The 72,089-nt window shown below is 42.2% G+C and overlaps 1 protein-coding gene across 11 annotated transcripts; it reads right to left on the bottom strand.

The window, feature by feature from the left end:
- Positions 1–22,566: 22,566 nt before the first annotated feature.
- EMSY (EMSY transcriptional repressor, BRCA2 interacting) lies at positions 22,567–62,110 on the bottom strand. Of its 11 annotated transcripts, XM_034074597.1 has the most exons (21): positions 61,986–62,110; positions 60,879–60,987; positions 57,316–57,415; positions 56,647–56,721; positions 54,596–54,771; positions 53,298–53,450; positions 48,891–49,150; positions 44,257–44,533; positions 42,185–42,475; positions 39,941–40,090; positions 38,490–38,663; positions 36,138–36,274; positions 34,518–34,691; positions 33,447–33,645; positions 32,053–32,217; positions 31,645–31,803; positions 29,660–29,719; positions 28,208–28,362; positions 26,924–27,487; positions 25,500–26,012; positions 23,834–24,028 (listed from the first exon to the last, which is right to left on the bottom strand). In XM_034074597.1, exons 2-21 carry the CDS (start codon positions 60,946–60,948, stop codon positions 23,834–23,836), a joined length of 4,047 nt encoding a protein of 1,348 aa, XP_033930488.1. In that variant the 5' UTR covers positions 60,949–60,987; positions 61,986–62,110. The 11 variants fall into 11 exon arrangements, with proteins under 11 accessions (XP_033930496.1, XP_033930489.1, XP_033930490.1 ...); XM_034074605.1 differs by lacking the exon at positions 53,298–53,450 and having other exon boundaries at positions 22,567–24,028; XM_034074598.1 differs by lacking the exon at positions 61,986–62,110 and having other exon boundaries at positions 22,567–24,028; positions 60,879–60,948.
- Positions 62,111–72,089: the final 9,979 nt, after the last annotated feature.

Raw genomic sequence — 72,089 nt, 5'->3', positions numbered from 1 at the left:
GGACCTTAAGATCATTCAGTTCCAACCCCCCTGCCATGAGCAGGGACACCTCACACTAAAGCATGCCATGCAAGGCTTCACCCAACCTTGGTTATGTACCCTTTGAGTGTATTTCACTGGTGTGTGTGGTTGGAGGTATGATACATCACTGACTGTGTCCTCTGTGGCTTAACAAGAACCCTGAAGGAATACTTTTCCTTGTTTATGTCATTGAAGCATAACCCAGTCTTTCCTGAGTACACTGATTAATATAATCAACAGTCATACCTTATGATTATTCCAACCCACATAATCCACTCAGCCCAAGCAGAAATTCACTTCCCTCTCAAAAAAGGCCAATGATTTTTATTACTACCTTGTTTCAGACTCTGAACACCCTTCAGTTTCCATCAGTGAGTCAATCCCCTCCGGCTTTGAGCCTCTGATTGGCAATTTCCCTGGAAAAGCAGCTTTTGTCCTTGTCAGCATCTCTGCAAGAGGGTAAAAGCATCTTTGTAAAGGAATGAGCATCTTGCTGTTACTTTACAACACCTTTGTTGTCACTGAATTTTAATGCAGACAAGGGGGGTCAGCTGGGGTGGTTTATACACTGAAGTCCCTGAGTGAATTCCCTTCAGTGCTGTAAAGCAGGAATGAACACATAAACTTAGAGCTATAATAATAACAACAATAATAGCAATAACAACAGTAACGATGCTTCATCCATGGCAGTGTTCAAGACCAGGTTGGACAGGGCTTGGAGCAGCTGCTCCAGTAGAAGGTGTCCCTGCCCATGGCAGGGGGCTGGAACTGGATGAGCTTTAAGGTCCCTTCCAACCCAAACCAGTCTGGGATTATATGATTCCATAATGACAAGGAGGTATCATTCACATATATTGTGAGTCCTCCTATGGACTTTAGAGGGTTTGGATAAGGAAACACATTCCCTCTGCCAGGGTAGAATTCAAAGGTGGTGTGAGAGATGGATGTGCAATAAGCATGAATGAAAGTATGGAGTTTATAAAACATAGCCAAGAAGACAGCTAGGTTTGGATCCGTACTGAGGTTAATCCTGTGAGATATAAATAGTGGAATTTTCCCAAGGTCAGAGGTGTGGGCTGCACTTGGTTACATCTGGGCTGGACAGGGATACAGAGCCTGGGTTTAAATAAACAGCTTAAATCTATGGAGAGAGTCAGTCACTGCAGCTATCAGGTTGCTGGTCCTGATCCTGAACTCTATGACACCCGCTTTTGCTATAGAACAGATTCAGGGGTGCCTTTAGATAGGCAATAACTTTGACATATGGAGAGAGTTCTGCTTACCCATCAAAACTGTTATTAAGCCTCAACAACAGGTTTTAGAGTCCTGTATTCCTCTAACTACAAGTGCAGTTTCTGTTAAATCACTGAGAGATTTACAGATGGGCTGAATTCTCATGAAGATCTTTTAAAGCTTCTTTATTCCTTCTGTTTATCTTTCTGTTCCATGATGACGGCTGAAGTAATCCCAGCTTTTAGGAATAAACTCAAGAGCTTCACCTGTGTTTAGTTAAAGACCACAAGGTACAATACTTCCCACAAACACAGCCTTGTCAAAGGAGCCACTCATCCTGCATTGTGTTGGAAAACAGGTTAGCCAAATTTAGTGTCCATTTGATGCCCAATGTAGCTGGTGGAAACATTGAAATCGCTGGCAGCAATGAAGGAAAACAGCTCTTTATTTCTTGTCCTGCCAAGATCTCAGCTGAAAGTCTGTTAGGAGATGTCCCACTCCACCTCCTTTCATTACAAACTACTCTTTTTGTTCCTATTTTCTTTCTTTTCTATGTTTTTTGGTTAAAAGAAGCTGCAGATGTGGCTGTGTTATGTTTTCGCCTGCCTGTTGCTCTTAAGTGTCTGATAAGACATACAAAACACCAAAGCAGGGTGTTACTGGACACGTTTCAACTTTGCAAAGAGGAGCAACAGCAAAACAAAATGAGTTTTAAAACCTCCAGTTAAAACATTACATCTGAGCAAACTACTGGCATCACTCTCCGAGATGAATCTTCATCCATCCCCCAGTATTGGCCTTGTAGTCAAAGCCTTTATTGGCCAAGTACAGTTTCTTCAGGAAGGTCAAGCCCTTCACCTCCAGTGCTTCTTTTGCTGGCAGCCTGAAGCCTGAATACTTTGGGACAGATGTTCAGGGCTGTGGCTCACTAAGAAGCAGGGGACCTGTTTGTCTGTCTCAGAGTTAGCCTGGAACGCATCACTCAAAGCTCTTTTTGCTGTGTGATGGATTTTTCATTCCAGTTTTGAACTGTTACCTATTTTCTTGTTGTGAGTGAAATAAACCACAAAGAATTTGTCTTCTCATTGAAAAAAGAAGATTGTAGCAATGGTCCTTATGGAGCAAGTAAGAAAAGAGAACATAACGACCACAAAATGTTCAATGCAAGTGGAGAGCTCCATAGCCTTATTTAAGGGGACACTGACAGCGGTGATTTGTGCTCCACAGCTTGAGCTTTCATTCAGTTGCAGCTCTGTGTGGATTGTACAGGTTCAACAAGGTATTTCTATCAGTCTCCTTGGGGACAAAGAGCAGAATTTGCATCTTGAATGAAATAGGGATTCAATGGAAGATTACTCTGAATTAATCACTGGATGCTCAGGCTTGGTCCCTGGATCCTTCCTTGGAAATGGGTACAGAAAGAACAGAGATTTTGTGTCTCTGTGTATCCTGAAATGATTGGAGTGAGAGATGGGCATCATAGGAACAGGCAGCACTTTTCAGCTCCTGAGTGTGTGTTGGAAAGAGACCCAGCTAAATCCTTTTTGGATGTCAACAGTCTTTTGTTTGAGATACTTGGGTAGACAATCAGCTCAGATGAAGTAAGAGGTCCCCTGCATTGAATGTAGCTTTAGTTCCACATGAAGTTTCTGAAACAAGCTTATGTCTTGAGCTCTTCAAGAATGTCAGATAAGTTTGAAAGAAGTTTATGGTTTCTACCTTGAACTTGGGTACCCAACTTCTACCTGGGCTGTACCCCACAGACCTGTCTTCCTATGAGCTCTATCTCCTGTTTTCACTAAGACCAACATGATTCAGGCCCCTGAGTGAAAACAAGACACCTAGAATTGAACTGAAATCTACTGTGGCTTGATGATGCAATGGTTGGTACTGGAAAGAAATACAGCCTGGTAATACATCAGATCTTACAGAAGAGGCTGGGAGCTAAAGAAATGGTTGACTACAGTCCAATTTCTCTCAGCAGAGATGCTGCCACTGGAAGTCTGGTGTTTCTGGAACACCACACAAGTTTGCCTGTCAACATTCCATTGCTGTTGTTGCATCACACATACACAGAGACACCTGCATGAAGAAGCAATGAGAGATGTGATTCTTCCCTTACCCTAACTAAAAACTAGATGATCTTAAGGTCCTTTCCAACCCAAACTATTCTATGGTTCTATGATTCATTAGAAAAAATCAAGGATGCAAAGCATATTCTTATGTTCCTATGTGGGAACGTGCCCTGCACCAGAGCTCCTCAAGATGTGGTGTGCAAAGCCACATCTAGTGATAGGGAATGATAACACCTTCATAGTATTTTCAGTTTCAAGTTGGATAGAAAGGTGTAGCTTGATCTGTATGAAATTTCAAGGACTTTGAAGGTTTGTGGCCCAAAATAATCAGATTCTCTTCTCTAGACAATAAGAAATGAGCTAGGAATGTCTAGCTTCTGAACAAACTGGAGTATCAAGAAGACCCTAGGAGATAGGCAAATACCTTGTGAGAATAAATGTCTAACCCAGCACACTCTTTCAAGCATAATCTACTCCAGTAACCTAAATGCTATGAGGGCTCAGACTCTGTGTCAGTGTCAATGCTGCTAAGCTACCCTTGGTAAACAACTGCACTAAATGAACCTGCCTTCTCCTGAAGTGCTGCTAAGCAAAGCCTGGGGAAAAGTACAAGATCATCGAATCATCACAGGATTACAAGAACAGTTTGGGTTGGAAGGGACTTTAAAGCTCATCCAGTTCCAACTGAAAGATGCCTCACACTAAACCTTGGCACCCAAGCCCCATCCAACCTGGCCTTGAACACTGCCAGGGATGGAGCATTCACAACCTCCCTGGGCAACCCATTCCAGTGCCTCAGCACCCTCACAGTAAATAACTTCTTCCTTATCTCCAACCTGAACTTCCTCTGTTTCAGTCTGAACCCATCACCCTTTGTCCTATCACTGCAGTCCCCGATGAAGAGAAATACAGAGGTCACAATCAAAAGATACTGAGTTGTTGCTTACTGTTTCTTAAACACAATGAACATGACAAAGCTCATCAGCATCCTAAATCTTCCTTGCTTTTGCTGTCCCTTTTTTGCCACTTCAGAAATATGACCCAGCTGCACAAAGCCAACAGTGAAGGAGTGAAGGAGCAGCACTGACACACATTGGATGATTCTGGTTTTGATGAATAAACACTTGCATGGGCACAGATTGATTCCAGTCCACACGTCATGAGTGCAACCTGTTCCTGACAATACCACTGAATCAGTAACAAAGCCAGAAAACAAACAGTATTTGAACCCTAACCTGTTGCCTCGTCAGCAAACAATGAGAAAGCAAAGAAAAGCCCCCAGAAAGGAAGAACTTCTGATAACTTCAGCCTGGAAAAGTGGCTGTGGATAACTGATGTCAATAGAAACACAAAGCAGACACGGTGTCCCAGTATTTGCTGGCAAGAATGCTCCTGCATCTCAATCCAAACCGCTTTAGGGAGGGTGAGATGGGAAGGGAGCCTGAACATGTTGCACAGAGGAATTCCTATCACATGCTATGCTTCACACGCTGTTTTTTTCCCCTCCACCTACTCACACAGTAGGTTTGTGACTTTAATCTGTTTATTTTTAGTGGGAAGCATGAGTACGTAAACGTGTGCTCTCAGCTGGTATTTTAGGCAGGGAGGTTTAATTATGGATGTGTGCTAATTGTTGTTGTGTTTCTGGGTCTTATTGATTTTGGACACGCTCCTGTACACCCCACGCAACAGAAGAGGAGGAGAAGTTGTTTGGCTGCTATCACAAGCACTTGCTGCTACTACTGACAGTCTCATTGGGGTGAAGGTGTTTCCCTTCCCTGGGTCTTTGCTAGAAAGGTTGGAGCTGTTGGAAGCTGCCAAATAGGTCTTGGGAAAGAAGGATCTTGTTTGTCTGTAGGATGAGTGGAGGAGAGACTATGGCCACGCATGTTGTCCCTACTCTACATCAGCAGCATACAGCCACTAAGATGCCCATACATTGACTGAGCCTCTGCTCTTGCTTGGCATTTGCTTCTGTGGCTGCAACAAGTGATGAGATCAGCTGCACCAGCATGGAAATGGGCTTCAAGCTTCACCCACACTGCTAAAATCATTGATGATTTACATCTCGCTACCTCCAACTCAATGAAGCTGCTCAGGACTTAGTAAGAAATGGAGCCTTTCTCTTCCTGCTTACGAGACATGATGTAGTTGAAGATGTCCCTGCCCATTGCAGGGGGGATGGACTGCATGACCCTTATGGGTCCCTTCCAACCCAAACTGTTCTAAGATTCTAAGTCTGCAATCCTTCAAGCAGTTGTGTAAGCACTTGGCCATGCCCCAGTCACCCCAAATCCCACAGGCAGCACGAGATTCCTCAATCATGCACAGATATTTCCTAGGATATCCTTACATTGGAATGTTTCCTGATGGAAACCTTATAACCTGGCATATTTGTATTCAACTTGGGATCTTTATGCAGCTCTCTCCTGACTACCTATTTCATTCAGGTACTTTGGGTCAAAACCTCAAAGGGTAAATGCCTATTGTTTTAGAAACACTCACGTTCCAATTCCAAACTTGATCTACAGGATTTGGTTAACATCATAAAAATAAACCACAGTATAAATAATGTTTAAAGCAGATAGGCAAAAAAATTACAAACTATTGTGAAATGACATGATTTTGATTAAAACCATGAGCAGAAAGGCAGAGTTTAGTCTTCAAATGACCCAGGCCAACTTGGATGAGCTGAATACACATCTTAATATCAATCAAAGCTTTATCCTGTCCCACTTGTTTTCTAGACTGTAAATCAAACTCTAATTCATCACCAACACCCCAAGCAAACAATCTCCACTAATCACCTTGTCATGACAATACATCTTTGTAATACTGCAGATGCTCAGGGACAGCTTATAAACAGGATGCAAGTGAAGGTCTATTAAGGAATTAACTCAATTACTGCACTTGCTGACTATTATTACAAGTTTCATAACATTATGTGCTTTATGGCCAGCATATAAACCAGCAGATGCTGTTAGAGGAGCTTGTTTTTCCACTCACAATCACATTTTGGCCTGTGGACGGGTGTTATTTTTCTACCCTCATTCTTTTTCTGGGAATTGTTGCACCAAGCAGAGACAGACAAAAAATATGTCTTCCTAACTTCTCTTTTTTCATGGATTTCTTTGGTTTTGTCTTTAATCCAACCACCTACTCCCCATCAGTTGCTGATAGTCCTCCTCTGTTACTTTATGCTGCTGGAGACAGCTCGGTGTCTCTGCATTTATATTGCTAAACCAGAGGGTTTCCCAGATCCTGTGTCCCAAACCAATCCCAAATCTGTATCATGATGCTGAGTTTAAATCAGGTTCTAGAGTTAATTACAGCAATATAAAGATACGATGTGCTTTTGGACATATATAACTATAGCCAGTGAAGAGAACATCACCAGCCCTGCTAGAAGGGTGACAACCCACCCTGCATCAGCCACCAAGGAGGAAGGTCTAGACCAGGACATGACTTTCCTATATCACTGCTACTCTTAGTACTTAGTAGTACTTAGCACTTACTACTATTTAGTAGTAGTAGTACTTGCTACTTACTAAGTAGTAGTACTTACTACTACTTAGTAGTAGTAGGACTTAGTACTACTACTACTTAGTACCTTATCATTACTAAGGTCTACTTAAGGGTCTGCTTGACCCCCAGCCAAAGTATAAAGCAAGGGGCAGACGAACACAGATGGGGAGCATGAAGAAGCACTGACAGCAACCAGTGACAGTCATGTCCAGCAAAAGTCATCAATGTTTCCACAGGCATTGGTGTGGTAAGTCTATCTGCAGGGGAACATTATAAAGGATAGAGAATGGAAAAGCATGGACTTGTGGCTTTGGAAGTCTAATATATAAGAAATGATAGACACATACTAGCAGATTCACTTTGGTAGAATACAGGGATGTTAGACACACATTGCAACTTAAATCTATGGGGAAAAGTAATCCAGGTTCTGACTCTTTATGGAAGATACAGCAGCTGCTGAGTATTTCCTGCTAATCCATCTGCTGAGGGTGGCTGGGAATGGTTGCAGTGATGTAGTTTTTAGAGATGGAGCATGCTTCAGTGGGGGTCTAATACTATAAAATGCTTTTCCCTCTATTCCCAAATGACCTTCCTACTATGTAGAAGCTCAGGAGGTATCACTTCAGTAACTGTGACAGAACTGAAGATCATCCTGGATCCTTCTTGTGTTTCAAAAGCCACTTTTATCTTTTCTCATTCCCTATTGCAAGGCTTAAGGAAGTGCACATGTTCCCATCAGCCTGGCTTCATGGGCTACAACACTCCCAATAAGCCAAACAGGCTCTGAGCATGGTCGCACAGTTAAGATCCTACCTGTTAGCACAGTGATTGCTATTAGTGCAACACAATGTGAGATGCTTATTCACAAATCTATTCAGAGCAAAGTCCTCCTGGGTAGAAGCAATGAAACAAAACCCCAGCTGCTTGCTCACGTGTAGCTGCAAATACTGAGTTCTTTATAGTACAAAGCAAAACCTCACTTCAAAATCAATCTCTTCCTGTCACACGTGGGTTCTTTAAATGGTTAACTTTGGTGCTCCTCATCCTTTTATGGCTGATCATAAACACACTGCAGTGAATTCAATTTATTAGACAACATTCATAGAGTAGCATAAATGGGAAGAGTATTTCACAGATTACAGATAAGACATACTCCCTGTCTGGGGGACTTTGAAATCTGAAGCAGTCAAACACATGGCAGCACATGAGATAATATGTCATTGTAAGGATTATCCGGGGTTACCAGTGATTAGAAAAGAGGAGTGCTTCTTGGAAGGCTGAATTTGAAGCAGTGCTTTGAAGAAAAGAGGATGTTTGACAGATGAACACAAGGAAGAGGCAAAGGCAGGAGGCCAAGAATGTAAAGAGATAAAAAAGGGAATTAGATGAGGAGATAGTAATAAACCAATGGAAATAATGGTCTATGTCTGGGTTCTGGCAGGAATAACTCAAGTTATGAAGGTTGGGGAGTAGTGCAGGTAGAAAAGAGAGGTCTTCAGAGAGCTGTGTTTATACCTTCAAGTGCATTGTGTGAGGTCTTGGTTTCCAAGAGGGAAGTGTGGACTTGGGATGAAATAATAGGGTAAGTGAAAGGAAAAAGGGTCAATGACAAGAGCCAATGACAAGTGAGTCCAGAGGAGGCCATGGAGCTGCTGCGAGGGCTGGAGCAGCTCTGCTCTGGAGCCAGGCTGAGAGAGCTGGGCTGGGGCAGCCTGGACAAGAGAAGGCTCCTGAAGGGGAGACCTGAGAGCAGCTCCAGTGCCTAAAGGGGCTGCAGGAAAGCTGGAGAGGGGCTTGGGACAAGGGCCTGTAGGGACAGGCCAAGGAGAATGGCTTGAACCTGCCCAAGAGAGGGGAGACTGAGCTGAGCTCTGAGGCAGAAGCTGTTCCCTGGGAGGGTGCTGAGGCGCTGGCACAGGGTGCCCAGAGAAGCTGTGGCTGCCCCATCCCTGGCAGTGCTCAAGGCCAGGTTGGACACAGGGGCTTGGAGCAGCTGCTGCAGTGGAAGGGGTCCCTGCCCATGGCAGGGGTTGGAACTGCTCAAGTTCCCTTCAACCCAAACCAATGTGGGATTCTATGATTATAGATAACAGCATTGAAAAGTCTTTCCTATAGTGTACACACATGTACAATAAAAGTAATTTCTTTCTCATTTGAAAAAGAAATCCCAGCATATAACTGATTGAAATCAAGGCACATAAACAGTTTTCAACTAGGATAATTCCACTACCATCAGCATGGGCTGACCTATGTACACCCTCTTTGAACCCTGCTAAATCCTTTTAACCAAGTCCTGCAAAACTCTTTATCTCATATCAGAACTGCAAACACCTTGGACATCACTGCATGATAATAGTTGTAGAGTTGTAGCTAAGGCTTCCAAGGATTTTTCCAACTAACTCATAATCTTTGCCCGGCAATAAAGATTAGGCAATAAAGATCAGGTAGGTAGGTAGATAGATAGATAGATAGATAGATAGATAGATAGATAGATGATACATAGGTAGGTAGGTAGATAGATAGATGATAGATTGGTAGGTAGATAGATAATAGATTGGTAGGCAGATAGAGGATAGGTAGGCAGATAGATGATAGGTAGGTAGATAGGTAGATTATACGTAGATAGGTAGGTAGATAGAGATGATAGGTAGGTAGATAGATGATAGACTGGTAGGCAGATAGATGATAGGTAGATAGATAGATGATAGGTAGGTAGATAGATGATACATTGGTAGGCAGATAGATAGGTATGTAGATAGATAGATGACAGGTAGGTAGGTAGGTAGATAGAGATAGATAATCTTGACATACATGAAGGTACCATATAACCTAATAGCAAAATAAGGCTAAAAATAAGCACTGCCCACTATCAACTGCATCGGCTCCCTCCAAGGAGCAGATGGTGAGGGGAAAGCCCTGGAAGAGGACATCAGTCATGGTTTTACTGTTCAGGCATCACCTGGGGATGGCGCAGTGAATGGAGGAATCGTGCTGGAGGAAGAGGATGATTTGCCAATTAAAAGCTTCCAATCAGGGAGAGAAACTGCAGAGCCCTGTGGGGAGCTGCTGAGTGAGGACACCAGACAAGCAGCAGCTCTGGATGGCAAACGGGCCTGAGGAAAGACACAGCAGTTGGTTAATTACATGAGGAGGGGCTGAAGAGCAAAGGGATGACTCTAGACGATGCATTTGTCTATCTATTTTCTGCTTAGCCCTAAGCACACACAGTATCCAAGCAACTCACAAGCACAAGTGGATGTTATCCTTGCGCTACCCTGTGGAGCAGGGAGATGGCCAAAAGCTCCGGGAGCCAAAGCAAAGAGCAGAGCAAGTGATTTATTTGCCTGGGGTCACAGGGACTGTCTGACCCAGATGATGTGAGCCCTAGCTTGGCGGCTTCACCACAAAGGCATGCTTTTCCCAAAGGAGGGAAGCTGGTCAGCAACCTGCTGGTATTTATTTGGGGAGAAAGGCCTGAGGATAAGAAAAATGGTAATAAAGGAGAGAAATTTCATACATACCACAAGAAAAAAACCCAAATCGCCTTATTATAAAAGTTTTCCAGTGGACAAAAAGACATTATTATATATAGAATAGGAGCACTGTTGGGTTAGCTCATGGAGAGGGCAGTGGGATGGGTCCTAATGAGAGACAAGACATTGGTTCACTATGACCACCCATGGTTTTTCCTATAGGCTGCATGAAAAGGAGTTCTGCATCCTTCCTGACCTGGAAGCCACAGGTTTCCTAGCTGTAGTTCCCACCATCTGAATGGATTAGTGAGGGTAATGCATTGTCATCAACACAGAAGCAGTCCCTTGTGGGTTTTAGACTGGCTGCTTAGCACCAATACAAGTCAACAAAGTCAATCCTAATCACTGGATGATGTCCTGGTCACTTGGATCCAGTCTGGTCTTCTTTGCTTCAGCAAAAGGCTTTCATCCTTACAAGCTCTCTTATGAAAGTCCAGCTGAAAAGGCAGAGTATGGGAGATGTATCATCTGTGCAAGAGCCAAAACTCATTCTCCTTTGCTATGGGTGTTCATTGCCACTTCTCCTAAAAGAGAAGCTTTTAATCTTCCTCTTTTACATCACCTTCTGAAATGTAAGCTGGATGGCAACCTTAGAAACGTTATAGACACCAGGGCACTGACAGTGGCATCTCCATAACTCACAGCAAGCTCATGCTTGGTTCCTTACAGGACACCCCATGGTTTTGCTCTACCCAGGAGTCTTCATTATGGTTTCCAACACCTGCCCTTAGAGACAATTAGAATAGAACAGAAAGTGCATTGGGCTAAGTAACAAATACTATCTTTACTCAGTTCCATCTCTCACAAAATCCCTATGATGCTCACTAGGGGAGATGCTATCCAAAACAAAGGTAGCCATATGCATGCAGGCAAGAAATAAACCATGATTTCCCTGCTCACATTCCCTCAAATACTGATTTCTTTCATTCACACTCTCTTCAGTGGTTAACATAAGTGCTTTATTCGATTACAGGAAACTACCTTCCTTCCTCCTTCTTATATGGAGAAATAACAGGATTTTCCACAAATATTTTAAGCAGGGAACTCAATTCCATTGACTTTGGAAAAGAATTTATTGAAGATGCTTCTGAAAAGAGTTAAGAACAGGTTTTCTACCCCTATGTGCATCACAAGTCACACTTTAAGAGCTGCAAAACAAACCCCAAATATATGAAGAACTGTACTGGGCTTTAACCAGAAGCTGGTTTGTTCACTCTTGGACATCACTTCAACTGGCAAGGCATGAACAGTGGAATAAGAGACTAAATACAGTTTGGTAAAGAGCATCATTTCTGTCTTCAAGTTGAATCTGGGAATCCCAGACTGGTTTCGGTTGAAGGGACCTTAAAGCCCATCCAGCTCCAACCATGGGCAGGGACCCCTTCCACTGGAGCAGCTGCTCCAAGCCCCTGTGTCCAACCTGGCCTTGAGCACTGCCAGGGATGGGGCAGCCACAGCTCCTCTGGGCACCCTGTGCCAGTGCCTCAGCACCCTCATGGGTAAGAAGAAAGTGAAGAACCCAGACTGACAGTGTCATGCTTCATGGTTCATGGAGTGACCAGATTAAGGAATTTGGGTTTCTTTTCTGGTAGCAATTTGATGTTTTGCAGCTATTTCCTTTGTCATGGAGGAGACCAACCTGCCACCAACCTCAAACCACGACATAAAAGAGTGATTGAGTATTATTGTTCTTCACAGGAAGCTGTGTTTCCAGCCGGATGCAGTTTGTGCTCTTCCGATCTGGGATTGCTCTGAAACATCTGCATAGGGCTGTTTATACTCCTGCAAGTCCAGAGCAAGCCTTCAGCACAGCTGCAGGAGCCTGGCTTCATTCATAGAGAGCTTCATGCAGGTGGCATCTGATAAAGACACCTGACCCTTTGCTTTGCCTTTTATGTCAATAAGTGCAGGGCTTTGAGGAAGGGAAAGGGAAAACATGGGTTTAAATCAAAGCTCACGTATGTTTTCTGCCAGCTCAGTCCTTCGTCAGTCACAAAGGAAAAGCACAAACACACAACGTCATGGACTCGTGCTTCAGAAATGAAGCATTAAGCAGCCTTTCCTGAATATTACAATCATTTATACTATATATATAATTATATTCTAATCAAGCTCTATTATATTGACAAAATCTATATGTTTTCTTAATGAAACAATAAATTCTCCGTAACTGAACCTAAAAGCAAAGAGAACTTAAAGCTGTGACAGAAATCAATTCAAACCCAAAGTAACAGCGGCCTTCAGTTTCTTGGTTTCACCCATTCATGCTACATGCAGCCATAAGCTCTTCATTGTCTTTAGTGCATTGGAAATATCAGGGACCTTTCACTTCTTCATTGCCACAAACCAGCAGCATCCCACAGAGTTCAGAAGAGACTGGGACCATCTAAATAGGAATGGAAAACTCAGACTGTGTGCTAATACAAGACTGTAGGGAAAAGGAATAACAGGAGTTGAGTCCAGGGTTTCTTTCCCAAGCAGCCTCCATGGTGACTCCGCTCTGGTCAGAAGAGGATGGATCAGCACAAGGCATTAGCATTAAGAAGAAACATCTCAAACCCAGATGCTTTATGGAAGAACAGGATGAGTCTGTTCTGGTGTCCTCAACATAAAAAGGACATGGAACTGTTAGAACAAGGCCAGAGGAGGCCACGAGGATGCTCAGGGGCTGGAGCAGCTCCTGTATGGAGCCAGGCTGAGAACATTGGGGCTCAACAGAGCCTGGAGAAGAGAAGCTGTGTGGAGACCTCAGAGCAGCTTCCAGTGTCTGAAGGGGGCTACAAGGATGCTGGAGAGGGGCTCTTCATCAGGAACTGCAGTGATAGGACAAGGGGTGATGGGTTCAGACTGAAACAGGGGAAGTTCAGGTTGGAGATAAGGCAGAAGTTCTTTACTGTGAGGGTGCTGAGGCACTGGAATGGGTTGCCCAGGGAAGCTGTGAATGCTCCATCCCTGGCAGTGTTCAAGGCCAGGTTGGACAGAGCCTTGGGTGCCATGGTTTAGTGTGAGGTGTCCCTGCCCATGGCAAGGTGTTGGAACTGGATGATCTTAAGGTCCTTTCCAACCTGAACCATTCTATGATTCTATGATTCTATAACCTGAGCACACCACAACAGCAGAGTGAGAACGTCACTGTCACAGGCTCGGAGGAACAAGACCGTAGCCAAGACACTGCTCAGCATGGAGCGTGTTGTGTCAACACAACAGCGAGGCTGGGCCCCTGCCAAGCCAACCAGAAGGTATCTACATTAAGCTCTCTTGGGTTGGATTATTTATGCTTTGGTATTGAAATCTGACAAATAAACTTCACAATATTTATGGCGAGACTCCAAGAGCAGCAATAGAGAGTGTTACGTTAACATCAGTTGCTGTTTACTACACTGCAGTACACAATACATCAGGGCAAGGGAAGCAGGAGACAAGGGAAAGGGAGGCTGGGCAGGATGAGTTGCAGAAGTGAGGCTGCTCTGTTTCATTGAGGTTCTCTTCGTGGTTTGGTGTCAATGGGAGATGGATGTTCTACATAATGAGTGTGGTGAATGCAGACGAAGAATCTGGGTGGGATATAATAAATAGAGGGCTCAAATCAAAGGCATTGGAATTCTGATAAATCAGCAAAAAGATAGGAATAGAACAAAGGAATCTTAAGTCTGGAGGAGAAACAATCATTTTTCCACAGGAACAAAAGGAGCATGGAGCCAGGAGGGGCTGGGCTCTGCTCCCAAGGAACAAGGGATGGGACAAGAGGAACCGGCCTCAAGCTGCACCAGGGCAGCTTTAGATGGAGCTGAGGAACAATTCCTGCCCCACAGGGTGCTCAGGCATTGGAACAGGCTGCCCAGGGCAGGGCTGCAGGCACCAGCCCTGCAAGGGTTCACAGCCCGTGGAGACGAGGCCTCAGTGCCATGGGGCAGGGGTGGTATGGGCAGTGCTGGGAATGGTTGGACTGGATGAGCTTAAAGGGCTTTTCCAACCTGGTTGATTCTATGATTCTATTAAATCCAGGCTATCCAGGTGCATCCTGCAATTCCCACTGCCTGTTATCCTCCAGGGATAACAAGTGAGCACAGAAACCTGTGCAGGAGCTGTTATTACTTTAAGGGACATTGCCATAGGGTGATGTAGCAAATGGGGTGTCCAGGAAGATGAAGTATTTTTACAGTGTGGACTCACTTACCTAAAGAGAACAGAATAGTATCGGCAAAGAGCACACAGGCAGAACACAAGGAGAAGGATGAAGGGACACCATATTCCTTTCAGGAAACCCTCTGGGTTTGGGAGGTTGGTATCATTTTAATCATCATCATCACAATGCAAGGACCCTTTGCATGTCACATGGGACAATGGTAATGATTGCATGGTTAATGTCATCACACCTCTTGTTGGCATGATTGACAACCTGGAGTTTCCTGTCTCAATTCACCTGTAGAGCCCACCAGCCCTAGGCTACAGAAGGGGTCCTTTTCCTTCCTTCCTGCTTCTCAATGGCCCCATGGGCTTCACCTGCCTGTGAGGTAGCTCAAGTGTCTCCAAAGACAACAGACACATGCAATACAACATCAACATCTTGCTTCATGCCATGTAGACAGCACACTACAAACACTCCCAAACATCCCTTTCCCACCTCTCTTCTTTGTGGTGGTCTTCAAGACATGGGAATCCAGATCTTCTAGGTCCATGGTGAGGGAATGGTCTGATGTTTTTCCAAGGCTGTCAGAACAAACTATGGAATTTCATGGTGATTTCCAAAGGAAACTTATGTTTCATCCTAAAACCTTCATTCATTACATTACAGCCATCCCATTGATCGCTATGCTGTGGAGATTACCGTATCATGACCACAAAGCCCAGGAGGAAAAGGACAGAGAAGGGAAAGGAAAACCATGAAGTCAACCATCAAGATGATCTTGAGGTCCTTTCCAGCCCTAACTATTATATGATTCTAAGTCCTTTGGCATCCACACAAAGGACATCCCTTCTACCAGAACCAAGAGCAAGGGTGTGATTTGTGATGAAAACAAAGCTCACTCCCATAAGAAAGTTGTCAGACAGGAAAAGTGGGTTTCAGTAACCAAGAATGAGGTTGGGGAATTTACCTTCTAGGGGTGGAAGGTGAGGAGGGAGGAGGCAATGGGGTGCTGAGTCTACCGCAGGAACTTATTCACTTTGGTTTACTTCAAGAGCCTTTGTAAGCTTCCCAAACAAGTGTGACAGCACCAAATAAAACACCTGGGTACAAGGCAGGGCTAACCATGGAACTAACAGGGAACTAACCATGGAACTAACAGGGTTAATAGGAACGGGAGCTGCAGCTCTCAGTAGGGGATTCCTGTAGTTCCCCCCTCCAGTTGTCCTGCTGGATGTGAAGAGATGAATGCCCCATCCCTGGCAGTGCTCAAGGCCAGGTTGGACACAGGGGCTTGGAGCAGCTGCTCCAGTGGAAGGGGTCCCTGCCCATGGCAGGGGTTGGAGCTGGATGAGGTTTAAGGTCCCTTCTATTCCAAACCATTTTATGACTTCCCATGTCTCACTCACCATATGTAGATACCACACACATCCAAGTCAAGCACCTTCTCAGATCAATACTTCTGGTCAGCTCTTGCAAGGACACTAAAGCTCCAGAGCCAGAGTTGTCCTTGCGTCTTCCTGCACCTTGATGGAGAGAATTGAATTGATCCAGGTTACATTTACCCTCAGATTCTAAGTTCTCAACCCCTCCTTCCCAACCTGTTTCTTTCAGCTTAACATTCCCATTTCCAAACATGGCCACAATAGTCTTCCATGAAGCACCTATGCTGATCAGCACAGTAACTAACCCAACAGCAACTCCAAGCCCCATGGTACACTCACAACAGCTGACCAGACCAGCAATCACTCACTGAGTCCATGTACTAATATCAGTCTAACTCCATAACAACTATTTGCAATACAGCCCTATCCTATGCTATCTGTATTCAGGCAGCTCTGGGTTGCAGCATCTTCCTGGGTCCTTCATCTTCAGATGCTTTAACAGATCTTTATTGTTATTATTATTGTGGTCTCCCCTAGCCCATCTATTGCAGAACTCATCCATCCCTCAGGACAAATACAGAGGGAAGCACTGAAGCAGTATCAGCACCCAAATGAGTTTGTGCGTCCTCAAGGCAAAGCTAGCCCGGCTCCATCCTGGCCAAAATCACTGTTTGGCAGTGATGGAGCCCTCCAGTTCTCACATTACTACTTCTAGGCTGGCATATAGCCCATTTACATCATAGGTGTGAGCAGAAGCCATAAATCAGAGCTAAAGCTACGCTGTGGACATCTATGGATCAATATTACATGTTTTCATGCAAAAAAAGGGGTTTGCACAGTGCTCACTGCCAGCTTTTGCATCCAACCATAGACTGATGCAGCTGAAAACAGACTTCTGAGCACCCAAATCCATCTCCAGGCACTTTTAGCATTAAGAAACACTAGAAAGTGGGAGGTCACTGCAGTGCTTTGTTCATGCCTTGCGTCATTCCACTCCAAATGTGGCTGCAGAGAGAACGTATGAGTGAAAATCCGGAGAGGAAAACAAATATTCCTATTTCTGGGAACACCACAGCTACAAGACCTTTGTTCCCACTTGTGCTGCTTCCTACTTCGTGTGGTTTGTTCTCATGCTGTTTTTAACCTCTTCTCAGACCAATATGGTATTTGTGTGACACATCCAAAACAAACCAAGGAAGAAACAGAAAACACAGCATAAACTAGATGGGAAGAACCTGCAGGTGGTCTTACACTGGAGCAGGTTGTTGAGTTTCCATCATAGGCTTCCAAAACCCAGGTGGACATGGTCCTGAGCAGCCTGCCAAGGCTGACCCTGCTTTGAGCAAGAGGATGAGATGATCTCCAGAGGTTCCTGCCAACCTCATTGACCACATCAGTGCACAAAGAATCCTTTGCTCTGTTCAGGTCTTGGGCACTAAAGAAGGTTCTTGCAAGGAAGGGATGCAAGTATTCCCATTCACTCCATGGAAATCATGGAAGTTAGCTTTATCTTCTTGCAAAAAGAATGAGAGCAATAAGAGATTACAGGTCGGAACTAAATGTAGGGGGAGAGCAGATTCCTAGGAACAAAGAGGATTAGGAAAGCAAAGACCTGAAGCAGACACCAAATAAAAGGTACCCTACACATTGACTTGCTTTCCTTTTAAATGAAAGGCTGAAATACCACAGATTAACTTGGCAGTTAAGGATTAACTAGGCTGAAGGAAAAGTCTGGATTGCCCAGACATCCAGCTCAAAGGGTTTACACCTATGGAGACAGTCAATGGTCAGGGCAATGGTAACAGGGACAGACTCACTGTCATAGAGTCATAGAATAGTTGGGGTTGGAAAGGACCTTAAGATCATCCAGTTCCAACCCCCTTCCATGGGCAGGGACACCTCACACTAAACCATGGCACCCAAGGCTCTGTCCAACCTGGCCTTGAACACTGCCAGGGATGGAGCATTCACAACCTCCCTGGGCAACCCATTCCAGTGCCTCAGCACCCTCACAGTAAAGAACTTCTTCCTTAGATCCAATTTAAACTTTCCCTGTTTCAGTTTGAACCCATCACCTTGTCCTATCACTGCAGTCCCTGATGAAGAGCCCCTCTCCAGCATCCTTGGAGCCCCCTTCAGACACTGGAAGCTGCTCTGAGGTCTCCACGCAGCTTCTCTTCTCCAGGCTCAACAGCCCCAGTGTTCTCAGCCTGGCTCCATACAGGAGCTGCTCCAGCCCCTGCTCATCCTCGTGGCCTCCTCTGGACTTGCTCCAACAGTTCCATGTCCTTGTTATGTTGAGGACACCATAATCTCTAGAGACAACCAGCCTGTTACATGCTCCTTATACACACACACACATATAGATAGATAGATAGATAGATAGATAAAAGCAACATCTTTAGCAGCAACAAAAGCATGTGCAAAGAGACTTCCAGAGTCTTTAGTTGGCCCCTGATAATCAAAGACTGATGTGAAGGAAGTCCAAAAGTCTTGGAGTCCTACGAGCCTACAAGCTCTGAAAATCTGGATCTGTTACCATAAACCCCATCAATTCCTGAACAGCATTTGCTCTAATAAGTTAGACAGGCTCTCACACCACGGGCTTTCAACATTTCAGCTACAGCTCCATCATGTTTCATGCTGGGTAGTATAGGCATTCAAATGACTTAATTAGATGATCTTTAAAGGTCCCTTCCAACCCAAATCATTCTATGGACTGTAAATCCCACACATAATCCATGAAAGACCAGCTGATGTGCCTACCACCCTGTGAAGGGTTGAGGGATAAACCAAAGAGCCCATGACCCTAACTACCCATTCCATTAGATGATTTAGTATCTTTATGGCAAAATCCAGTTGATAAAGGCAGCTCCAGGAAACAGGATCCCAGAAAATCATAGAACTTACTGAGAGATGGAAAGCTGAGAAAAACATTAAGATATCAGCACAAAACATCTTGGTTTTTAAAAGCAGCCAAATACTGTGCAAAACCAGCATCATATGATGTTCTGAATAGGGTCTGAGCTGGAGTAGTATCTATTGGACAGTTCTAACAGCCCCAGACTCCAAACATGACTCAGGGCCAGGGCCATGCTGTTACACTTCAGTCCCCAATGCTTAAGAACCTCTTAATATCTTTCCTGCTCTAAAGAATCCAAAGACCCTTTTCTCTAGGAATGATGATGAAATTCCCAGGTACTCTTTATCCTATTTACAACACTTCAACTTTTCACCTAAATACAGTGAAAAACAAGCAACCACAACCACAAAATCATCATTCACTTCCACTTCCCAGTCACAGCTCTACCGGCCTCAAGGTACCAGCATTTACTCTATTTTCCTGTCTTTTTAGAGCTTAAAGCCTTAACAATGCAACCATCTTTTAAGCGCAACTATATGAGGTACGAGTTCACTCCATGAGCCTTTGTGCCCATTGAAAAGACTCCAAATGACAGAAAACACAACATTCCTTGAGAATCCTATTTAATTGTCCTAAATCTATGGGAATTTGTCAAGTTTCCACTTTAATGCCTCTCTACCAGACTAAATGCCCCTAAAGACAATTCCTTCTTGCATCAGAACCCACAAATAATATCTTAAGGTACTTTTTGCCTAACTTTCTCTCTGATAAGCTATGTGAAGCTCTGAATTTATCATAGGGTAGGTGTTGTGTTTCCACTGGAAGAAACCAGCTTCACAGATATTCAGGACAGATTTTGGGTAGAGGAGAAACTCAAAGCCCCATCAGCATGGAAGGAAACTGCACTAGCTAATGTAGGTACAGGATTGATGTAAAGCAAGATCTACACATTTACATCAAACCCAGGGAAAGGAGCAAGTCCTGACCCAACAGAGACACACAGGCACTAAACACACTGTTTTCCAATACAGGTTAACCTTGAATCAGTATGATTTTTCTAGTTCATTATCTTAAATTATGCTCAGACTTCTCTGATTGCCAAGACGAAATCATCTGCCTTTGCAGCATACCTATGGGGTAAACCCCTTAGACTTCAGGAACTATTTATACACTAGAGACAAAAGCATTTAAGCTAAAGTTTCCCTGACTTCTGATGTTTTTAAAGGTCTTAGGTGGCTTGTTTCTTTTTAAATCCCATCTATTTAGTCATGCACTCTGTTCAAAGGGCCTTCCACATGCAAGATGACACAACTGGAAGTAGCTTATCTACTTAACCCTGAAATCTCAACAGCTCATTTAGTCAGTGAAAGACTGAGAATACCTTTACCCCTTGTCATTCCTCTAACTTCAGTTCACTACTTCAGCATCCTGATTTGAAACCGCATGGATGTACTATTGCAGTACCAGAGCACATCTGTTACAACACTGAATTCAAGCTGACTCTTTAATGGTGTTTTACTTGTTCTGCAGTTCATCCCCAGCTTACTGCTAAGTTACAAGCCTAGTACCTATTAATTCCCAGTACCAAAGAGCATCAGCATCACCATGGTTCACCTTTCTTCTATTCCAAGGAGGGTCTTCAAATTAGCTTCAGGAAGGAAGATGCAGCTCATTAGGGAGAAGGGATATGCAAATGTCATCTTACACACTAATGTGTTATTTTTAGCAGCTCAGTGTATTTATAAGGCTGTGAGGAGTGGATACACGGCTGCAGTGAGATAAAGTAAGCATCCCAGGGGTAGGACAGGGAACAGGCAGCACTGCCTGGAAAAGGGGGGAGATGAGCAAATACTCCGAGTGTGTCTTCTTACAGTTGTTCTCAAAACTCAAGCAATTAGGGGTAAAAATAACATCTTGACCCTAAGTTTTAGCAGTAAGAAATACACATAAGTTAAAGGTATTTATATGGTGAAGTGCTGGGACAAATTAAATAAGAGAATCTGCAAAAAACAAGCTTCATTTGGGATAACGAGAAGAGTTTCAAGAATGCATTGATTACAAAAGTCTCTTCTCTGAATTCTTTATATGACCCCTAAATACCCCACAATGTGCTACAGTTTTGCCAGTCTGAAAACAATTACATCTCATAGCAACAGAGAAAGCTTTTACCTTTTTAAAGGAGATTTGCTGCCTTCAAGGATCTGTCAAACAGTTCACTGCAGATGTTCATACCTTTGCTGTGAAGTCATCACTAAAGATGCAAACACGTGTCTTGTATCATCCCTGGTAGTGATCAAGGCCAGGCTGGACACAGCCTTGGGTGCCATGGTTTAGTGTGAGGTGTCCCAGCCCATGGCAGGGGGCTTGGAACTGGAGGATCTTAAGGTCCTTTCCAACCCAAACCGTTCTATATAAAGCATCGGAACAAATTGGAACAGAATTCAACAATGTACATCATGCATTAGGAGTGTCAAATTCACCTTATGCCACTTCTTCGTATCCCCTTTTAGCTGGAGAATGTATACATTCACCTAATCCCGAGCCTGTAATTCATGGCAAAGTTCTTGGGCAAAAGAGCTATAGAAAAATCTTGCTCTATTTTATATCCTCATGGCTTTCCAGACATGTCAAAACATACTCAAAACCATAGAATCGACTGGTTTGGGTTGGAAGGGAGCTTAAAGCTCCTCCAGCTCCAACCCCTGCCACAGGCAGGGACCCCTTCCACTGGAGCAGCTGCTCCAAGCCCCTGTGTCCAACCTGGCCTTGAACACTGCCAGGGATGGGGCAGCCACAGCTTCTCTGGGCACCCTGTGCCAGTGCCTCAGCTTCTGCCTAAGAGCTCATCTCAATCACGTTGTGCATTTGCAAAGCAGGATTCTCTTCTCCATGCTGAACAACCCCATACAGTTGTTCATATACAGCACGACCCCAGATGACAATGCAAGTTTGATGTAAGCCAGAAGAACTGTGTGTCATCTGTTCCGGGCTTCTCACAACTGTGTATGGAAAAACTACAGCTGATGCCATACACTGGCATCTGCAAAGCACAACACTACCCAACCCTGCTGGCAGTGATATCTGAATTCAACTGCTTTTTGACATTCTGCAGCAGTGTGGAACTTCCAGGACTTTGATCAGAATTTGGTCACCATTATTTGATTTAAACAAGAGTAAGAGCTTCGAAACAGCTATCAAACCCTAAACTGGCATACTGATAGGGTTATTCCTTTTACTATAGAAAGAGATATGCTAAGCTTCATTTCATATATTCTCTTCTATCCAGAGCACTAAGTACAGCAGAAACCAAACTAATACTTATTCCAACACAAATTTAACACAAAAGTAATTAGGACTGTAACTCACTACATTCTGGCATTTGCACATTACCAGGATGCTTCTCCACTATAATAAACCATGTTAATTTGGAACTAATATTGATGGAGAAGAAAACAGAAGGGGAGAAAGAAAGTGTATGAAAGTCATAGGACCTTCATTTAGGAATGACTGGAGTTAGATGAAAAACCAGCACCATCTAGGGGGTACTGCATGTTCCTACACAGTGGATACTCAGGACAAGTAAGATAAGTTAGTTTTGAGGTTTTGTATTTCTTAGTTTTGAGTTATTCTAGTTGGGAGTTAATCTTAGCTACAATATCAACAGTAAAATCACAGCTTAAAAAAAAGACTGACGCAAAAAGCTGTATTAGACTTTGGATGAAATCTACTTACAGTAGTACTTCAGCACCAAAAAGTGGGCAGTTAGGCTTATAGATGTATATACAATTAAATGATATGTCAAAAGTCTCAAAATGCTTAGTTATTTATAATGAAATCTATACAAAACAGGTAAAAACGTGTTTTTTATATACATTTGGAGAAAAAAAAAGTATTGTCTTCATTAACAGAATGTATTAAACTGGTTCTCTCCTCCCACCTGAACCCAAACCTTTGTCTGTGGCTTGTAACTATCACAAAAACCCAACGTATTGCTTCGACAAGCCGAGTCATAAGGCTAACTTCTGAAACCTAACACTGTATATTGATTTAAGCTTTTAAACTGCCAAAAAATGGTCACTTTAAAAACAGCATGTAAGAGTAAAATACGGGTTTTTACAAGCCTTGAAGCACATTTCACAGGTTCAGCTTGGAAAGATGCTGAACCACATATCCCCGATTTTGAAAACTGATTTGTAGCAAAATGCATCCCCCCCTCCCCTAAACAAACACCCCATGGTTTGTATTTGAATTAACAGACCTGCCTGTTTCACAGGAACTTCTTAAACAACTTGGCCTCACTTTAAACTTCACATTTCAATAAATAACCCAAAGTTTACCTAGAGCAGATGGAGCATTTCGTGTGCTTACGGCACAAAGAAACACCCCGCGTGCCATCGTCACTCTACTTGTTGTAAAGCAAATCCACTTTGCTACCAGTTAGTGATTTTGCTTACTTCCAAACATTCAATTTAAATCAAGATAAACCTCTAATTTTAGGCTAATGAGAAAAAAGAACAAAACCAACCCCAAAAATCTTAACTCTAAGTGAGCACAAGTGCAAGAAAGCGAACCAATTCCAAAATTCCTGGGGCTTTTCCAGCACTGTCAGAGACACTTTTTCTCTCACATGCTATTTCAAAAATACAAATATTTATTAAACATTCTTTTTTTCTCTTCTGATGGTGCTTTGCTCAACAGCTAACAAAAAAAAACCACAGCAAAGTAACAAATCCCTTTTTACTGAAGGCTGTTTCAGTATCTGGGGCTTCAATAGCACGAGCTGTAGAATTCGCTGCAGATCTGCTTTATAACAGGAGTACATTCCACTGTCAGGTTTACTGAATCTCAGTGACTACAGCACGGTTTTTCTTCTCTTTTTGTTCTTTTCCTTCCTGGAAACGATTTGCAAGATGCAGCTTTTGCAATACCGTCTTGTTAAAACACACTGATGCTTCAAGGGTCCAACGAACAACTCTAACAGGCAAAGTGCTCTAAGACATCACAATACAAGGGCATCTTGGATACTCAAAAACCCCAAGATATTATAAAGTGCACTCCAGTGTCCCAATTCCTTAGGATTGTTCAGCAGAACTTCGAGAGGGGCTGGGCTCAGTGCCGTCCTCAGTGCTACTGTCCACATCTTGCTCCATCGCTGTCTCCTCATCATCGAGGCGCTGACTGGTGAAGTTGTTGAGCTCCAGGAGCCCGCTGGGTTCCACTACCACATTGGAGCTGGAGTGACAAGGGATGGAATAGTGAGGGAGGGCCTGAAAGAAAGAAGATTTCAGCTTTAACACGTGTTTTTTTGGCAGGTAAAGACATCTATGCAAGCACTGGTGCTCATGGAAAAGGGATATTTGGTTTCCAAGAGCAGTTTTCTCTATCTAAGGCCCACTGCATGTTACATTAGGTAATGCTTCAAAGCACCCTTTCACCAGAGCAGGTTGTAAAAGATAAGATTTGAATAATCTTACTCTTAGGGCATTGATCCTGGCTTTAGATCTTCACTAAAGCTCTGCAACAGCATATCCAACAGCTAAACCAATGCCCACCATCCATCATTCCTCAAATGCAAAGCACAGATAATACTTTCCTCGGCCTTATCTTGTTCAAACAAGACATTCAAATATAAGGACTGGCTATGGGTTTTGTATACAACACAACACAAGCTCTGGCCCTGCTGACAGCTGTAGCAACACAGATGCTGAGGAAGCACAACACATCTAAGCTATTTATTTCTACATTGGCTTTCATGGGGTGTAAAAACTAAATCTACAACTCTATGCAACTAAAATTCTGAGCAGTATTTCACTTTAGAAACAGCTCTTAGTGTGCCAAAACGATAAATAATACAGATTCCCAAAATACACAGATTTTAAGTAAAATAGAAGTCTACCTTTGTCTATTTAGGCAAATGAGGACTAAAAATGAGTACAAAAGTGATGATTTCTACAAAAGAGAAGTTCACTGCAATGAAGGTTTTACAAAGTAGCATGAAAACTTTGAAAGCTCTGCACACAATTTCCCACATTAGAGGCATTTCCACTGTAACACAAATATGAGACAGAATAAAACCATTTCAATCCACGCTGTCATTTGTGTGAACATCTAACTTGTCTATGACGATTCACGTTATACCTCTGTGAGACCTCAGATGACTTAAATACTTGCTTGGTTGACATTCAGACCACGTATTCCATCATAAAACATCATATTTAAGACAGTAGAATCAATGAAAGTATCAATCATTAGTTAGACAATGACTCAAAGCATTTAGGTTGAAGATCAATAGTCATTTTATCTCAGTAGTGGCAAGAATGGCTCTAAATTAACAAGCTTTCTTCTGAATCCAGATCTTTGGTGAATCTTCCAGGTAAGTAGAACCTCACTATATTTTTACTGCTAGGATTAACAGATGCTATAAAACCTTCTAGATCCATAACAAGTATTGAAGGTCACATTTTTAAGCATTACAAATAAAAGTACTTAGTAAAATGAGATGAGCTTGGGATGTTTTCTTAACAGAAAAATGAAGACACTGAAGACACAGTGAATAATACAGTGATTGAGAAACTTGAACTGAAGTAGTAACTATTCCAAGCATTAAGAACAGAAAAAGAAGCAAAAACTGCAGAAGGAAAACAAAAATAACTCCAGCATCTTTCAGTTGTAATCATCACATTAGATATGAGTTTGCTCTGCTCAACCTTTGTGTTATTTGCTCTGGTCTTGTCTTACCTGGATAACAATTTCTGACGAACTCTCTTCAGCTTTCTTTTGTGATATATTCTGAATGTGTATAAACTGGTTTGTTGGAGGCATTCCTTGTGCATCGAGTTTCCTCTCCGTTGCAGTAGGACCAACAGCAGGAGGACTTGAACTGGATTCTGTATGCGTCTGTTGCTCGGGGATGGAAGTTGCCGTCATCCCCACTGCAGTGACCCTCGGCCCCTGGGTACAAGGTGACGACTCTCCTTCGCTAGCGAGTTTACTAGTGGACATGGCCTTGTTTGGGGGATCCACTACCGTCTGTTCTATGTCTGTATCAATCTGAGCTTCCACCATAGACACTCTCACAATATCTGTTACTGCTGTCTTCTCGGATGCCTGCATGGGAAATAGGTTGGTAACCGGCAACGCCAGTTTGGGCACAGAACTGCCACCTGCTACCTTTGAAACAGAAGGAGGCTGATGCCCCTCAAAAGTTATCTTTGGAACAGTGGATCCTTGCGTTATAATTGGATGCTGCACCTGAAAATCAAATTTTGGTTGTGCATGTTACAGCTAATTTAGATTTGTTAAGTATTATCATCGAAAATAATCTAATCAATATTTCCAAGGACAGTATGGCATAAACAACATACTTGCTATTAGGAAGACAGTTGAAACTCAGTGTTTTAACAAAGGAATTAGCAATGATAATAACAGTTAATTGAAGCCTGGGGGGGGGGGGGGGAAAGCAGCTTTTTAGGCTGCTAGGTAAGGATTGTAGCAGTATAACACCACAGCAGCTTTGTTTTCCTTTGGGATTTACATCCCCATGTGTTTGTTAACCCTCTTGGTTCACATGTATTCCTGAAAGGGCCAAGGAAAAAAAATAACTACTTTTCTGGAGTCAAAATATATGTTTTTTCCCTCTACTTTTCTCAGTCTTTACATTTTTCCTTCCCAAAGAGAAACCAAATTACTCCTGTAAATGAAAGCCACTTCACATCACTTCAGGAAGATGTAAACTACAAAGGAAGATGTACAATGGAGAGCCTCTGGAGACTGCAGTGTGTCCACCTTTACTTCCAGAGAAATAAAAAGCGCTATGGGAATGGAAATTTAACGTGTCAAGATCTTAAAAATTCAAAGGAAATAACTTAGGGACAAATTCCATGCACCAATGGTGGCAGAAATCCATCAAAAACTGTCCAACAAAACACGTTTGTTTGGGTTTTTTGTGAGCTCTATGGATTTTTTGGTTTCCCCTAGAACATGTGCTTCTCTTTCCTAGTGTCAACCTTCTGATGGGGTCATTAACACCAGCGGAATGAGGAGTTCTCTCTCTTTGCCAGGACAAAAACACTGCTACAGCGACAGGGTTGGTGTTTTTTGGTGGGTTTTTGTTTGCCTTGAACAGTGACGTGTATTTTTGCATGCTATCAATATTCCGTTACCTGGCTTGCTGGCTGTTTCTCTGAAGAGGCAGGTAGCTGCATTTGACTCTGGGGGGGTTGGGGTTGCACGTAGATTTTTTGTGCCGTTGGTGCCTGTTGCAGTTTGGGCAGTTGCTGTGTGGTTTTTACTGCCAACACCTGGACTACAGTTTGCTGTGGCTGGGCCACTAAGGTAGGGAGTTGCCTTTCTTTGGCCATCATGTGGTGGGGAGGGTGCTGTGCATCTGGTTTGGTCTGTGCTTGCTCTTGCTGCAAGGGGGTTAGCTTTTGATGCCTTATAGAAAGCTGGGGCATTTGTGGGAGTTTGTGCTGGATTGGATCAGCCTGCAGGTGGATTGTCTGCTTCTGCTTAGTCTGGAAACACTGCAGGGTTTTCACTTGCAGTTGAGTCTGTTCCAGCTGTGGCTGACTCAGTTTTTGCTGTTTTTGTGTCTGCGATTGTGTCAGGGCAGATCTGTAAAACAGGCCAGTCTGAGGATCTAAGGTGTCCATCTCTTCTACTTCTCCTTCCTCAGTTCCAAGCTGTTCACTGTGTTTGGTAAATGCAGTGTGACTGCTTAAGGCCTGAAGAAAAAGTTAAGAGCAAGTTAGTGAAGAGAAAGGCAAATTACAAGAATACACCATTTAAAAATAGTTTTTAATGTTTCAACTGGACTACTTGACATTATTTTACCATTACACTCTCAATTCATGTATAAAAAGACACCCTTACATAGAGATTCTGCAATTCGTAAGTAATTGATAGCCAATTTTATCATGTTCAAGTGTGGTACATCTCTATGTGACATCATTAACTGCATAACTAATGCTCAGTGGAGATTATGAAGCCCTCTCACGTGTCAGACTAAGGTTCAAAACCCCTAACGTTGCATGGCAGTTGGATATGAAACACCAGAAATCTAAATCTGCCCTGTTTAAGTTTGATCCCATTGCCCCTTGCACTATAACTACAGTCCCTGATAGAGTCCCTCTCCAGCATCCTTGTAGCCCCCTTCAGATACTGGAAGCTGCTCTGAGGTCTTCATGCAGCTTCTCTTCTCCAGGCTGAACAGCACCAGTGTTTTCAGCCTGCTGACTTAACAGTCTCAGTCTCATTAACAGCCTCCCTTTTACACCACCACCCTCACATCAAACAGGCAGTAATAAAACCAAGTTATTAATTTGCCTTTCCACTTAGCATTTTCAGTGGCAGCAACACAACACATTCATTCAGAACAAGCCCAGATCTATATAATCCACATAGCCTACTGCTGTTTATAGTGTTGGGAAAAGGAAGGGTACAACCTGCTGCATGATATGGGTAATTGCGCCCGTGGAAGATGCAGGGATAGATTTCACCACAACAGAAGTCTGCGTTGCTGTCTGTGACTGAGCCACATGCTGCAGGAGAGTCCTCTGGGGCTGAGATGACTGCTGGTGGGGCTGGGACCGATGGCTGACTGAAAGTAAAGAGGTCAGTGGCACTTCTCCAGAGCTAACTGCTGTAACGTCAATTATTTTCTTTGCATTTAAGCTTCAACTGAAAGCGTATGAGTGAAATAAGGATCTGAGTATGAAAACCATCTTTCACTGTATGCTAGCTTCAGCTTTTAAGGGTAGATCTATTCTGAGAAGCATCGTAAAGCAGCAACTCTGAGGTTTTGCTTTTGTCTCTGTTTCTTAAGTGCCCACACTTGATCCAAACCTTTGGCCTCCCTCTCCCAACACACTGACTTTGCAAGCAGAATGTATACTTCATTTTTCAGCTGGGTTCTTTATACAGCACCAGGTGTGCAGAGCACAAGTTATTCTGTGGTTTGTATGCTGTTAAAAGCACCTGCGCAACTGACTGCAATGAAGAACAGCAAGCCTTGCTCACTGGATTTCTACCACTGATAAACTGCAACAAAGACTCTCCAGAGCACAGGCTGAATTAGAATGATTAGCAATTGGGAGATATTTGGGTATTATGAAAGTAAGTGAGGTTTGTCACAAATAACAGACCAAAACATGGAGACCTTGCCATGGATCTGTGGCACTTTTTAGAACAGATCATAGAATACTTTGGGTTGGAAAGGACCTTAAGATCATCCAGTTCCAACCCCTGCCATGGGCAGGTACACCTCACACTAGACCATGGCACCCAAGGCTCTGTCCAACCTGGCCTTGAACACTGCCAGGGATGGAGCATTTATCACTTCTTTAGGCAAACTGTACCAGTGCCTCAACACCCTTCAGAGTAAAGAACTTCTTCCCTATATCTAACCTGAACTTTCCCTGTTTCAGTTTGAACCCAGCATGAGTTATGGAGCTGTGGTGATAGCTCTGTAATCAAATAGTGGATTGACAGAGAAGTGATCTTCTGCGGAGGGAAAAACCAACCCAATACCACAATATTGATATTGATAATCCATTTTACAGTCACTGATAAGACATGAATCCAAATACTTGATGTCTGTCCATACCAGAATGAAGATATTTGCTTTAAGTTTTTAGTGACAAAACAGTAACTGCAGGAGAACAAGCAAAGTTTAAATGCAATTGTAACATCACTTAAAGTTAAAAAGCTTCTAGTGACCTTCCTGGAAGTTAAAAGCAAGGTCATATTTTGAATTAAGATGGTAACTTTACTATGCCACTCCCTAAAGGAGGTGGATTAGATCAGCACTGGCCTGCATGCTGTGCCACATCAGTCATGGATATCCCCCAACAGCTCCTGCACAATTAAAACCTTCATTTAAAAGTAAAGTTTCTAACCTATATGGTTGTGTAGATACTCTTCCGAATGTGAACCAATACAGTGTTGTCTTCCTGAGTCTGTAGACAGAAAACGGTGACACTAAGATGTGGGAAGTGCTCCCTTCATCTCACAAGGAAGCATATGCTGAATCCCAGCTCCCATAGAGATTAAAGGGTGCTTAATCCTTCAGTTGAGGTGCATGCAGGAGATTTCACAACAGATTATAGACTGTTTGCTATCTTACTACTCAACCTTTAGCAGAAAATACAGCTACATGGATTACTGAATCCTTAGAAGCACAAATTAAAGCAAAGAGAAACATGGAGTCACTTGCATCGTGCACAGAAACTGGGGGAAGAGACAAAATTAAGAGCAAACCAACCAGTTTTGTGCTGTAGAAGGAACTGCTGCAAGTCAAATCACAGCAGCCTGAGTTTCTTTCGTAGCATCCTGTAGATCAAGTCAAGGTTTATAAAAGTCCCAGTATTCAAATCACAGCTCAAGGCAATTCTCAACTTCTGCACTTTGTACAGCTTCTAAGCTGCAGGAAAGGACTTAAGTCTACACAGACACCAAATGTCATTTCCCATCCTCCCTGCAAAGGGCCCTATTTTACACCAGCAGCAAAACCTGGAACCTTGAACAGCAGCTCATCGCACAGTATCTGTGTCAGGGAAGATAACTGTTAACTGGAGATTGCTTAAACACTCTATTGTCCTTTTCAGTTTGTTCTAACTGAGATCCAAGGGAGCACAACCCAAACATTCAAAATTGAAGATACACTGTTATTTAAAAGAGCAACAATAACATCCTCCCTAGCTCTGGTTTCACAGATTTACACCATACAAAGGATGGAAGCGAGGGGAGGAGGTACAAAGCAGGCAAACAAAGAGTGTAAATATCAGACTAGACATTTACCACAAAACCTCTGGGATTATGGATCTGTACTTATGCAATTTAATGCTATCAAGTTTTATTGCTCTCTGCCAGTGTGCAGATTTCACACACTTTTGCTTTCATTTTCCAAATGAAGTAGGGTGACCAATAACATGGACTTAAGAAATTAAAATGGAAAACAGGAAATTTAAGCCTCTTATCTCTGCATGGGAAGTAGCTCACTTCATGTTTTGGGGTAACAGGGAGCAACAGAGACAAGAGTCAAGAGCTGAATCTCACCTGTAATTTCAACTTGAATACCTAATTGCTTAAAAAGTGGAAATTTATCAGTTCAAAGTCTTCTTTCAAATCATGGAATCAGAGACTGGTTTGCGTTGGAAGGGAGCTTAAAGCTCCTCCAGCCCCAACCCCTGCCATGGGCAGGGACACCTTCCACTGGAGCAGCTTTGGACCTGTGTCCAACCTGGCCTTGAACACTGTCAGGGATGGGGCAGCCACAGCTTCTCTGGGCACCCTGTGCCAGCGCCTCAGCACCCTCACAGGGAAGAGCTTCTGCCTTACATCCTATCTAAATCTCCCCTGTTTCAGTTTGAACCCACTCCCCTTGTCCTATCACTACATGCTCTTATAAAATGAAGAAACTGGGCACTACATTAACATGCTAAATGCACACTTGTCTTAAAAACTCAGTCTTGGTAAGCAAGTAACAATTTGCAAGCATGGGTTAAACTAACCCAAAGCCTGACTCCTCTTGATATGTACAGAAAACAGCATACAGTTCCTGTAACTGCATTTTCTACTTTTTCCTTACTAGATGTTTTCCTTAAGGACAAGTGGGACAGCCTGTCCTCTCCATCAGATCATGGGACACAGATCTGTTCAACTGGGATATCCTGAACTGAAACAACCTCCTGTTTCAGTTAGAAGCATTCTCCACTATATCCCTGAGCAGATGCAAGCTCAGTCCCCTGCACAGGGTCTCAAAAAGTGGAAGACTCATTTCCACTGCAGCAACTCACAGCAAAAATGAAACTCATTGTAAGAAAACTCCCAAATTAAGTCCCCACACTTCACCTGCAAACCCACCACCACCATAGTCACTTACCAGTTGTGATATATTCAGCAACTAATTCCGACTCTACTACAGCAATTGAAGGGCTTTCTGGAGAATGCCTCTTTTCTTGGGACATCTGGATTGGGACAGCCATTTGGCTCAAGTCAATGGTAGGTTGCCTTGGCTTCGATTCTATCTTTTCCTTCACTGCTTTGGAACAAAACATATAATAAACCTCCAATACACAAACCCCCATAAATAAACCTCCAATATAAATGTCAAATTTCAATTAAATAGATGGTGAACATTATGCTAGATTCAAACTGTTACAGGATAAGAGCAAAGGAATTGAGCTGAATCAAGATAGGTGCTTTTCAATTCCAAAACCTATTACAAACTGCTGCTTAAAGAAGTAATAAGCTTTGGAGTTGTCCTAAACAACCACATGGGTTCTCACACCTGTGGTCTGCTGAAGTTCCAGCAATGCTTTTATTGTGGAAGTAGCTGATTGAGATTCACTGGATACATCCTGGTAGATTATTGTAGGGCTTGTGTCCACAGCAATTTCATGTTCTGACCAATCTTGACTTCTTGAAGCAATCACATGGACAACAGGCTGAGAATCTGTTTGCAAAAGGACAAAGGCATGTCAAGTCATTGCAGAATCAATTTAGGCTGGATGTCTCCTGTCCAACGTCTTGATTTGAAGTAGGGCTATAGGTCAAAATTAGACCAAGCTACTTATTATCCATAGAGGTTTGAACACTGCCAAGGATGCATACTCTCATTATGCAACACTTTAGCTTATTACAATTGACTTCAAGTAAAATACTGCTCATGTTATGAACAAAAGAGATCCTATATCCTTATTGTTTGTAAAAGCTTTGGTTAGAACAACCAAAGCTCAGCAGGTTTCTTTGTACACTGAATTTGCCTTGGATTGAACTCTTATACAGACTTTTACCATTCCAGTGATGGACAAATATTCAGTACTGTGAATTAACAGCTCTTCAATTTTGATAAGTTTGTTCAATCTTCAATTTTTCTCTTTAATTTAGTTAAAATAGCAGTATAGACCAACAGTCACAGAATTATACAGAAAAGGTGACTGAAAGGCATGCAAGTACACACATTTCACAGAGACATTTGCTTTTAGCTGATACACTGATTACACCCTATGATCACTCCTGACCAAAGGCTGGGTGTTATTTATGTGCTGTTATTTATGCTTCTCTACCACACAAAGAGCTACATCTGTATTCCAGCTTGCAGCTACAGCAGCATCCCCATCTGGATTGCATGTCTGATACATGTCATGATGCACATATATGTGCCTATAAAAGGACCACAGCTTATGTTGGTTCACCTGACAGCTTTCAGTCATGAAATGGAGATGCTTCCATACACTCAGGAAAGAGGTGGCTGCCAAAAAGAACCCAAACTATAACCTCTACACTGCCTGCATCTGGCAGACTGCACAAAAAGAAGGAACAGACTGCAGATCACAAGCATTGTAACAGCCCTTCAAGACACCATTATCTTCACTTTTCACATAGGAAAGGGAGACATTTAATAAGTAGCTCGTAAGAGGTAAAGTCATAAGGAAAATGACACCCACTGGTAACAGACTGGGTGAAAACCTATGTTAAAAAGGAGACAAGGTAAGGAATTATCTTAGATTTCCACCTTCACTTAAAAATCAAATATGGATGTGTAAATTCCACCTAGGCTAGTCGAAGGTGTCCTAAAAACTAAGGTCTTTAAGGTCCCTTCCAATCCAAACCATTCTATGATTCTGTATGAATGTCACTAGTATGATTAGGAGACAGTCCATTAGTGACACTAATACACACCTTGGGAGCTCTGGGAGGACTCTGTAGAGGAAGAGCTGCTCTCCGTGTAGGTTTGTGGTTCTTCTTTTACTTCTGGGAGAGATGAGTTTCCTGTCTCTGTCACCCTTGATGCCTGTTGCAACGTTTCTGTCACCAACTGCCTAGTTTGTTCACTCACAACTGTTGCTTGAAACGTCACTGGCTTTGGTTTTATGAGAACCTAATCAGAAAGACAAGTTTTGTGTATAGTAACAGCACTCAAGGAAACAGATCTGAGCAATCACAGTATGTATAAGACCTACAGAATATTACCTAATTTACTGAGAAAGTCTACCTGTAAATTCAGCAGCTCATTAAGCCACAAAGCCCAAGTAAATGGCAAGGCACAAGAACTTACTTCTCATTCAGTACTTTGGAGTACTTAACACAATAAACCACCAAGCAGGGTGGATACAACTATGGTGTGACAGGAGAAAGCTACACAAGTGAGCTGGAACATGCATTGCACTAGTAAGGACAAGCACCTCTTCTGCAGCCCACAGTAAAGAGAGTCTTGAACAATCAAGATGCACAAAGTATTGTAACTGATAAAAGTTTAGTTCTTTTAAATACTAAGTGCAACCAGAGAACAGGCTGAAACTGAAAGCATCCAGAAATAAGACAGATTCCCTATATACAGCCCCAGCAACTACACAGGGTTGCAGGGTACACCTGAACATACATTAAATAGAAAATAACTTCAATAAAACCTCAGCTTTTATGGATGATCTATGTCCAGACTCTGTGTCTTTATTTCTCGCCATCTAGCCATTAGCTGTAAGCCTTAAACAGGCACCTAGAGCCATGACCTGACAGTTTTAGCTATGTAAAAAGCTTAGTGAATCCTTCTGGGTTGCTCTAGGCCTCCAGAAAAAGCTAACAAATGCAAACACTATACTCAAGTATCAAGGCCACCTCATTACACACCTGAATCTCATTCCCCATACACATATATTAACCCTGCAACATTATGTGGCAACACATTAAAAATGTATTTACTTCCCATTAAAATTTAGGGGTACATTTCAAGACAGAAATGGGTCCTCACTGTACCTGCGTTTTCCCTTGCTGACCATAAACAATTTTAGTTGGGATGATTTTGGTGGCTGGCTGGACCGTGGACCCTATTCCTTTTGGCTGTGTAACAATCATTTTTGTGATGGGTCTTGTGGCAGTGATGATAGCAGGTTTTGCTCCTGCTGGCACTGCCTGAATAGTTTTTTCCCCCTGTAGAGAAGTCAAAGTTTACAGGTTAACTTGGTGAAATTCTTCAGAGAGACCCACTGCTCTAAGAAATACAGTTATAGGTGTGTGTACCATGACATTAACCTGCTGCCGCCGATATAACTAACCTTAGAGCTTTGAATGGAAAAAGCTACCAAAATCCCCTTTTCCATTACTTTACCTTTTGAGCAGCTCTGAAGGGGTGAAAAAAAAGTAGTGACTAAAAGACACTGGTAAGTGTTTTGAAGTTGCTTCAAAGAATTCATGTTTTGGAAGTTCCCTCAAAGTCCTTGTCAAATAAACCTCTTATTTCTATTAACTTTGTTAAGACATCTACAAAACTCGAGATTCTGAAAAGAAGTTCTTTAAATATAGATCTTTGTCTTATTGTCATGGACTTTATTTTCCAACTAGAAAGTTCATTTAACAGATATAGATTTACAGCTGTTTCACAGGAAACATTTGGCTTTAGAATAGTGCTGACATATAAGTTGACTCCTGATAGCTTAAAAGCAGCAAAGACATCGAGCATGCTTGGTTTTAGCTCTGCACGGTAACAAACCAGATGAGGAACAACATTAGTTGCCAGTTCTCCTGCTACTCCTACAAATTCTCATGAGGTAGCTGGAAATGCCAAGAACCGTACTTGTTTCAGCAATACCAGCACATTGTGGTGGCTTTTACTGCGTAACATCACAAGATTTCCACTTATATGAAAACACAGCTTGAAGTTTTGTAAAAAGGGAAGTTTAAAATCTTCTAAAAGAATCCCAAAAGGTTTAAAAGAACCCTCTCTATTCAGCTCTGCTACAAGGAGACTAAAAAACTGCATGATTAAAGCATTACGCCTCACAGTTCTATCTAAGAGCATAAAGCACGTTCATCATCTTTATTTACTAACATAGGCAAACCCAGTTGAAACTGGAAACTTGATTTTGTTCTTAGTGTACACCAGGTTATCAAAAATACCATTTAACAATACATAATACTCAGGTACAGAGTGCTAAATACCACATAAATTGAAAAGTGGTACCTTTACTGTGAAGGGACAGTTTATTTCTGCTCTTTACATCCCAAATATAAATGATTGAAGATGCAAGTTTATAACACAGAGGACCATGGTTCTCAGTAGAGCACAAACAGGGCAAGATTCTAGTGATTTTCTACTACTTAATCCTTTCAGCATTACAAAACCTTTTAACCATGGAAAAAGGGCAAACTCAAGAAAGTTGGTTTCCTTTAGGAACATTTCCAGTTTGCTTTAAGCATCTTTTATATCCTGCAAAACATACTTGCTTTCCAAACATCCCTAACATCAAGGCATGCTGTATCTGGTAAGGAGCTCATGCACAGTTTGCTTTTAATAAGGACTTTAGCAGAATGAATGCAGCAGCCACCACACAGCCTGTCACTTAGCTATCATTCTGAGACTTGAACCTCTTCACTTACCCCAGCATTCAACAGCGTTGTGACAACATTTTTGCCTGGAAGCCCTTGAATCGTAGTTCCTTTGCCAGTAGTCTTTTGCACAACAATCACATTGGGTTTGGATGTCATTGGAATTGTAGTGATTTTGGTTGTAGTTCCTAAAGTTTTGTGGGGATAAAAACCAACACTCACTTTATCACATATACATTTTCTTCCATTGTAGGGGTTGATGAGTTATAGAGGAATCATTGTACTTAAATCTGACAACACAACAAAAAAAGGGCATCAACTGAAAGGGGAATTTATGTCACCCAACTCAACATATAATGATGAGATACCCACTCTACAAATCTTCCACCTACAGTAAAAACAGGCATGCCCAGGACAGAGTAGTTCATTCTGCATACAGACAGTCAACCCCTTCTTACAAATTACAGAGCAAACTAACATGTCTAACTTCTCAAAGGCTAGAGTTAGGGGGGGATAAGGACACCATTAATACTCGACTCAAGGTCCTATTTGCACAGACAAATATTCTTCTACAGATAACATCTGTAGAAGAATCTACGTACCAAGAACGTATCTTGTAGTCAAGAGAGATACCAGCTCTTTCTGGCACTGAGCTGCTGTAATACAAGTGATAAGTAGTCGATTGAAAGAAGGAAAAAGAAGAAAAATATGCTATTGGTTTACAATCAGTTCTTAAAACCTGAATTTAGAAGTGTGGGGATTTTGGTTTTGAAGAGCTGTGTTGGCTATTTCTGTGCCTCTCCCAGTATTTCATCAGTTCCATTCCCTGTATCAGGTTTTTATTTACCTGCAGTGACAGGTAATTTGATCAGCTCTCCTACAAGAGTACCTACACTGATACGTAAGTCATTGGTGTTATCAAACTGCCATTTCAATATCTATTCAAACAGCTTCTCATCCACACCTTCCACTTCCTCCTTGAAGAAAGTACCACTCAGTTATAGCAGAGCTGCAAACCCAATGTCTCCCCTCACTATCTCCTACCCATTAGTCATGCCTGTAGGTACTTTACTATGTATTTCAGATTAATAATGCTACTAATTCTGGGAAAGGGAAGACATGCTGAGATGAGATTATGATTTACTTCATTCTAGTGACTTCAGAGGTATCTAAAGACTGCTCCTTTAGCAAAAAAAATAACTCCAAAGCAAAAGAAAGATAACCCCCCCCCCCCAAAAAAAGCCAACCACAAAGCAACAACAAAAAGCAGACATCCTTTTAAAACTGGTATTGGTTTAGAACAATCATTATTATCCTTATTAGGACCCATTAAGGGTTTCCCTGCATTAGCTGCTGGTTAGGAGAATACTACTTGCATTTGTGTTTACACTTACTAGTAGATATAGAAATCTTCTTAGTAAGCAACTCATCACAGCCTCAACAGGCTAAAAAAGTCACTTGTGCCCAAAGAAGCTACTGCATCAGCCCTAAATATCACTGTACAGAAATCAGGACCTGGAAAATTGAGGTTTCTCTACCAGGCTACACCTGGTAGTCAGTTTAGTGGACAGCTTCCAGTGATAGGAGCTGGCTGGCATCAGGTCTTTGCTAAGCACTAACAATAGGATCTTTGAGTAATTTAAAGATACTACTGATGATGAACAGACCCAGCAGATATGTTGTGTAACAGATATGCTGTATATGTGTACCTTGATAGGAAATGCAGCATTAGGTCTGCTTTAACACTGATGATGTTCAAGACAGATACTAAGAAGCCGTGACTGATGTGAGTGCGTTTAGTCCTGGTCCTAAAGAGACCCTATGTTTGGCGGTTATACTGGCAGAGAACACCAAGGCTGGTCATCAGACTAACAAAGATAAGCAGCAAGGTCTGCATGAGGCTGAGAGTTAAAACTGAAGTTAGAACAGGCTGACACTGATAGAAGATCAAGGTGAGGTGAAAACTGCACAGCAGAATGTAACATATACAGCTCACTTTCATCCTGGCTCTTTGGATGTGCAGTGGAGTAGAAAAGGGCAGGATCCAGATTATAAAATGCTTTAAATTAGGGTAAGCACTCTTTTCTGATCTTTCTGCCTAATAACAGAAGGCAATATAATAGCTCTCCTTACCCACATTTCCCTTTTCCTCCCAGGCTTCTCTCACATTAAGATGTTTACTTCTTAAACACAAAAATACTGCAGTCTTTAAGAACACTTCACCTCTCTTAACTTCTACCCATTATCTTCTTCATCCTCAGCTATTTGTCTTCTGAACTAACTTCTTCTCCAATAAAGGTCCTAATAATTACTTAAGCAAATAACTCATAGAAAAGCCCTGAACAATCAGAGCAAGTCTAAAGTTACTTTTACAATAAGTCTTAATGTCAAAGTATGACCTACCAGAAACAATATTACTGCTGATAATCTTCCCTCCCAGCGTAGCCAGTGATTTTGGCACTACAGTAATGATGCTGCCACTTGTAGTTTTCACATAAGTAGCAGCCCCTGGAGTTCCAGCCACCCGAGCCCCTATCGAGGGGCTAACTGCTGGCCGTGTATATGTTGCTTGAGTTCCTGTTTTGAAGAGAGAACAAGAAAGACCATTGTTAGAACATGATGATGACAGAATGTGATCTGTGGAAAAATAAGTTAGTATATTTTAATTCACATCCTTGTACCTAAGATTTCAGCTTTTAGATTCCGCCTGTAGGTTTGCCACTTGATCCCTTAGATACTCAAGAGTTTGGTATCTCATGACACTACCAAAACTGATCCCTTCCTCTTTTCAAAGACACCTATACTCTCACTTCTCCTATATGACAAATTCATTATAAAGAACACCACCAGTAACTGGTCTAAATATCACACTAGAAGAAACATGTTATTTACAATGATAACGCAGTTATATAGATCTAACCTTTAGCATTACAAAAGAAACCTCCTGACATGGTATAAATGCTGGGTTTTCAGACCCACTCCTTCTCAGAAGGAAAATAGAAATGGGTTCATATAGAAAACTTGCTCAGAATAATGCAAGCCAACAACTACAAGACTAATTCCATTCTGCTTGTACTACTGCAGGTAGTGCATAACACACCTTGATTGCTAAAGTTCATAGAGCAAACCAGTTTGTTACAAGAAAGCCATGTACTCAAATGGAACGGAGCACAATACAGGTTTTACCAATGAAACAAAGACCAAAACTACTGTTTTTTTTCATACACTTAATGTTTTTGTGAAGTACTTCAAAAGGTTAAATGGAAATGCATTAGTTATACTGATATTCTCAACCCACACTAAAAGATCAGGATAAAGCTCCCTTTTAAGCTGTCTTCATACAAGTCTGCATTATTTCTGATCTTTAATCAGTAAGAAAACACAAATACAATTAGATCTACATTAAAAAAACTGGGAGTTTCAAATTCAATTTACCAGCCTTTTTATAAAGTCACTGCAGGTCTATGAGCAAGTCACCTGTCTGTTAGAAGTCCATCTATGTAAAGCAGCAATGCTGCTGAGGTACCTAAGAAATGTAAGTCAACTACATAAAGTGCTACAGAAGTGCAAAGTATCAGTGTAAGTCACAAGAAAACTTCCTTTAAAACAAACCCAGCAGGGAGGGAATGATCCTGTTTTTGTGTGCTAATTCAAAAGTATCCTAAAAGGAATAAAAGAGCCCTCAGTACAAAAATCCTACTCTAGAATAAATCCTAACAGGATTGTGAATGTGCTGTTGTGCTCACTGTTTACAACAGAGAAGCACCTTATCTTTTATTTACTCTAATAAACCATATCTGATGACCTGTATGCCTGGGTAAACCCTCCCTTCCCTTCTCAGAGCCGTAACTTACCAGTGGGAGTAGTGACCAGTTTAGTTGTCATGACAGTCCCATTACTGCTAACCACCATAATAGGTGAATTGCTACTGCTGGGCAAGGTCGCTGTAACTGGTTTGGGAAGGATTTTACTGGGCTGCACCTGCTGAGTGATTATTTTAACACCTAGGAAAGGAGAAAGGTCACTGTTAAAATACAGGCACGAAAAGTTACTTTCTGAAATGCTTTCTCAGACCAAGCCCGAATGGGCAAGAAGCCTCACAAGGCTTTTATTCTGAGCCCATGTATTCTTGATGCTGAAAAACAAATACTTATTTTGTTTGGGTTGGGGCTTTTTTTGCTTGGTTTTTGCTTTGCAAATATTAAATCATCTTTATCTTTCAATCTTTCTGGTGCCTGTTTCAATTCCTACCTACACCCACTGAAGTGCAGGATTCCATTCTATCAATGATTTGTTGTAATGATTTTTACCTTTTCTGATCCATGATGCAATACATAGAATGTTTCCCAGGAAACAACAGGCTACAACCAATATTGAATTGGTTCATATACAATGAACCATCTAAAAGTGGAATGATTCTTCATCAATTTAGTCTAAATTCTAATGCTTCTTAAGGAGCCTAGTTCAATTTCATCCCTTTGGCTAAACTAATAAAAGCTTTCTGCACAGAGCATTAATGGTTGTAAGGAAGCAACTGTGACACTGGCTAGGGAAGACTGCTTTAAGTAAACTGCTCTCTCTCTCCTCTTGATCTACCTGCAGTCTTGAAGCCACAAGGGAATTGGGCTGAAACAAGCTCTGAGTAGACTCAGCAAGAACAAAGGATGAGGACACCTTAATACAGCAAGAATCCTGCTCACTCTCTTTTCATTCATGCAGTATGGAATGGGACCTCTGCAAGATTCACTTCTCAGTTGCAAACCAGGAGATTCACATCATCTGTTCAAAAGTATATCTGAGGATACTTGCAACTTACATTCTATTCCATAAGGGAAACATATTGCATTGTGTTGGTTAAATGCCATGAAACACCCAGCCTGAATTGATCCCATCTAAATGTCAGCATTACATTAGTGCACAAATATTACCAGGTGAATAATTTTGTCCACTTAGGATATGAAATGTCCTCCTGAGATGTTTTGTTCTTTCTACATTGACTATAAAAGCAAGATGGAGCAAGTTAGCTCCAAACTTAAATAATGGAAGTTAGGAAAGACAAACTGAAGCCTTTGTGGCATCCAGACACAAAACTGGATAAAAAGCAAAGTCTCTGTGAAAACTGATTCACACCTTCCAGAAAGAATAGGAATTGGATAGTATTTCTGAAGAAACTTAAAGGCACACTGAACCTAAACCCATGGTGGAACGAGAGGAATGAAGCTCCTATTGATCAAATACTGTTCACTCACGGGAGGTCTCCTATCTGTCTTCATTAATAGATATTTTTCCTTAGCCAATAGTCCTAGGACCATTCCAAAAGGAAGTTTATCAAAGGACAGGAGCAGGGCTGTTTATATCTCATACTACGGTGTATTTTAATTCTCTGATCTAAATAGTATGAATATAAAGTAATAATTTAACTTACATGAATAATATTAATATCAAATATGGACATGAAAATACTTTGCACTTTTATAGCACTTCTTCCTTTTGAATTAGGTAACTTTGCAAGCATTACTTCTTACTGCATCTTATGGAGATAAGACCTGTCTCCTACAGCAGAGATGGAAAGATGACAAGACTTGCCCAAAGTCAACTGAATTAATCAATACTACAAAAAGAATCCAGTCCAACTTCCAGTCTCAGATCTAATTGTATGTGTTTTGACAAAGTACCTCAAAAGTAGGTTTTGATTTCTGGATCCCCAAAAGCAAGAGTTAAAACACGGATTAACTTATTTTTCCAGTTGATACAATTGAGCTCTTGGATCTTCACAAAACTGGTATCTTCCAGGTTGCTATCATGTTAGTTTTGAAGATATTTACATACCTTTTGACCTCTAAAGATAAAACATCTATTCCTAAAACATGGTCTGCAATACCTGTACCAAACAAGGACAGAACCAAATCCCTCAATTCATGTTAGCTGAAAACATTAAGATAATCATCACCATCTACTTATATCCAGGTTTAATGCCAAATCCTGTACCCAAGTAATCACAGCTCCCCATGCACATTTTGGGACAGAATTCTGCCCTCTCCTGAGCTGTGGTTAGACCTCATAAATCAGTGATATGACCCAAGATTAACCCCAACTACCTGATTCCTGTTTGATCTGAATGGTAGGCTTGATGCCAGGTGGCAACTGAGATTGCTGCGGCTGCTGCTGAGTTGCAGAGGATTGCACCAGTTGTTGCTGCTGTTGCTGCTGCTGCTGCTGTTGTTGTTGTTGTTGCTGTTGCTGGGCCTGTTGTATTTGTTGTAGCTGCTGTTTGGGGGACTGCTGATGCTGTTTGGGAAACTGTGCTAAGATCTGCGTTGGGCTCCCAACCAAACCTTTTGGGGAAGGTAGCCTGGTAGAGGCAACTTTAATTGCTGATGTAGACACACCTGCAAAAGAGTAAATGGTTTAAGACTGGACAGTGCAAAAGAAAATAGAAAGAAAATAGAAAGAAATATTACCATTTCTAAAATCATTCTGCATTTCAACTACCTTTCCTAGTGAAAAATGCATATACACAAGGGAAGAGAGCTCCCACATAGGAGACGTTCTCTAATCAGAGACAACTGAGCTTTATATAGATTTGCAATGTGGCAGCAGAATAGCAGCTAATGGAATGACCATTAAACAATCATAGTTTACTTCCTGCACCCTTTCTAGTGCAAATAATTCACAAACATTTTCAAAGTCTGATATTTTAGGTTTCAAGAAATCCAAGTATTTATAGTGAAAGTCATGACTACAAAAAGTGAGGGATATGAGCATGTCAAACATCAAACCCATCAACATTAGAAGGGAGTATCTCATAGTGAACACAATATTGGTTTAAAAGAATCAAGTAGTTCTATGTAATTTAGAAAACCATGGAACACATTTTTGTGCCAATAGGTGATCTTACAAGTAATAAAGTGACTAAAACAAGTTTGCAGTAAAATGGAAAGATGAAGTTCCGAAATATATCTTAATACTTTTGCCATTCCCTTACATAGCTGTCACAGCATTTCCAGCAAAACTGGTCAAGAGATACTGCATCTCCTGTATTTTAGAAGTAAAATCTCTCCCATGATCAAACCTAACTAAAAATCCACAGTCCAATGATATGGAATTCTGCTGTAAGCTCTGTAGGTTACTAACTTGTGTGTGATTGTAGCGATAGGACAAGAGGTAATTGGTTAAAACTTAAAGAGGGGAAGTTTAGATTGTATATGAGGCAGAAGTTCCTTACTGTGAGGGTGCTGAGGCACTGGAATGGGTTGCCCAGGGAAGTGGTGAATGCTCCATCCCTGGCAGTGTTCAAGGCCAGGTTAGGCAGAGCCTTGGGAAACATGGTGTAGTGTGAGGTGTCCCTGCACATGGCAGGGGGTTGGCACTGGATGATCTTAAGGCCCTTTCCAACCCAAACCATTCTATGATCTTCAGGATCTGGTTAACAGCAGCAATACAAAAGGCAAAATGCCTCCTCAGCCTTGATTTGGTTGCCCAATATTTTGTGGAATGAAATAAGAATGGAAAATACAGACAAGGAAAAACAGCAATGTGACAAGTTGTCAGGCGCAGTTATTTTTCAAGGGCTGCTCACTAAGGCACTTTCATTCATGCAGAGCTTCTCTTCCAAATGTTACCTAGTGGCTGTGGAGCTGAAACAGTCATACCAACACATGCTTGGAGCTGGAAATCAGAAACCTAGGAATTTTAATCCAGGTCCAATCAGGTCTTAAACTGAAGGACATAAAAACTGACATGCTGATAAAATACACAGATAAAAAGGTGTAAACACCTCTCTACCTTTCAGAATTGTCACTGAGATTAATCACCACAAGAAATATTCTAAAGACTGAGCATGTCAAGCATAAGTTCTATTTATCTGATGTAAACTTTGCATACCTTTGTAAATGAGGCTTTAAGAGAAGCAATCATCTTTAAACATTGGGAACACTATATTCCATACATCAAATAACAGTTTTAAAAGCCAGGAATTTTGAAGGTATAGTGTTTTACTGCTGCAAGTGAATTCTTTTCAAAACCCAAAGCTATGATTTCTTTCACATCTCCTGTGCTTTACTCATCATATGTAAACACCAAGTGCATCTCCCCTATGTTATTCTCAAAACAAAGAGTCCAATTCACCACTGAAAGAGCATCTTTTATAAACATAATGTTATTGCCATACCTTGTGCTACTGTTGACATAACCACTGATGGTGTTGACGACACTACAGCAGTCACAGCAATAGTATTTGCAGTACAGGAAGGAGTGGAACAGCTGCTGCTGGTGCTGCTGCTACTGACCAAAGAGGACTGAGAAGCAGTTATGACCACTGGCTGCTTCTGAGTAGTTGAGGCAATGACTGACGTTGGGACAAGTTTCGTAACTGCTGCATAGTTGTGGGACTTTGAAAGGATGTTGGGTACAAAAGTTGAGCTTGGAGAGGTGGTTACTATGATCACCTGAAAGAAGAAAAAGAACAACAAGAAATTCATTTGTTCTTTGCTTTTATCTAAAAGCATAAAATTGCAGTAATGCATCTGTCTGTGTATTTAGTTTCAGGCATACATGCTTATTAAGACCATTTAAGACTCGTAATCTCATTTACTGGCAACAAAAATACTCAATTAGTTTGAAGAAATGGTGATAAACATTTCCTTAAAATTAGAAAGGTTTGGGTTCAAGAAAAACAATTACTATCTAATTAAAGCGGAATTATCTCATGTCTGAAGGCAAACAGACAGGAATGAACTGCCTGGCTTCATTAAACAGGCCCAGGAAGCCTGAAAATCATTTTAAATGGAACTAAAGCCATTTCCAACACGTTTGAAACACCATTCTCCCAAACCTTGCACATACATCAAGAAGTGGCAGTGAGAGAACACACAATCCCTTTTTTCTCTTCAGCAATGAACAAGTAGTTGCCAAGTCAGTAATGGGAAATACTTTTGATGCACAAAGCTGTAAACAATATTTCTTCAGTGCAAAAGACATGATTTAGGTTTGAAACAATTTCTGCTTTAATTTGTGCTCTCAATAACAAGAAAACCTTTCTTATCTGTCTGAAAGCCACTTCTCTAAAGAGAATAAACATTACCCCTGGTACGAGTTACAATTACACCACCATTAATCTGATCTGACACAGGGAAAATACAGAATTCATTATAACACTAGAAGAGGTCTGTTCTTATGCAACTGACCCACAAAACTAACATTTCTTATGTGTTGAACATGGGGACTGTTAATATAAAGAGATTCCTCTTATTCTGCTTCTATGTACATCCTTTTACTTACACAGTTAAAACCAAAACACAGCACAGAAATACAACATAATTTCACTTTACCATGCAAGAATATTGAGTTGTTTTAATTATGCAACTGTCCACATAATTTCATTTATTAAAATTCTGACAATTAAAACTTATTATTGTACCAAAAGCAGAGAGAAAAAAGTATAGAAGGAGCAAAGAAAACCTGGGTCAGCTCAAACCAAAAGACTTATACTACAGCCCAAGGAATAGTGAAACCTGATACAGAAAATAGCATGATAATGGCATCAGAAACAGACTTAAGTGACAGATCAAGCACTAAGAGATTACAGGTTTATAAAATAAAATAAAGATAACCACATGGATGGAATAAAAGCAGCAAATTTCACCCCCATGGCTGCCTCTGCCTCTCCCTTTGCCCCAGTGCTTGGTTTTGTGATCCCTGCTACATAGCTAAGCCTTTAATATCTTGATCTGAGGAAAACCAAAGACTTTACTACAGGAGGTTGTCCACAACTGACCAATGCCTGAAGAACATCTGCTGCTCTGACACTTTATTGCATTCTCCAGGGAAGAACATTTTCTCTGTGGCACTCTTAGCTTTCCCCTCTATCGAACCTTGATTCAATCAAAACACCCTCCTGAAATTGCTCTAAGGCATGAAGATGCACTGAATATGACACAGCTTGATTTTGGTAGGAGGTGAAAAGACCCTTACAATGTGCCTCTAGAGTTTTATCCTGTTTCTTAGTTAGTTAACACTAGAAATACTTCCCAAGTGTTTGAATTTTATGGCCAGTTCCATTCTACTTGTTTAGAAATACAGTCAAAGGACAACCTGCAGCTGAAAAAGGCAGATTGTTCATGTTAAACTTCCTATATTATCCATAGTGCAAGAGGACAAGTTCAGTGTCTTAACTAAGTACAGATCTGTAGGATGAATCTGGGCATAATCACAACTCCTGAAAACTGCTGCTGTTCATTCAAAGGCAGAGATTAAAACCATCAGACAAAGATTATCACTTAATAGTACTTTAACCACACAAGGAAATAAAGCTTGTAAAGAATTACAGCTCAACAATGATTGCTGCCCTGCGACTAAGCAGGTTTGGGTCTCTTTTCTTCTCTCAACATGAACAAAGCAGAACAAAGTTCAGTGATCTTCATGTATGATGTATATCCAGAAAACACAGTTTTCAGGTAAAAGCTTAGAAGGATTAAAGCTCAAATCACATTTGTTGAGATGCTATTTTTCTCATGTATGTTGAAATCAAAGTAACCTCATTGTGGGTACCAAAACTGCATGATGCATTTTACAGCAGAAAGATTGCTTGATTTAAAATCTAAAATAAAAGCAAGTTGCTCTTTTGTTGTTGTTATGGTAAAAAGTAACACCTAATCTATATTAAAATTAGTGCTATCAGCTCTATTTTGAGAGACAACAAACCTTGCTCCTGAAGAATTAAAGGCATTAACTGCCAACAGCTTTACTAGATTGATTCCTTCTGTGTCCCAGACAGAGGACTTTATAGTAAGACAATCCACAAATTGGAGCTGTGACATTATTAGTCCTTATATATAATCTTCCTCCAACCTACTAAAATGTCAAAGCAATTCAGAAAGCTGGCATGCAGGAATGAAGAATTTCATTCATATCCAAAAACATCAGCCATCTCTACCAGAACTTGTTTAAAATAGTACACTTCCCATTTAAATGTAACAAGTCTAGCATTTAATTTCAAACTTTGAAAAGGAATCTCTCTTACCAAAATGATCCAGTTACGTATTTTGGCATATCTGAATCCAACAAAAGGGGGCAGTGTGACAAGTTCAGATACAAACACTACTATGGCTTCCTAATGAAACAAGCGATGGCTTTCCTATCATAGCAGATTAGAAAGAGTCAAATAATACCATGCAAGGCAAAACCTAAAACTTCTAGATCAGAACAAGCAGAAGCACAACTGCAGCAAAGACCTCACCAACAGGTTATTCTCTTCCTTCTGTAGATTTAATACACTCCACCTTTAATTACCAGCATATGTAACACTCAATACAAGACTACAGATGTTTAAGACAGAAAAATCCTTCCTGCTGTAAAGATGAGCCTAACAAGAGCAACAGGATGCCCTATACTAGCTGTGAAGTTGCTGCATTGAATGCAGGACATTTTACTTTATGGTTTATGCTCACTCCCAACTTTCTACTCCTGTATTCAGAGATGAAATTTGATTCAGAACACTGTTAAAGAACAGCGACTCAAATGAAAGCATCAAAGAGCTCTGAAGTGGGAAAAGGCCAGAAAGCAAGATCTTTATTGCACATTGCTTCAGTTAATCTTCCTTTGTTTCCAAAAGAGTCAGGACATGGGAACTCTGCTAATCCAAATAGAGTCATAAAACAATTAAGACAACGAATAGAACAAATACCCTGTGAGGGTCTGAGCTCAAGTCAAACTCCCACAGTTGGAATAAAAAATGCTTGTTAGTGGCCAGCCTCCCACCAATCTGTTGGTATCAGGGCCAAATTAATTCCACAGACAACCCCCCCACTCCTAAGTCTGCCTTAATAAATAACCATACCAAGAATGAGCTTGGTCTGAGCCATTAATCTTTCCTTACATCTTAAGAACAAAACAGTAGACACATCCGAAATGCTTCCTAAGGCCATGGGAAAACAGTCATGCCATAGATGTGGCACGTTAAGAGTCTGAGTCCAATACAAAACTTCAACACAGAAAACCTTTTCCATGCACTGCATTCTGGTGATAGCTGAGCACACTCAGCTGAAAGAATGCAACTGATTTTGACCACTGTTAATGTAGAATGAGAGATGGCACACTAGTACTGAAAGGAAAATAAAGACCCCCCCAGTCTTTGATCAGCTCCAAGGATAAGCTCTGTAGACCCCCAAAAAACCTAGTCTCTAGACAAAAGGCTTGGCAAGGGAAAGCCCATGACACCTCTGCTGGAATTCTACTACTGCAAAGAATAATCATCAATAAGGAAAATAGAAATAAGAAAGATTACCTTTGACCAATAGTTGTTACCATCTGAAGGCTGTTCAGTGGCCTATGTGATCCAGTTCTCAGTGGACTAGTGTCCATATCACAAAACCCAACACCACAAATGGTACTAACTGGCAACCTTGTTGGCAGTCTCACCAGAGAGGCCAAGAATTGAATGAGCATGGAGACTGAATCCCCTCTCATCCCTAGAAGTGGTCCCTTCAGGTCAGGGTTGAGGCACATTGGTGGGGCAGTCTGGGGGAAGCTTGCACTCCCGCTGCCTGTGCTGTACCTGTTCTGTGGATAAAAAGAGGGCTTCAGTCTCCACGGCTGTCAATCCAGGTCCTTTCACACACAGGTGAACTAAATTCATACAAGAGCTTGGTTTTTTCTCTTTGATCGTTTTAAAGAGGGATTACCTTATCCCAAGTGCAATCCTTAAGAAAACAGCCAGACAGTTCACAGCAAGGGAGAGTCAAACATCACATCTTACTCATTGATAAAACCAGAATTAAGTAACATTTGGCAGCTTCCCCCACATACCTTCTGCGTTGTCGTGTTTGTTGTCTGTGTTGAGGGCTTAGTGAAGGTTATTTTCACAGGCGACATGTGCGGTGGTAAGGAGTTGGCAATGCTCTGCATTATATTACTCATCTTGGGGCTGCCACTTACAGGCACTGTGATAGTTTTAGTGACAGGAGTCACTGCCTTCGGGACTTCTTTCAGGAGAACAGGGGAAGAACTTGAGGAATTCGTTCGCCGTCTTTTGCGGGGCTTTTCATCATCATCTGAGCAGCTGACACCTGCAAAAGAAGTACTTTATCTCAGTTATATTTTCCCATATCTGCAGCTCTAAGTGCTTTCTAAAACACTACAGACTTACTGAGCCTTGTATGCACTTTCAAATAAGGTAAGAAGAATGAGTATAAATTACATCTTATGGTCACAACCAACCTGTATCACACCACAGAGAGTCCTTGATACAGACCACCATAAAGCAAAGAAACAAACCCCAGAACCTACTCACTTACTGGGTTACTTCACTCAGTTTAAGAGATTTAAAGAACCTAAGAGCCTGTAGGGGGATTTCATTCTGTCTCAAGAAGCTTGACTAATGAGATTACACACACAAGGGGGTTGGGATAACATCATAGACATTTGTCGTGGTTTAAGCCCAGCTGTAACTCAGAACCATGCAGTCAATCTCTCTCTCACTCCCTCCCTTCCTCCCCTCTCTTTCCTGGAGGGATGGGGAGGAGAATCAAAAGAATGTAACTCCCATGGGTTGAGATAAGAACAGTCCAGTAACTAAGGTATAACACAAACCACTGCTGCTACCACCAATAATAATGATAGGGGAAATAACAAGGGAAGAGAATACAATCGCTCACCACCCACCGACCGATACCCAGCCCAATCGAGCAGTGATCTAACCCTTCCCGGTAACTGCCCCCAGTTTACACCCTGGGCATGACGTGCTGTGGTATGGAATACCTCTTTGGTTAGTTTAGGTCAGGTGTCCTGCCTGTGCTTCCTCCCAGCTTCCCCTCCTCCCTGGCAGGGCATGAGACTCACAAAGTCTTTGGTCAGAGTAAACATTACTGAGCAACAACTAAAAACAACAGTGTTATCAGCGCTGCTCCCAGGCTGAAAGTCAAAACCACAGCACTGTACCAGCTACCAAGAAGGAGAGAAATGACTGCTACTGCTGAACCCAGGACAGCATTTCAGTTTAAATCTTTACATTACACTGTTCTTGTTGCTGGTTTTGTTTACACTAACTGGACTCCTTCAGTAGTCTTCTCTGTTTTCACAGAATCAGATTGGTTTTGGTTGGAAAGGACTTTAAGATCAACTAGCTCCAATCCCCCTGCCATGGGCAGGGACACCTTCCACTAGTCCAGGTTGCTCCAGACCCTGTCCTGTACCTCCAGGGATGAGGCATTCCCAAATTTCTTGGGCAGCCTCTGTCAGTGTCTCACCATTCTCACAGTAAAGAATTTCTTCCTTATATCTAACCTAAACCTCCCCTAAGTTTCAACCTCTGTACCTACTATGCCATGCTTGTCATCATAGCAACCCTCCTCCCTATCACCTCAGCATAGCATCTTGAGATCCTTTATTTTATGACATACTTTAGCTACAAAGGTCAAACCTCACTTTACCAGCTTCTGCCTTGACTGGTGCATTTTGTGCAACACACATAAAGCAGCACCAAATGGGCAATCATGAATAACAAAAGTCTGGCCTCAAAGAATTTCATTCTTCCTCACAATCCTCTACTGCACATATACAGCAAAGATCTGCAATACTCAGCTGAGCAAAGGCTAACAGCATGACTGATGCATCTTAGATCCATGTGAAGCTTTCCAAAGTAGGCAATAAGTTCATAAATTGGCATACATTACAGAAAGATGTGGTTTAATAACCTTGAAAATCTCTTACAGCTAACGGGTGGCATTTATGTTTATCAAATTAGCCAGTGTTAAGCAAACCGGAGATAAGCCAAAAAGACACAATGCCCCCTATGCAGAACAAGGCTGAAGAACTTGTTCCATATGCCTGGGGCTTAAAGACAAAAACACTGCCATGGCACAATGCAGCCTTGCGGGTAAGGCAAGCAGACTTGGTTGGTAGTCTATCTCTAATTAGGGTCAAGAGCTAATTACAATCTCCAATTAAAATAACTAAGTATTCCAGCACTCAAAAAGTGAAGATGTAGGAATCAACATGGACAAGGAAGTGCCCTGTATCACAGCAAGTGATTTCTGGAACACGGAATTCTCTCTTCATACAAGTCCCAGCTCATTTGCAGGCGCGCTTCTGACAGTTTTACCCACACAGAGATGTGGAAATCCACTTCTATGGAAGCTGAACCAGAGAAGAAAAGCAAAGGCTTTAAGTTTGCTTTGAACTCCAAAAAATACTTTTTAGCTGGCTGTAGCTGTACAGATGAAGCATGGATCTACAAGTGGATTTCAAAGCTCTAATCAACACTTTACAGCCCTGAAAAAGCCTAGAGGTGATCTCCATCTATAAAGCCGAGATTCAGTTACATGACTTTAAGCTGTGTTATGAACATGGGTTTAAGCATTACTGTGAGTGCACAATGCATAGAGCTGTGAGGATGTTAATCACACTGAAAATGTGCTGGGATCTCAGAATTCATTTGAATCAAAACTCCATATGCAGCTATGATGTTAGGACAGTGCTGCTTCATTGGTGGGTCACCAAGAAATACTTCAGAGGAAGCTATTTGTAGTCCTTATCCATAAAAAAACCCAACCCAACAACAATAAAGAACAATACAAAAATAAGAAAGTAAGAGTAAACTAATAGAATGTTATTTTTTGGTTAAGTAGAGCTCCTTTCATCTCCTGTTTTCACTGCCGGGGGTCTGCATGGATGTTGTTTCTATGATTTCATGTTAGAAACTGCTTTTGCACAAAGCTTCCCCCCAGCATTTAGCTAAAAGGTAATACAGCTCGAGTGTAACTCACACTTGACAAGCAAGGAAGCAGAGGCAGGGAGAGGTTAATGGCTCAATCAGACTGTGACGCAGAGGAGGTCATGCAATAGATCAGTGGCAAAGTCACCACTATAACTCAGGCCTCCTGAGCTTGCTCTTCAGCAGGTTTGTTAAAACTAAGGTGACTGATCTAACACAGACTGAAAGACACACAGCTCCTTAAAAAAGGGAACAAAATGAAGCATGCAAAGTGTGTGTGTGTGGGGAAATGCAATCTAGGGGTGGACAGAATAAAAATGAGAACGTTTCATCCCTCTACTGTGTGTCTAGACTGGTTTTACACTCATTATCATGTAATAATTCACATATTACCATGTAATAATTCATTAGAGGATTAAATTAAATTTTTAAGAGGTTAAGAACATTTTTCCCCTGAATCTTTAAACTAAAGCAGAGTGATTAGTGCTCTAAATCAGAGAAATGAAAAATCTTCATGTAATGGGTTCTGTGGGACAATTCAGCCCTTGAAGACAGTGGTTTGCAGGTAACATTATGTACAATGTGGCATTTCTGACTACCCAGAAGTTTATACAAACATCCACATATTGCATAAAGATTAAGATAGTCTTTAAAATATGAAAGGTATCCACAGCAAGCATAAAAATAGCACTTATCCACTTCACTGTTAACCTCTGTCACCTGCATTTTGATATAGACATCAAATAAGGACAGAAGGAAACAGCTTTATTAGTTAAGTAAAGCTGCCTTTGATGAGCTGGGTGTACGTATAAGGACATATTCTGCTTTTAAAACTAGCTGATCTATTAGCCAAAGAAAGAAGGGAGAGGGGGTTAGAAAAAAGACTGATTGTGCATGTTATATTCTGGATATTTCCAAGTTTAAATGCATGAAGATGGGTATCTGGTGGGATTTCATTTGGCGTTTTCACAGTTGCCAAGTAATGCAAACCCCACTGAGATTCACTTCCAAGTAAATGACAAAACGGCCAGACACAGCTAACATGAGCATGTAAATGCTTGCCAGGCTACAATGCACAATGAAAGTGGAAAGGAGGGACCTTTTCTAACTCAAGGAAGTGACTACAATGCATTACTTCAGCAGAAGGAAGAGGGAAGTCCTCAATGGAAGCAACCAGCTGAGCCACCTTAAAGACAAGTTCAGACCAAGCTGGATTAGAAATCCACTGATATACAGCAATTTCTAGGTTTAATTTTGAAACTACTTTTCATTCTTCTTGTCCTTGTCATTACTGCTCCCTGCAGCCTTTGACAGTGAGTGGATTTATGATGAACGTGATTTCCCTGAAAAGGGGAAGCAATAAATTCATCCTTTAGACTAAACGAAGGCATAAAGGCATTAAACGACTTGCCCAAAGTCAAAGTGTTTAACTCAGTCCATGCTTCAGCCACAAGACTGTCCCTTTCTTTCCCTTTTGTTAACCAGTTGCTAGTATCACTTACTTTTGACGTAAACAGTACTTCCACTTGGCAAGACGACTACATTGGAGGCTGGACTGGCAGGTCTGGGGGACTTCACTGTTGCTACACTGCCACTTGGAACAGGGGTAGATGTTGGGGTTGAAGTGGTACTTGTGTAGGAATAGCAAACCACCACTGAAGAGGAGAAAAGACACCTTCCATATAACTGAAGTGCAAAATCCCATTATTCTATCACTATTTTAATAACTGAAATGGAAGCCAAAGACTTATTGGGTCATTATCCGTATCTTTGCCTCTGCTATCCTGTTGATTACTCCCCAGTTTAACCTAAGTATGGCCATTGAATTAATGGCTTTCAAAGACAACAGAGAAATCTAACCTCCCTCCTCCCACCCCCAGGAATCTCTGATGTTCATTCCAGATTTATTTGTATTAACCTGATGTTTTACTTTACGACTTATTACTTTTAATTTTAGCATTAATTTGGTATTTTGATCTTTTTGCTTTACTGTGACCATATCCAGACTGATAACTAATGGAACATAGCTTGTGTCTCTCCTCAACAGTACACCAGTTGAGGAAACCAAAATAATCCTTCAGTAATGAACAACTGATTTTTGCTAATCAGCTTTTTTCAACTCTTTCTTGTAAATAATAGCACAATGATGCAGCATTTCTCACACAACCAGAATAAACCAGCTTGTTTCAAGAAGTGTTATGCATTCTCCAGTTGCATGAAGCACAATTCAAGCCTATTCAGCTAAGCTAGATGGCATGCGTACCAGCTTCATTTCAAAGGCACAGGGAAAGCAGAAAGCAATCTGTAACTTGTTAACTTGGTATGTTTAATCTCAAGCTGGGGGGAAATAATAAAACCAACAACATTTTCTCCACTTTCACCAAAACCTACTTGCATTCTTAAGGTATTCTGAAACATCAAATGGTTTGGGTCAGAAGAGACCTTAAACATCTTTCATCACTTACAGAACTTTAAAGCTTAAGCCATTGGTCCAAGTTTTGAGAGCTTACAGAGTTTAACACGTTAACCAGTGAATTTCCCCCCGGTTTCCTGGCAATTTGGTTCCTTAATTTCACTTGCTAGTGTGCTCACTAACACCAAGTATCAGATTTACGCTGCAGGTGCTGCAAACACATTTAAATAAATAAATAATATCATGTTTCTAAGAATATTGTGCAATAAGAAAGATTCAGATTGCAATAATAATAACAATCTAACACTTAAAACCTATGAAAACAATTTGTCCCGTGACATTACTTCTATAGTCCCATCGACTGAAGTAGTTAGGGCTTTCTCTCACCTTCTTTGTTTCCAGTTTCTGCAGGAACTGGAAGAGATGCGTTGTGCTGAACCGCTGCATTGGCAACAGCATTAGCAGTAACAGTAAAAGCTGTCTGTGGAACAAGCCGTGGCATCAGCGGCACCAGTCGACGACCTTCTATAGACCATTCGGAAGAGCTGTTTGGTCCAGACATACTAAACAGAAATGCACATCCTTGTAAGTATATTGCAGTTTCCAAACTACTCAGTACTCATATTTAAGAGGCTTTTCAACAGTGAGGTCTAAAAGGCAGTTTCTAAAGACACACTACAGCAATAACCTTCAACTGTCTTCATTTTGTGAAAGCCCTTACATTTTTCCCACCTGATGGAGAAATCCTCCCAAAGAAATCTTAAGAGTTAGTGCTTCTTTACCTGTTTTATTTTGAAGAGCCCTTAAGGGGACAGAGGTGTGTGGATGTCACACTCAAAACCCCCATATAAGATTAGCTACTATTCAGGTACAGTTGGTACACTCTCTACATCTGGATGACAATACCTATGTATCCAATAGATGTGTAAATTGGATGTGTAGGTATTTGCACATCCAATAAGAGACTACTGGAATTTTACATCTACTACTGCATTACATGGAAAAACTCTCAGCTTCCAATGCAAATCTGGTTTTACCTGAGCAAGAGTTTCTCAGACTTACTAAAGTAGTTCCAAAGTAATAGAATATGAAATGATTTAAATACACCCCAAGCACCTTCCTCAACAGGAACCAACCTGCTGCTCCCGTTTTCTCTTAACCTTAGTACTTACAAACTGGAATGCTTCCAAAAACTGTTCTTATCAAGATGGGAAAAGTGTTTCTGTTGATGACTTATTACACGAGTCATTTGTCAAATCAGCAAAATCAAAATGGCAAATTATTTTTCAATGCCGTCATGCTCTTCAGCAAATCAACCCATTGTAATGTATTCATATATTCTGCAAATACAACTCCTCATGTGAACTACTGCAAGTCGCAGCAAAAGCTACCACAAATTAGTTTGTAAAATGCAGAGGATCTGCTCTGTTGATAAACCCTGATACACTTCAGTGTTCTTCAGATACATATTCATATAGTGTAAGCAGAGCTGCATCAGCTGAGGTAAATATACATCTTTCCAATAGAAACTAAGGCTACAAGTGTTGCACATAGCAAAGCTAGGAAAGTCTGTTTCCTTAATGAGTTAATTATTTAAGTCAAATACTGTATTACCAACTATCACAAAGAATTACCATAGGGAAAACCAAAGAGATGCAGCACTTAACAATTGCACTTTGTCTGGATTATAATATCACATCCACCTGAAGTTCAACACCTCAGGGCAAACTTTATGCTCGTTCTGTAAAATGCTAAAAACAGAGCTACTACTTAAAAAGGAAACTTGATTCAAGAAAAAAACCTGATTTGATAACTAAATGCTTAGTCTTCGATAGTTTTTCCCCCCCTTTCTTTAAAGGGGCGTAAGGAAGTTGGTGGGTTTTGCTAGTTGCATACCTCTAACTCTTTAAACATGGACACTGAAACACTAAAATGTTAAAAGCCCTTCTGCAGCACTAAAACAGTCTGCTGATTTTGGCAAGCCTTGGATCTATTGTATAACTCAAACTCAAACTGGCCTGCTATTTGTACAGTTTCCTTTTTTCTCCCCATGACACCTAATCTACAATAGTCAAAAATCAATGGCTGTAACAGAAAAAGAAGAAAAATACAGACACTTCCAATCCTCCTCTGTTTAAAGACAGTTCTTAATACAAGACAGCTAAGTAACTATCAAAGATATGAAAGCACTTGCCCTCTTGCTCCTCTCCACCTCTCAAAATCATGTGGAGCTTGCAAAAGCAAACGCAAGGAGGAACCAGCCCAGTGGTTGCCAGCACAGCAGCTGCATCAAGCAGGAAGGGTGGACACTGATGTCACCACTTAACTTGCTGCAGGTTTTTTTAACTCAATCTTCAGAGTTCTATCTTTCAGTTAAGGCATGATGGATTTTCCAAAGGGTACCTTTGATATCACATAGAAAATGACCTGTAGCTTACTTGTGTGCAATAGTCGTTAGTCGTTCATCATTTACTGCCCTCCGAACTTCAGCACGATGTCTCTCCGTTGAAATACTATTAAAAACAGCAATATATTTTAGTCAAAGGGAGACGGACACATTTATCTAAAACATCTAGCCTGAAATTAAACTTATGAATAATCTACTCAAGAGACAAAAAGGAACAGGCATTTACATTTAAGAGATTGTCACTTAACTTTTGCTATCACAGGGAGAAAGAATGAATGTATTGTTGCTCAAAAACATTACTGAAGGATGAAAAGAACATTGCTGTTCATAGCAAACTGCGAGAATCCAGCCTCCTAAGGAGAGCAATAAATTTAAAGCATGTGGCAGACAAATGTGCTCAGAACACACAGCATTCTTTCTTGAAGACGACCCTGAAGTTCTACCTTGATGAAGCCAGCACACACTCATGAGCTACCTGTAAGCTTTTAACACTGTATCTCATAAAGCACCAAAACAGTAAAGCTTCAACCACAGAGGCATGGTTATTTTCCTTGTTAGATCTCAAAGAAGAAGAGGAATTAAACCTCCACAAGATGGAGAATTTCTTCTCTGAATTAAGATTTGCTTTGTGATTCTAGTGCAGGCAATACCTTAAAAGAAAACAGGTCACTGGTTCTCATTTTAAAGAGGTCAGGGTTACCTAAGCACTTTAGAGAGTTCTCCAAGAAGATCCTTCTTCTCTTTCGTAAGGTCTCCCTGTGCACGTAAGGCACTGATGACACCTGCATATGCTTCCAGTTCTGAAGAATTAGAACAAATAGGATTTTATTTAATGCTCGCAGCAAAGGGGGAAAAAATGCTTCTGACAGTATTCTATTAATCTGCAAAATCATTAAGAGGAACATGTCTTTCAATTATTTAGTGCTTCTCAAAAGAGATTGATGATTTCGAACTCTCACAGTCAATTACTCTGCAGCGTACAGCTTTTCTATGAAACAATTCTATCACAGAGGATTATCTAGTTTATAAACCTAACCGAGTATGTCAAGCTCTGAGCTGACAGTTCATCCAGAAAGCTTGAAGGAACAGACCCCAAATTTGAGAGTAGCTCAGAATTCTTTAGAAGCAGAACAGCTTTTAACATATATCCTTGTTAAACACTCCACAGAAAAGCCGGACTTGAAAAAGAACTGCACTATCCAAAGAGCAACTGATTTTTCCATAATGCCTTTCCTTAATGAGTGTGGAGAACATTAGCTCTAGTCCGTTAAATAGAATCATGACAACCTTTCATGCCCATTTACTTGATATGTACAACTTCCTGAATCTGAAAAGGACACAACACACTGAATTCCGCCTGCTCAACACAAAAGAAACAATGTGGCTGCTCTTAAATGTAGAGCTACTCTTAACTGTAGAACTATCACAAAGATTAACTCACCAACATACAACTCTCATTTAAGGTGAATTTATAATTCCAGGTGACCTATCTAAATGTCATGCCATGAGTGTCCAATAAAAATCAGTTAAAGGCTACTGAAACATCTGAATTGTGTCCTCTGAAGCAGGGTGAAAATACACCTAATGAAATAATGGAGTCTGCTGATTTGCCAAAGCTTAGCACAGTGTAAGGAAGCATCACTGCAACTCCTGCTTTAAACCAGAAACACAAATTCTTCTGACACTTCCATAACTGGCTGTGGCACCCCCATTTCAGCGGCCAACCCAGAACAACCCCACAATACATCCCAGTTAACCACAATAAAAGAGGTATGCCAAAACCTAACACCAATGATGCTTGCTGCAGAAGACCGCTGCTCATCTGAAAAGCTTTCAGTTTAGGATTCCAAAGAGCTAATTTACAAATCAAATCAAGGAATTGTGCTGAAAAGAAGTCCTGCTCTCCTGTCCAAAACATAAAGCAGAGCTGCTTTGCTTAAAAATGCAGCCTTGCACAGGGATGCAGAGTAGCCTACAGAAGCACTTAGAGCTTCTTCAGTTATAAAACATTTGCTAATTAATGCAATGGTTATTAGTAATATCAGCATCTATTTAGACAAACATGTTACAATGTTTAAGATACTAATTATTCTCCTCTATTAACAAGAAGCAATTCTCAGATACAACTGTATCCTTATTAGATTGTTGTTTCTTTCTGCATTTTTGATAGAGATCCTTTAGACCAGGGCTTTAAAAATGCACATTCTGGCCTTTTGGAAGATGGTAAAGATTTCAGAACAGTTGTAAGTACATTCCTCACCCTTATTTAGGCCAGGTTGGATGGGGCTTTGAGCAATCTGGTCTAGTGGAAGGTGCCCCTGCCTGTGGCAGGGGGTTGGAACTAGATGAGCTCTAAGGTCCCTTCCAACCCAAACCAGTCTGTGACTGTGTGTCTATGTAGCAATCACTAAATGGTGTGCTCTCTTTCCAACAGAAAACACATCAAACAGCTTCACAAAACAGGTTTCCCAAACAACTATCATTATTTCAAGTGTAATGTGCTACCATTATGCCTTCATTCAGTTCTAAACCACAAATGTTGCAGAACTATGCTAGCTATTTATTGCACACCTCAGGATGCATTTCAGCCTCACCTACACCACCGCATTTCAATCGGGATGGAGCATGATGGATGCTGGGCTGAGAGCTGGAAAAGCAGATCCCTCTAAAGCAGATGGATACTGCTGGATATAATCCTTAGACAGCTATTCACTCCCACTGCCCGTGCTCCTCCACCTTCCAGCCCTGCAGTTACATGGATTTTAACTCAGAGCTTCTCTTCCCTAGCAAACACAGAGCTCCTACGGGCTCTGACCCTGTTACACACGCAGGGCCCCCTTGTGGGGACACAGCTCATGCCAGGAAAAAAACAGGGAAAGGGAAAAAAAAACCCAAACCAGAAAGAGGGTTTTATTATTTATTTCTTTTCCTGTCAGCCTAGGTTATGTCATTGAAGGAGGTGTAGCTGCAGCTCTGTTTGGCTCAGCTGCACCAGCAAGGTTCTGCCAGCAGCTGGGCTGGAAGTTTTCTTTCCATGCTCCCAGCCAGCAGAGCTACGTTAACAAAATTCAGCAGCACGAATCCGGTCCAAATCTTTTGGCATCCTGCATTTTCTCTTAGTTTTTGTACTTCTTGAGCCTCACTTAAAGCCGAGGGCACTCAACGGGTGTACAGCTTAGCTGGAATGCTGTGTGCAACATCACTGTTTCAGCTGAATGCAACCCTCAGATTCCCAAGAAAGAAATAAACAGGGAAAAATACATTCTCAACTGTCAGAAGATACAGGGGGTGGCTTCACCATGTAAAGAGCCTTGGCACAGTCAAGAAGCACAACACATCATCTTTCAATGTCCAAGTAAAATGAGAACGAGAAAAGCTGTGACAGGCACAGGAAGTTAGAGGGAGTCTCAACCTTCTTCCTGACATCATCTCCTACATTATGCTCCTCAGAACAAAGTCTGGCAAGAAACCTAAGGGTTTTTTCTTCTCTTCTCGCAATATGCATCATTTAAGTGGCAAAAAACACTTTAACTAATTAAATTCATCTGTAAGAACCCAGAAATGACTGCACAAGATCAGATCGATGGTCAAACAAAGGATTGTCTCCTGTGGTAGGCCAAAATGGATGTGTGAGGAAAGAACAAACATTGTTATTACCTGCTAAAATACAAAAGCATGTCTCACACATTTACAAGGACAGAGCACCAAAATGCCAACCAGTATATAACTCTATCAGGCAGGGGTCTCAGATACTGAACAGTGCAAAAAGCTCCCGTTCTTATGACAGTTGAGAACACATTGATTTCACACTTCCCTGATAATCTGTGTGACTGCAGATCACAAACCATCACAGATCCATTTTCTACCTTTATTACTCAAACTCAGCCCTACAGTGCAGGTTAAACCAGGGTTTCATGGGAGTTTTTTGGTACAAAAAGGTGCCTAACACAGAACTGAAACTCAGACGTGGACCCTCCTTTCAGAGTATCCCACACGTTAACAGTCATAAAAAGCACCATGGACTAGGACATCCATGAAACACTCGCCCAAACCAACACACTTCTGCTCTATTCATTTTGCTCTGGCGGAGAGCATCTGCCAAACATCATTTGAAGCCAGGGCTGTCAAACCAATGACACACGCAGAATGCAGGAAATGACTTGTAAGTTGCCTGTAGACACATTAAAGTATTACATGGAAGCAGCAGGCAGGCAAATCTCAAACGGGCAAACATACAGACCCACAAATTGCATCTTACTGTACCCAGTTTGCGAAGGATCCTCTTGCATTCATCTCTGCTGAGATCCAATAGAGTTGGCCACACCACTGGCATCTTGCCCTCCTGTCTGCGCTCCCAGAGAGCTCAGCCTCGCTGGAAAAGGGAATATAAATACAGTAAGAGCGAGTCTGTCACGTATTGATTTCCCAAACCGATTGATGTAAACTCTCCTGAGCCCGCTCACAACTCCATCGGCGCATTCCCTCTCATCCCCACACTCCAGCCTTTGTAATGGCACGCTTTGCCATGCAGGAATCCGGCGCTTTCACAAGGGCAGGGATTTCCTATACTCCCTAGCTCGGCTCCATCACCCGAGCCTTTTTACCGAGTTTCCCACCTCCTTCTCAAGCCCTTTTCCACGCCGAAACGCTCTCCGAATTGATGCTCCAGTCTCCTCCCTCTCTTTATGCACAGAGCACCTATTATAAGAACTCTTCCCCAGCTAACCGCACGCTCCCCCTTCCCCCCGGGGGACGCATTTAGCACCAGCCCATTACGTGACAGAACGGCAAAAAAAAACCCAAAACCACGGTGTAAATCCGCTTTCCAACACTAAATCCCCCTCCTAAAACCAACCCCAAGCCAAAACACGGGAACACCCCCTCGCCCCATCGCATCGCGGCGACATCCCGGGGGCGGCGGGGGAAGAAGCCGCATCTCCCCGTCGCAACGAGGATAATGAAGGGAGAAAGAGGAGCCTGAGGCGAGCAGGGCGAGCCGGTCAGGGCAGGGAACGGCACAGCAGGGGGGTGGGCACCGGGAACAAAAGCCCCGGCGCCAACGCGGGGTTAGACGGAGGGAGGATCATGTCTATACGAGGTAGACGGCGACTGGAAGCTCCCCGCCCGCCCTTCCCCAGTGCCCCCATGGCCCTTGGCAGCGTCAATGGATCACTACGACCCTCGGAAGCCGTGAAGCAGCGACCGAACGAGTGTCGGACGCTGAGGGGCAGCGCCAGCGGCCTGCAGGCGGGGGCCCTGAGGGGGGCCGCGGGTCCCCGCCGTCGGGGGGGAAGCGGAGCTACCCGTGTCCGCTGCCGGGGAGCGCCCTATGGACACAGCGGGGATGAGCGGCCGGGGAACGGGACCCACCTGCCCGGCCGTGCCCGGCACATCGAAAGGCTCCTCAGCGGCAGAGCCTTCCTCCCCTCAGCGGTGCCGCGCTCCGGTTTGTTTAGTGGCGGCGGCGACGGCAGCGCGTCCCCGGGCCAAGATGGCGGTAGGACGCAAGGAGCATGCGTGAGAGCCGAGGAGCACGCCGGGAGTTGTAGTCCTTGCGCTGCATGCGAGAGAGGAGATGGATGAAGCGATTTGGCAAGATGGCGCGGGGAGGGGGCAGAGCGCATGCGCAGGAGCGAGGAGCATGCTGGGAATTGTAGTCAGTGAGGGAGGGAGAGGGAAAGGGTGTCCCGCCATGGCTACGGGAGCCGGGAGTGGACAAACGCCCTCCAGCGCATTCCGCCGCGGTGTGGGTTAATGGCATCGCGCACACCACTAAACACAAGGAATTAAGGGTTTGGGGCCGCTTTTGCTAAGGAATGTGTGGGATTGACATCAGCCCTGACGTCATTGGGCTGGGTTCCAGCTGCACGGGTTGAGAGCTGCTGTGGCTACGTGCGGGTGTTGTCAAACACGGTGCGTGCACACAATATGGTTGTAAAACACACCCTAAAGCAGTGCTCACACCCGCTCCCGGTTGGGGTCCTTCCCGTTGTGATCTTGTCATCATCCAGCTCCTTTGTGTCTAACTGCGGTTGTAACTTTTTACCTTCAGAGTTTCCAAGATAAGCAGTAAATTGCATCTCTTTTAAAGTGCTTAGATTAGGGTGGAAACAGAAATCGCAGCATCTCTGGGTGCGATAATGAGAAGCAATTGGACTGACAGGCCAAGGGGTATGGCTTGAACCTGCCCGAGGGGAGACTGAGCTGAGCTCTGAGGCAGAAGCTGTTCCCTGTGAGGGTGCTGAGGCGCTGGCACAGGGTGCCCAGAGAAGCTGTGGCTGCCCCATCCCTGGCAGTGCTCAAGGCCAGGTTGGACACAGGGGCTTGGAGCAGCTGCTCCAGTGGAAGGGGTCCCTGCCCATGGCAGGGGTTGGAGCTGGAGGAGCTTTGAGGTCCCTTAAATGGGGTGGAGCATCTATATTGCTTGATACAGCAATCCTGTTCTCTGCAAGTGGAAGATGAATACATAGATTAATATAATGTGATATATAATAATATAATATAGAATCATAGAATAATTTGGAAAGGACCTTAGGATCATCCAGTTCCAACCCCTGCCATGGGCAGGGACACCTCACACTAAACCATGGCACCCAAGGCTCTGCCCAACCTGACCTTGAACACTGCCAGGGATGGAGCATTCACAACCTCCCTGGGCAACCCATTCCAGTGCCTCAGCACCTCACAGTAAAGAATTTCTTCCTTAGATCCAATCTAAACTTCCCCTGTTTCAGTCTGAACCCATCACCCCTTGTCCTATCACTATAGTCCCTAATGCAGAGCCCCTCTCCAACATCCTTGTAGCCCCCTTCACACACTGGAAGCTGCTCTGAGGTCTCCATACAGCTTCTCTTCTCCAGGCTCAACAGCCCCAATGTTCTCAGCCTGTCTTTAATATAATATAATATAATATAATATAATATAATATAATATATACGTGATATAATATAGAAATACTAGTACAAACCTTGATCGCATTACACAAAGTTGGGGAAAGGTCTTCTCATTAAATATGTATTGTTCGAGCCATCTTTGAACCCTTGCTTCATTCAGCCTGTTGAGACTGAGATTCCTCTTGCATGCCTTTTGACTCTGCAAAGCAAACAGACACCCTGGGGCCAGAGAGTTTGATGAAGAGGAGGAAAAGCCTCCTCCTTATTGCACTGTCTCCCAGAAAACCTCGTTATAGTTTGCTTTCATAGCGCCAGAACCAGCTGGACCTTGGCTGAGGTGAAGCCAAGGCGGATGGATGGGGTGCATCAAATCACAACACCTATTCCTGGGTCTGTGAGTGCTGCTATTTCTATCCAACCATAGACAGAAATATTCCTTCAATGCGGTCACCGATGGACACATTCTCACTTGCAGTTTCCCATTGTTCTTCACAGTGGTGTATATAACTCAAGGACTTGAAAACAATGATGCTGTGGGAGAGCTACAGCAATTTTCCTTCCTATTTGAATGCCTTCCTAAACAAGAACCAGCTGAAGGCAAATAGCATTGTCTCTGCATTGTATTACTTCATATATGAGGGACTATTCATTAGGGACTGTAGTGACAGGACAAGGGGTAATGGGTTAAAACTGAAACAGGGGAGGTTTAGATTGGATCTAAGGCAGAAGTTCTTTACTGTGAGGGTGCTGAGGCACTGGAATGGGTTGCCCAGGGAGGTTGTGAATGCTCCATCCCTGGCAGTGTTCAAGGCCAGGTTGGACAGAGCCTTGGGTGCCATGGTTTAGTGTGAGGTGTCCCTGCCCATGGCAGGGGGTTGGAACTGGATGATCTTAAGGTCCTTTCCAACCCTAACTATTCTATGATTCTATGTGCCAAGCTTTGCACAAACTTGAGGATGATGCAGACCAGGCTAGGACCACAGGCTGAAGTCTTCCTTTGCAGACCAAAGACTCCACTGCAAACCCATCTGAAATGTGTCTGTTGGTTGGAAGGCTCTGATCAATAGGCACAGGCAGGACAGACCCTGCTGCTCACCAGAATAAAATAACCTTGTTGAGGTTTATTCATCAGTTGTAACTGATGCTCCAGAAGAGCATTGGTTTTATTGCCTCTGATGGGCTTAACAGCTGGCCCTTATATTTGTAGAATAAATCATCCCACAAGCAACAAAACACCAAACCCTCTATTAAGCAAATTTATCCACTAAGGTGTAAATTTTAGCTGAGTATTTCGGCTTGGTTTGTTTATTAATGCACTCTGTTCTCATACACGCTCCCCAGTGAAATCTCTGCAAACAACACAGCTCAGAGAGAGCACAAATACATTATCGCAGCCTGCTCAGAGCCATATTCATTAAACTCCATTACATCAATTTGGTCTCTTTTCTTTAGATCTGTAATGTTTTATTCCAAACATGGATGGAATTCACCAACAGGATCAAAAGTTATTATGGGCAGAGTGGACTGACACACGTACATACATATGTATGTACTCAAGGAAATAGTATACGCTTCATTTCCTTCGGCGTGCAGAACAGAAGAGAGATGTAAAAACCAAGCCAGTTATGTATGAAGTGCCTGAAGCTGTGATTGCTGTGATTCTAAAGATGATTTACATGAATATTTCTTGGTTTTATTAAAAAGAAGACCTAAAGTTGGGAATATGCAATAAGTCCAGAAAGTCCAAAGGCCAAATTGTGCTTGTAGTTACGGCAACAACATCACAATTTATCTCAGACTAACCTACAATCAGTTCTCCATTACCTATAAATACAGGAGGGCAAAGGAAAAAACCCACCCAAACCACATAAATAATCAGTTCTGTAAAGCTTAAGTAACCTGAAGCAAGGCCAGAGTTCTGCAGTAGTCGATCAGCTTGGATGGATCCCTTGCAGCGGAGCAGATGCTGAGATTTGGATTTAGATTTAGATTTGGATTTATATGTAGATATAGATTTAGATTGAGACTGAGCTGAGCTCTGAGGCAGAAGCTGTTCCCTGGGAGGGTGCTGAGGCGCTGGCACAGGGTGCCCAGAAAAGCTGTGGCTGCCCCATCCCTGGCAGTGCTCAAGGCCAGGTTGGACACAGGGGCTTGGAGCAGCTGCTCCAGTGGAAGGGGTCCCTGAGTCAAGTCCCTCCATGCCATAAAAATCACTGCTCTGTTTCATGTACAGCACTAACAAGTCCCAGGAGAAGCATTGATCTTTCCATAAGACTAAATTAAGGTTATCTGGACTCAGAATGACTTCATGCAGCTAGCTTGGATCATCTAGCCTCATCAAAGGAGGTCACCTGAAAGAGACTGAGACTTAACAGCATTTATTTATGTGCGAGGAACAAAATGTCAAGAGTGTTCCAATTATAGGCTAAAAACCCATGACAATAAAGCCAATATGGTTTGGGCTTGTTTCTTTAGTACAGAAATATGGCTGAATTTCCCACATATTCTCAGTAAATTAATAGAAAATAAAGGAATTCAGTGTGGATAAAGGAAGAAAACACAGAATATGAAAATACCAGCCCTTTTTCTAGCCTTAGTTGCCTACTAGGTGCTAACCCCTTTTTTAGTTCTCATTACCTGCATCCTCAGTCTCTGAGTCATCATTTAATGAGGCCCAGAATTACAGAGCTCTTTCTGACTGTTCACAAAGTAAACCAAGAGACAAACTTACCAAGGGCTGCAGTGTTTCATGGTCTTTCCTAAGCAGGCAATGCTCAACAGCGTGAAAATCCCACAGGGTCAAAGGAGTTTGTAATAATCCATTTTCTCTGGTGGTCAAGGGGAGCTAAGAAGTCAAATAATTAAAACTGAAATCACTGATTTTCTGTACCTTGGTCATATTAGGCTAATACTTTAGATGTAAATGTGTCAACAGCAGCTCACCATTAGCATTCCTATCACAGCCAGCAGAGATGAAACTAGGACTCATCAGGACACAAGCTACGCTTCATCTGATGGTGACTTGGGGAGCAATACTGCATGAGTTGTATCACCTCTCCAGGCCTCCAATTTCCACTTGTATAAAGCATTTAAAACCTAATGACGGTGATACACAAAAGCCACACATTGTTATTTATAACAGCATTCTGCTGGGTATTCTTCTTAAGGATCACAGAATCCCAGCTTGGAAGGGACCTCAAGGATCATCTGGTTTCTAGGCAAAGCATGACCTAGACTGGATGGCCCAGCACCCTGTCCAGGCCAATCTGAACAGTGTCCAACATTGGGGAATCCAAAATTTGGTCAAATACATGCATTTAAGCATAATTTCTTCCTCCTTCCAGTAAAGAAATGCAGTGACCATCAAGCACTCCTGCTCTCCTTTATGTTCTCTACAACCTGACATGCTCTGATCCCCCATCAGCTTAAATAATAGGATTCCCATCAATTACAGACACCGCTCTAATTAATTAAACTTCCTGGGCACTAACAGAATAATGTGTGTCTCACCACGCTTCCTTCTATCCCTGAAGACAACAGAAGGGGGAACACAATGAGCTCGGAAGCATGAGATGGCCCAAGGGAGGAGCAGGGAGGTGATTTGTATGCAGCCCTGGTCACCAGGACAAAGCTGCGCCTCTCAGCTCTTCAGGGGCTCATAGGAAATGAGCACAGCAGCTTAGCTGTGGGTTATTAACTGCATCTCCACTCGCATTGCTACAACCTAATTGATACAGACTCTGACATAATCCTTTTCAGAGCAGCCTTTCCCAGGTAGAACTGAGGTGCATCACCGAGGTACTATGCACATGGGAACAGTGCGCAGCTACTCCTTGTCTGCTGTAACCGGTGAATTTTCAGCATCCAAGAGTCCTATTTCTAAAGGAAAATGGGAAAATCAAGGGAAAAAATTGTATTACTTGGCTCAGTCTATCAGCAATTCAGGAAAGAAGCAAGAAACCTACTATAATTTTATAGTCAGATGAATGCAGCGTTATAGGTGATTTAAAATTGGAGGGAGGTTAAAGATGGTTTAAAGTGTTTTCTGTCTTGCATATGAGAGAAATAGCCTCAATTAGAACAGAAGTTAAAGAAATTGTCTTTTTCTTGGTTTCTCATTTAAAGGCCTAACCAATGGGGTTTCCACTTAAGAGGTTATGCAGTCACTCAGTATGTTTTCCTCACGTAAGCAACTCTATTTTCATCTCATTCCATTGCCCTCAGACCGCTCCTAAACTCACTCTCCCTCCTTAAAACACTTCCCAATCCCATTTTTGATCCTGGCTAAGGTAAAAGCAGAACCCTCAGCGGCATTCAAGTGCCAGTGGCTTGCCAGAGGAGCCTTTTACACACAGATACAGGCACTGTCACCAAGGGCTATTTGTATTTAAATCCAAAGCTGTTTCAACTGTTTTCACTGCAGACAGGTTTGTGCTGCAAGTTAACAGGAGATTTTTCCCCCCTATTACAAGTAATACACATTGTATTCAATATATGCAGTTGTTTTACAAATCATAAGAGCTTCACTCCTCAAAGTACCTAAAATCAGCAAGGCTTAAATCCATTGCTTCACTGCACCAAGGCAATAACTTGATTAAATAACCTCAGAATGACAAAATCCCCTTCACTGTGTCATTTCGTGCCATGTCAAAAGGTGAATTAAAGCTGGTACCCTGTGCAATGCACAGAGGCTGATGCAAACCTCCATCCTTGTTGCAGTGTGGTGTATTGGTGAAGAATGTGTAAACTTGCTGGAAGAAAGCACAGCCACTCCTCAGAATAGAAAGGATGGGCATAAAGCAAAGTATTAGTTATCACTCCACTGCATGACTTGTGTGCTTATCTGTGCTCACATACATGTATTAAAAACCACTGTTGATTCCAGCACACTTCTGCAATCCAACAAACACATCCCAGATTAGCATTTAGCAGAATTTGGCCATGCTGGGATGTGATTTGTATTCTGTTTTAGGGATGCTTGTGTGTTCTCCCTCGAGTTGCGCCTTTAAGCTGTCAACAGACCATGCATTAGTTTTCAGTTTGCATCAGCTCATTAGCAAATGAGTTCCTCCTGATTTTGACTAAATAATTTTAGGTTGGATGTGCTATAAGTGCTGGGGAAGCAAGTGAGTCTATCAACTGTAAAGGATGTATTTGATTAGGATTGTATTTGGATAACAAAGGCAGCTCCATAGGTAACAGGATGATAGAATCACAAAAACAGACTGGTTTGTTTTGGAAGGGACCTTAAAGCTCATCCAGCTCCAACCCCTGCCACGGGCAGGGACCCCTTCCACTGCAGCAGCTACTCCAAGCCCCTGTGTCCAACCTGGCCTTGAGCACTGCCAGGGATGGGGCAGCCACAGCTTCTCTGGGCACCCTGTGCCAGCGCCTCAGCACCCTCCCAGGGAACAGCTTCTGCCTAAGAGCTCAGCTCAGTCTCCCCTCTCTTGGGCAGGTTCAAGCCATTCCCCTTGGCCTGACTCTACAGGCCCTTGTCCCAAGCCCCTCTCCAACTTTCCTGCAGCCCCTTTAGGCACTGGAGCTGCTCTCAGGTCTCCCCAGAGCACAGTAGAGGGGCAGGATCCCCTCCCTGAGCTGCTGCTCACGCTCTGGGGGTGCAGCCCAGAACACGGGGGGATTCTGGGCTCAAGCACTCACTGAAACCGGGTCATGGGGAGCTTCTCCTCACCCAACACCCCAAGTCCTTCTCCTCAGGCTGCTCCATCCAGTCTCCCCCAGCCTGTGGTTGAGCTGGGATTGCCGAAACCAGGGGCAGAACCTTGCCCTTGTTAAACTCCATGAGGTTCACACAGTCCCACCTCTCCAGCCTGGTCAGGTCCCTGTGGATCCATCCCTTCCCTCCACTGTCAATGAAGATGTAGTTCTACAGAACTGCAGGCAAACTCTGTATAGAAGCATCTTGTTTTCATCCTGTTATTGTGAATGTCAGCATGTCTGGATACACATTTACTAAAACACCTCCACAGGATTAACCTCATGTCCATTGAGCTCTTACACACAGGTCAGGCCAACAAAACAGGGCTGTATGACTTGCAAGAGAATGTAATAGTAGTAAAATAGTAGTAAAAGTCATGAAAGCATTTCAGATTTCAAATATTCTCTTGCAAATACAGTTTTAATAGCAGGAAACCTGCAGGACTACACAATCATACTTTAACAGTACAATCAAGCCCCACTGACTTTCACCCTGGAAGAGACATGCAGCTCAATTCCAGACGTACACTAAAGAAGTCATTTTGCAACTGCTATTATGGGATAGGGCATCCTGGATTTGAGATACAGCTGACCTTAAGAGACAGTGAGGGGTGAAAAGGCAATTAAAAATCCATGTGAACAGACAAAATTCCTTAAATTTATGCAGAGAATACAGATGATATGTCCAATGTTACGAACACAATATGCAATCCCCATTCAATGTCAATAGGCAAAGACACACTTGGGAATATGCTGTGACCAATACTTTATAGTCTTGAGTATTATTTAAGACACAAAATCACCAGCATGCAGATTACACACATGCACTTCAAAGGCTATTCTGCAGGGAAAAGAAGGGTTTTGGCGATTCCTGTACTGTACAATAGAAGCTAGTAATTTCCAACTAAGTAGTAAACTAACTGATCTTCTTTATAGGTAATGGTCTTTTAGTTATATTGTTGAAAAGAATTAAGCTCATTTTCTTTCCCTTACATAGCAATCACTTGAAAATTCATCTCCTCATAAGAATCATCATCCAGCAGACTTCAGGATGCTTTAATTTCATTAGGAAAGTTCATATACAGATATATACACATTTAGAAGAGCCTTAAACACACTTGTAGAGTAAGGGCTTTAGCACACACGTGCTTTTGTTTGGCAATCTGTTTGGAGGAGTAAAGGCCCTTCAACCTTGGGCAGAAGATACTCTCAATTTTCATATTAAGGCTAAAGTAGTTTTTCCTACTGAAACAGGTTTAAAAAGTCACATAACATTACAGAGCCATGCTTCTGAACTATTACTGCAGTTTAAAATGATCCTGCTCTCTTTCTGGAGTGTGAACATTTATGCATCTGCACAGCAAATCACATGGCTTTTACCTGAATTAAATCTAACCTAAACAAGTGTATTTAAAAAAGAGTTAGTTTCTGCTTAAGTCCCTAACACAGTTCACTCCGTATGAATCTGGTCATAGCCCAGTAAAGTGAAAGCAGTCAGGTGCAGCAAAACTTACCTTTAGCACTGGCTTAAATGACTGCTTAAAACTACTGATAAGGAATTAACTGAGCTCCATGCCCAAGTTAGAATCCTGGCAAATAATTAACACCAAATAATGTCATGGAAATTATTCCAATGAAATATATTTTGAGACTCCTTGTTTGAAAGGCAGTTGATAGCAATGCTTTCTCCTATAAAAGACAGATTTTGTTATATGCATACAAACCAGCTTACAAGCCTTGAAGCCATGCGGAAGGGAACAAGTAACTTTTTTGATTTATGTCCCCTTATGCACTTTTTTAAACAACAAAGACTTTGGCTACTTCCCACATTTACATTATCCTTCCCAAAGGCCAATAGATCTCCATGTCAGGATGCTTTCTTATGTGATTTTGAAAACATATAGAAGATATATCACAGCTGAATTCTCACACTGCAGCACTACCGTACCTGAAATGATTATGATTTGTCATCAGCATTTATAGATTTTATAGCTACTTCGCCTACTTTTGCACAATCTGATCTAGTTGAAGGTGTCCCTGCTCACTGCAGGGGGTTGGAATTGGAGGAGATTTAAGGTCCCTTCCAACCCAAACCATTTTGATTCCATGATTCCTCAAACTACTAGCAAGCCGTATTTGGTGAATGACTCTTTTTCCTCTTCCAATCATCCAGTTTTTCATCTCCTGTTTCTTTTTGCTAAGCTTGCTTTCACCTCTGACACACCTGACAAAGGCTTCACATCAGGCATACTCCCTGTTTGATTACTTTATTGCTTAACATATTGCTTGTTTGTAGAATGGTTTGGGTTAGAAAGGACCTTAAGATCATCCAGTTCCAAACCCCTGCCATGGGCAGGGACACCTCACACTAGACCATGTAGCCTAAGCCCTGTCCAACCTGGACTTAAACACTGCCAGGGATGGAGCCTTTACCACTTCCTTGGGCAACCCATTCCAGTGCCTCAGCACCCTCACAGGGAACAGCTTCTGCCTTATCTGCAATCTAAACTTCCCCTGTTTCAGTCTGAACCCATCACCCCTTGTCCTATCACTGCAGTCCATCATGAGGAGTCCCTCTCCAACATTCATGTAGCCCCCTTCAGACACTGGAAGCTGCTCTAAGGTCTCCACGCAGCTTCTCTTCTCCAGTCTCCTCCCATTACCCATCCAAGCTTCAGAGTAGCACCTTCCTATAAAGCAGAACATACGAAAACATACATCAGAAAACCATAATACGTTATATTCCACATCCCAACTCCATGTTTAAGCTAAATACACCCAAGCCACCTCACACACCGCTCGCTACCACAGAGACTCAAGCCCAAAGCTCCGTTAGGGGGCGCGCATGCGCGCCGCTCATCCG

Source organism: Melopsittacus undulatus, chromosome 2 (assembly GCF_012275295.1).
Source record: "Melopsittacus undulatus isolate bMelUnd1 chromosome 2, bMelUnd1.mat.Z, whole genome shotgun sequence".
NCBI classification, from domain to species: Eukaryota; Metazoa; Chordata; class Aves; order Psittaciformes; family Psittaculidae; genus Melopsittacus; species Melopsittacus undulatus.
Note: the sequence above shows the minus strand (reverse complement) of the source record. Positions and strands in the feature narration are given on the sequence as shown.

Bases quoted from the DNA above. Each gene is read 5' to 3' on its own strand.
- EMSY (XM_034074597.1), bottom strand. From the start codon at position 60,948: ATGCCAGTGGTGTGGCCAACTCTATTGGATCTCAGCAGAGATGAATGC. The intron at 33,646-34,517 runs GTACAGTGAGGA...CTTTCTGATTAG, and splicing joins GTCAGCAAGGGAAAACGCAG to GTTCTCATAAAACCAAAGCC. The intron at 28,363-29,659 runs GTTAGAAACTTT...CTTTACTTTCAG, and splicing joins GTATCTACACAACCATATAG to TCAGCCATCGGTCCCAGCCC.